The sequence below is a fragment of the Blennius ocellaris genome (genome assembly GCF_963422515.1).
Source record: "Blennius ocellaris genome assembly, chromosome: 9".
In the NCBI taxonomy this organism is placed as follows: domain Eukaryota; kingdom Metazoa; phylum Chordata; class Actinopteri; order Blenniiformes; family Blenniidae; genus Blennius; species Blennius ocellaris.
The window spans coordinates 11,889,762-11,950,709 of NC_137658.1; the positions used below are offsets into that span (position 1 = coordinate 11,889,762).

General features: G+C 41.7%; 3 protein-coding genes across 4 annotated transcripts; all 3 read right to left on the reverse strand.

Annotated features, from left to right (window-relative positions):
• Window positions 1-37,289: 37,289 nt before the first annotated feature.
• On the reverse strand, window positions 37,290-42,321 carry dok3 (docking protein 3; the record flags this gene model as incomplete). Its single annotated transcript, XM_080501748.1, has 5 exons — window positions 42,207-42,321; window positions 40,300-40,596; window positions 39,803-39,890; window positions 38,503-38,690; window positions 37,290-38,093 (listed from the first exon to the last, which is right to left on the reverse strand). The coding sequence occupies exons 1-5, from the start codon at window positions 42,261-42,263 to the stop codon at window positions 37,290-37,292; spliced, it is 1,434 nt and encodes a 477-aa protein (XP_080357874.1). The 5' UTR covers window positions 42,264-42,321.
• A 283-nt stretch (window positions 42,322-42,604) lies between these two features.
• ddx41 (DEAD (Asp-Glu-Ala-Asp) box polypeptide 41) lies at window positions 42,605-50,282 on the reverse strand. Its single transcript, XM_080501904.1, has 17 exons — window positions 50,146-50,282; window positions 49,134-49,229; window positions 47,861-48,011; window positions 47,693-47,767; window positions 47,492-47,552; window positions 47,276-47,412; window positions 47,104-47,176; window positions 46,868-47,021; window positions 46,392-46,528; window positions 45,988-46,150; window positions 45,148-45,279; window positions 44,966-45,037; window positions 44,784-44,880; window positions 44,412-44,561; window positions 44,231-44,302; window positions 43,090-43,200; window positions 42,605-42,950 (listed from the first exon to the last, which is right to left on the reverse strand). The coding sequence occupies exons 1-17, from the start codon at window positions 50,170-50,172 to the stop codon at window positions 42,814-42,816; spliced, it is 1,845 nt and encodes a 614-aa protein (XP_080358030.1). The 5' UTR covers window positions 50,173-50,282; the 3' UTR covers window positions 42,605-42,813.
• A 943-nt stretch (window positions 50,283-51,225) lies between these two features.
• On the reverse strand, window positions 51,226-60,598 carry fam193b (family with sequence similarity 193 member B). 2 transcript variants are annotated; one of them, XM_080502046.1, is made up of 10 exons: window positions 60,408-60,598; window positions 58,344-58,622; window positions 57,757-57,781; window positions 55,440-55,658; window positions 54,798-55,209; window positions 54,291-54,474; window positions 53,927-54,160; window positions 52,271-53,336; window positions 52,091-52,166; window positions 51,226-51,983 (listed from the first exon to the last, which is right to left on the reverse strand). In XM_080502046.1, exons 1-10 carry the CDS (start codon window positions 60,564-60,566, stop codon window positions 51,887-51,889), a joined length of 2,751 nt encoding a protein of 916 aa, XP_080358172.1. In that variant the 5' UTR covers window positions 60,567-60,598; the 3' UTR covers window positions 51,226-51,886. The 2 variants fall into 2 exon arrangements, with proteins under 2 accessions (XP_080358172.1, XP_080358171.1); XM_080502045.1 differs by having other exon boundaries at window positions 57,595-57,781.
• Window positions 60,599-60,948: the final 350 nt, after the last annotated feature.

Below are 60,948 nucleotides of genomic sequence, written 5' to 3' on the forward strand. Positions count from 1 at the left end.
TAATAGGCATGAGAAAAAAGGATGACTGTATTGAAACAGGTTGCAGGACACTGTAAGTGTCTATCTCCAGGCTCTCGCTACATTAATAGATAGTAAATTCCGCATTCAACATAGGCTGTGTGATCCATACCTATATTTAGGTTGCATCAATAGGTAAACATGTCCTGTACCTCAACCTTGTTTACTTTTACGATGACTTTGCCCCAGCGAAACTTGCATGTTAACACTTTATACCTTAACCGTACCACCAACAGGATAGTAACACGTTACTGGGCGGAGAAAACTAGGACGATGGATAGCTCCTTTCACAGTCTGTCTATTAGTTTTCATTAGGCGGCCCAGGGAAACCTGGAGATTTATAGGGCACATTTGCTTTAAATTCAGCCCTGCAGGGTTTCACCTGATTGCTGCACGGGACAGACAATGATCAGCTACCATCCGTCTCAACACTCTGCTTCCATTTTCATAAATTCTCCCTGTCTGTGCGAGAACAGGAGCCTGTCATAGTCGACAATGTCACAGCGAAGACATCCACCCCAGCTGGACTTCTAGTTGCTCCAATCCCCAGCTTATTCTATCGGGGCTTAGTGTGGATCACGGCTGACAGATCCACACCTCGAGCTGTTCACGACTGAAGACATGTCAATCACCACTGTTCAGGGACACTTCCTTATGAAACAAAAGTCGGGGTTTTTTTCCCCCTTCTCTTTCTGGTGACAATATTCTGCAGATTTTCTAGCATCAATGCTGCAAGTTATTCGTTTGCAAGATGACACAGCAAAGCTGGCAGGTCAATGAAAGATGTATGTCGCAAGGAAAAAGAGATATTTCTCAGAATGACAATAATCAAATAACTCGATACATTCACTGGAACATATCACACATTATTCCAGCTGGCTTTGACAAGGAATGTCCATTATTCTCTATTCAAATAGTGACATGAAAAAGAAGCAAGAAACTTTTGAAAATATTTCGAACAGACTTCCACTCTTTCAAGTGACCATTTAACTCGTTTTCATTAAAAATTGTTTCTGTTGTTGTCTGACTTTGAGTAATCATTCACCGATTGCTATTCCAGACTCCTCTTGCAGAGGGTGTGATCGTTGCTGTTATGCAAAGCAAAGTCATACAGCGCGTGCAGTGATTAATCTGAACTGGCACGTTAATATAAGATTTCCTCCCAACAGCAGGATCAATACCTTTTTCTTCAGCTGGGTAAAGTCTAAGGTTTCATTAACCCATTTAGAAAGACTTGGCCATCCTTTTGTGAGTTATGAAAGGGGAAGAAGGCCAAACACATTCTTTAGCCAGGATGACATCCTCTCAGTTTGGTAGTTTTTCTTCTTTCTGTGAGCCTACAGAATAGAAATGATGATGATGATTTATATGCATTTCAGTCAATGGCAGATAAATCCCTGTGTTTAACTAATCAATAGCGCTGTGATCCATCAATTGTATTTCACTATTCCTGTCAGACCAGCTCTTCTCCTTTAAACAATATTTTGTATTCACTGCGCTGGTCATGAATAAATGTTTTGCTTAGAAATTCTAAACCTCCCATTTGGTTGGCAGCCATGTTGCTTCAGACCTCCCCCATGTTTTATTCATCATCCTTCCGACCAGGCAGCCAAACTTAAAAGCAGCGGACTTGATGTACTATTTGATCCCTCTGATGTTTTGATGAGATCACTCACACTCCGAAGCATGTTTTCCACCTCTTTGTCTATTGTGTCATTCAAGCCTGATGACTGAGCTCCATCTGTTTCCACAACATTAGGCTACTGCACATTAGTAGTGGGTGATGGGTTGGTGGGTGGGTGGGAGTAAAGGGGTTTTCGTGTTTGAGCCCAGCAGCCTGGTGCGGTTGTGAAAGAGGCAGGTTGCAGCCATCATCATGCCTCTGAATGGCCGTGTCTGTGAGTCATTCCGCTCAGTGAGCCGCTTTCTTTCTGCCTGTTCTCGGCGTGAGCAGCTCTCCTTCTCTGTCTGATTGTTGTTCCTGTGGAGCTGAACCGCCTGCTGTTACCAGGCCTGAGGGACAGCCTGCCTCGTTCAAAAAAAAGAAAAAAAAAAAAGAAAAAGAGGAGGAGTGAAAATCAATTCCTCATTAAACTAATTTGTAAAGGCTGCATCAAAAGGTGTTCAACATTTGCTTTGGCACAGCTGTCAGTTTGATGCGACCTTGAGAATGCGATGCGTTGCCTGACAAATAGCGTGTGCGCCCGGTGCCGAACAAGGTGTTGCCTTTGTCTTAGTCTTGATTGATAGTTGGGTCATTGCTCCTTTCACTTTCTAACTTGGTGAAACAACAGCTCGCCGTAACACAAATCAGAAGACAAATCAATATGGCGGCGCATGTCAATTTGAGTGCAACCATAGGCATGTTTGAAACCAGGTATAGGAGTGAATGAAATACCAAAGAGCAAAGAGCAAAGTTGGGGGGGGGGAGTCAGCAGAAGAGTAGAAAGTCTGAAGCCCCGTCACAGGCCAAAGGAGGGAATGTCATCTTCTCCATGTCCTCTCTTGGCAGAGGAGTAGAATTACCCATCCTTATATGCTCATACATCCTTTCTTTTACAGATGACCAGCTCTCCCCCTTGGAATTGACACCCACAATTTATACTCATTTCACTTCTCTCCACAGGCCACACAAGGGCTCCTTGCTGAGGTGTACCTGCCACTGCTATCAATAGAGTGAGTCGTCATGGGCGAGCTAATGCAGCCCACTCCCACTGAGGTAATCCTTCAGTGGCGTCCCGCGGCCTGAGAGAAATGTCAAAGCTCTGCTGTGAGGATCAGTCTATCCTTGCATACAGAGATGGAGATATATCTTATTTAAGCCTGATTTAATTTAGGCTGCCTGGCACTGGTGGGGCGAGGTGTGTGCAGAACTGAGGGTGGGAACTGGGGATGCAAAAAGTCTGTCTTTATTTAGAGGAACTGGCATTGGTACAACAGCGGCCAGATGCACCGCAAACTGAACTGACAGATGTAGTGGTCACAGATATTTCCCTGCTCGGATTACCGCCTGTACGACCATATGAATATTTAGTGGATGCTGAAGTGTCTACTTCCACAACTATATTGCGCCATGTTTGTCTATAGAAAGGCTGGAGGTGCAACATTGATAATTCATTACATCTTGCAGGGAATGGGATCAAAACTTATGAATAAAACTTTGCAAAATAAATATGTAGTTTCTCCAGACTTTCACCAAGATTTTTCAGTTTCTTGCAGTGCAGAGATTTTACTCTAATTTAAAGCAGGTTCACTCAATTGTTGTTTCCTGTTTAAAGGTCATCAATGTTTTTACCTGATCAGCTATAAAATAAAAACCGTATTGATGCAAGGTTGGTTTTCCATTTATCATTGCTTACTTTGGAAATTAACCTGCAGATAGCTGAAACCCGCTTCTGTTTTCTTCAAGCGTTGCGGCAGTTGGGAGCTGGCACCGCTGTTGAATGCTTTCAACAGCGAGGCGTTCCAGGTGCCAGAACAAATCAATGATCACCTGCCAAAAACTACAGAGCTGACAAGCTACTGTATATTTTCCGTAAATCAAATCCATACAACCCAGCATGTAAACATTAGACATTGTAAATAGGAACCCAGAAAAGAGGCTGGAGCTCAGCCGATGGTTCACTAATGCAGTCCTACACTGTGAAACAAGTGAAGTCTATGATCATGATCATATAACACTGAGCAAAAGACAACTTAAAGCACAGAGAACACAACTGTTTTGAAGTTCACAGCCACATTACTAAATGCTTTAAGTTTAAGTGCAAAGAAGTCGCTTGGCTTTTTTTTTTACCATTTCATTCACATTTTACTGCTCTTATTGTCTTATAGCCGGATTCTGCATTTGCACTTGTACATTTCTGGATGCTAAGCATTGTGAATTGGATTTTTTTTTTTTTTTTTTGCTGAAATGTGCTGTGAAAAAGATTTGAGTGCCTTTTGTTGGAAATAAAACCATTATGTACTTTCAGTTGCAACTAATGTTCAACAATGTTCAGCTTGTGGACTAACACACAAGCTCTAAACAAACAATTGCTAACACACTCACACCTACAGCAAGTTGAAGTCAGCAATAACAATAACAAGGAAAGATTGCAATGGTCACCATAATCATCAGTTTCCTTCACACACATCATCGAAAAAATAAGTGTCGTTTATATCACAAACAGGGCCATGTCTTGATATTTTTTTTATTTATATCCTTGTTTAATTGATCCTCCGCATTCAACCATAATTAGCCGATATGAACTCCAGCGCCACATGATGTGGGATGGATGAAGTAGTGTGGAAGATAGATAGATGGTATGTGTTTACCCTCTTCTTTGTTGCAAAGGCCAAAACAGATTACCCACCAGGACCACTATCTCTATGTACCCAACAACAATCTGAAATCTTATATTTTCCCCCAAATAATCCAACACAGAGTATTTCAGTACATCATTGCACACTGTTTTAGTTTAATGGAGACCCTTGAGCACCATGTGCATCTGAATTCACATATTAATGCACACCTTGGCTGTCGTTAAATATTTATAACTAATATCGGAAATAACCCTCTATGTGTTGTATGTGAGGCTGCAGAGTTTGGGGCAGCATTGGGAGGTGTTGTTCTGTTTCTGAAGTTTTCCAGCTCACTACTCTAATCCACACTGACAGAGGAGGCTCTACAGGAAGCCAGAACAACCGGGTCTCAGCTTCCACTCGCCAGTATTCTGCTGGGAAAGCAAGGTTTTCCCTTCATACGTGGGACGTGTTTTAGTATGCTGAAGTGAAGTGAAGTTATTTATTGCTGAATGAATAACTCAATGAAATTAGCTCTGCTGATGATGGAAACTCTTCTCTCTGTGATGAAGGTCTTCCCCCTCTGGTTTGACTCATCGCATTCATTTTTCTTTTTTGGTTGTATATTTCTTTTTCAAATTGTAATAAATTCAGCTTTGATGCTGAATTTATGACACAGAGAGCTTGAATCATATCCCTGTCCTCTCAATAAGCGTGTAAAGGAACTCTGCAACATTATTGATGCCCCTATACTGCCAGATGGCTTGATAGTCTCACTCTCAACTCTTCTCAGATCCAAGATGATGCTTCGATGCAAACAATGTTCACAATCCTCCCTTCAATTGCTTTTTCCCCCCCTGCCGAGTAAGCAATCATAAGAATCCTTTTTAATTACGACTGATACAGCAGAATACGCAGGAGGAGACAAAGCATATTTCTTTCCAACAGAGTGACCCTGTCGGCTGTTTCAGTCATCTAGGGGAATAAGGATGGGTCAATAACAGATGGAAAGATGCATTGTTGGACCTTTGATGAGGATGAACATATTCCAGTGCATATCTAGCAAAAATACAATTTGTTTCACACGGAGAGTATTGTTTTGGCAATGAAAGGGATCCAGCTGGCATTCTTTGACCATGTTTCCCATTCCTGGAAAGGATCGCAGTTAACAGTTTAGTGAGTGAGCACAGCCTTGACTAAACAGATAATCCTGTCATTCCATTGCTGCAAACTGTGAGCATGTGAAAAATATGTCACAAATAGATCAATCTATTATTACATGCAGTGGTTATGCAAAAGTATGCCGGAAAACCACCCCCCCCCCAAAAAAAACAAGACGTACAAAGCACAATCCCTGCATTTTTTTTTCCCACCTCATCGCTCACACTCACACACGCAGTGAGATATTTGCAGTACTTTTCAGACCTGTTGTCTGGGAGACCATTCCTTGTTTAGATGTGTTGTCAAGGAAACAAAGATGGGAAAAAAATCTGTTCAGTGAAATTTTTAGAAAGTCCATCTGCTTGCTTGGAACCAGGAAAAAGTAAGGCAGAGCCTAGTTGGACGAATGCTTCCAAAGAAATATACGCTCCAGGCTGAAAAAGGGGTTTCTATTGAATTTTTCTGCTGCGTTTTTTAATACAAAAATGGAGCTCGGTTGTTGTAAATAATCCCAGTGATTTCCTTTTATTGCAGTCCAGCTGCACCTTTTACTGGCTGTGCTTGAAATTGTGTGGGACAAAAACCTACTATATAAGTCAGGTAACCCTCTACAGTATAATTACAGCCGAGCTGGCCACCTATCTCTATAACTCTGAAATAACAGGATGTCCAAATGCGTATAATCACCTATAATTACTGGTGAAAGGTTAAGCTGATTCAATCCCTCATCCCAGTTCACCACAAAATCCCGGAGAATACTACAAAGACCGTGGGATTTGTAAACGAGCTGGTGAGAGGATGTTGATGATCATGTTTTGCATTAGGAGACGCAGCATAATTCCCCTTCAGTTGTGTCACCCACAACAACAGCAACAGCTGGACATTTGTGGTAACAGAAACAATACATATTGTGCCGAGCAACCAATTAAAAAAAGAAAAGAAAAAAAAAAAAAAAACTCCCGACAACGAGGTTATGTGACTTTTCATACATCTCCTAATTCTGTCACTTCTTCACCGTTCTACTCCACTGCCTTTCCTCCCGTTGCTCCATATCTCCCGTTTTCACATTGTATGTTCAGAAATGTATGATGCAGTCATTCAATAATCATATCCCCTGTAACCCATGTGCTGATAGGACCACACAAACACAGTTTTTTTTTTTTTTTATCCTCTGCTGACAATCGCTGGTTTCCAGAGAATGAATCATTCATATTCATTCTACATGAGCATAGCTGTTGAGCTACCCTGGCTGCAGGGTTCATGCAGTCACACGTTTTGGGATTCAGGCTGTGTCATGTCCCCTGATGTCACCTGGAGCTGATCAGCGGCAATCGAGACTGACAACAGCAATCACAAATAGGACGGCCTACACACCGGGGACCTTAAGACTTAACCCCAGCGCTGTGGCACAAACACATCACAACTCATCAACACTGTGACAATGCACCGCTGTGGAGGGCTTTGAGGAGCTTCTTTGCTTTTCTTAATTTTCGTTCCACTTCGAGCACCCTGGTGATTTCCGCTAAAAGCAGAGGCTGAGGCGCCATCACATGCCGTGATGCCTCGGCGCAACCTGGGACACATCGTCTTCCCTGCGGTTGCATCGGAGTGAAAAAGCCCTGTCAACACGCCCAACTCGAGGGACTCGTCTTAAAGAGAGGAGAGAGACAGAGGAGCGAGGAGGAGGATGACAGAGGCAGGGAGGCGGGTAAGGATAGGGGAGGCAGGAAGCAGGAGAAGTCCAGGTCATTGTGGGATCTGACAGCGGAGGGCAATGCCAGGCTTCATTTAGAATTCACTCCCTGAGAAGCAGCTGTTGCATCTTTTATTGGAGGAACAAAAGAAGTGGCGTGCTATTTTCATATGAGAGCAATTTTCTTAAGAGTAGCATCGAAAGAGACAAGAGGGAAGCAGGAGTGTCTGAGTGTATGTGCGATAAAAACACACCAAAAAAACAACAACTCTTCTTTCAGGAACAAAAGACAGCCAACATGCAGCTCATTACTTGCTGCTCAGCGTTTGTTGTCAGCAGTGTGGGTTCACACCCTGTCATTGCTCGGGTCAAAAGTCACTTCAGATGGATCGCCAGGTGGAGCTCCCAACACACCCAGACAGATCAATAACCCGGATCCTATTTTATTTCTGCGGTAGCCCCCTTCCCTTGGAAATAGGCTTTTGGCACATCGGTTTAGTTTGAGTTTCATTTAATTAAAACAGAGAATCGTTCAAGCATAAAGTCTAATTACTGTAAAACAATATCTGAGATGCACGCGCGCGCGCGCGCGCGCACACACACACACACACACACACACACACACACACACACACACACACACACACACACACACACACACACACACACACACACACACACACACACACACACACACACACACACACACACACACACACACACACACACACACACACACACACACACACACACACACACACACACACACACACACACACACACACACACACACTACATTAGTGTATAGCACTGAGTCTCTAGAAATGAAAATGGAAATTGCAGTTGCAGCCTCCCACTTTTGGTCAGTTACTGTGATTCAAAAACTCATTATGATATCCTTGCTTGGCATTTTAATACACTGTGGGGGTAAATAACAAGATGGTCCACAACCGTTTGGGAGGCTTGTGGGCAAATTTGTGTTGTTAAAAGTTCTACTGACGTACAGCGAAGGAAGTTTTCAAATAAGGCGTGACAAAAAGCTAATGAAAGGACTGTCTGTTTCCCTGTCAAGCAACAAGCTTTAACAAAATACTGTCTGGATATCTGAAATAATGCTACTCTATTTTGAAGTCCCTACATTTGGTTAAATTAGTCAAAAACTAGCCAGGTTTTGTGGCCTAGTTCTTCTGCTGGATGGAGGCCAGCAGCTCAAACGTGCTAGATGGACGTTGTGTGAATGAGCCATTTAATGAAAGCTTTTTTAATCTTGTTGCTGTGTATTGGCAAAATAACTGTTCTTGGCTCATTTTTTCTGGTTAATGGTGAATGTTTCATCCCTTCAACAAAGAGCACTTGTCACATAGGCTTTTACCATACTAAAAAAACTGAACTCTACACCTGTCTCCATTATGTCTATAGAAACAGATTTAGAAAAAAGAATATACTCATATGGGACTTGGGGGGGGGGGGGGGGGTAAAAAATGTTTTTATTCCATGTATTTTTCCACCTTGTCAAAACTGGAATCGTCCTCAATGCAAGTCGGTGACAGCTTATTCAGACAGATGAAGTATGTGCTATATTTATTCCCATGTGCTGTAGCCAACTAGCAACTTTCATGTGAAAAATGTCTTCAAGTCCCTTCGTAGGTGAAGTTATTCTTGGACAGATGAAAATATGCCCTATTTTTATTATTTGGTGGGAAAAGTATTAATAAAAAGTGTTGGATGTTCCTTTGAGGGACCGTTCATATAATTTTAACTCACAGGGACTTAAGTTTTTACTTTAAACTAAATGCTAACTGTGCTTGACAAGATTTTTTTTTCTTCTCATGATTGGTTAGTGTTTATTCGTCCCATAGTTATCACGGAGCGATCACAGAGCGTCACTGTGCTTAATTGAAGTACATGATTTATGGCGACATCTAGTGGCTGTTTTAGTTCTGGCAGGCGCAATGAAACCAATGCAAAAGACAATGAAGAGGAGCTGGACAATCAGAAAGTGGTGAAAGCTGGTGATTCAGCTTGGCCTTTGCTCATTAACATTTTTAAAGCAACATCAAGTAGGTTGCTTACACGGGATAACATAAGAAATTATTGTCATTGCAAATATGTGTTTGAAGTTATTGTAAATACAAACATTATTTTGGAAAATAACTCCATTGCACACTTGGAAAGTCACAAATGAGTACTTCAGAGGTACAAAATGTAAAAATGTAAGTAACGCCACCCTTGTGCACAGGAGCAGCCTCTCATTGTATTCAGTTCAATCCAGTCTTGATAAAATCCTCTCAGAACTTTGGCAGTTGTTTTAGTTTTTAGCAAGAGCCTCAACATTGGATTGAGATACACTAAATACTGGACATAAAACACTCGCCAAAACACTGGCTGAGCTGGTTAGACTGCTGTCACACTACAAACAGTATGCAGTATGAGTGGAGAAGGGCGAAATCACCAAATCCTAGATTCGGAAATCTTTATTTTGCTCAACAGAAGCACTTGTTACAAATTGACAACTGGCATCTTCTCACAGCCTCTACAAAGACAGGTTGTCATTTTCATTTCATCCCCCGTGCTCCTGATTGGCCGGCCAACCAGTCATTTCTCAATCTCTCTTCCAAAATAAACCTGATTGCATTTTATCTACATGGAAGACGAAAAAATTATATATATACACACACACACAATGCGACTTGCAAACCCCTCTATAGATACATTTTAAAATAGCAACACTGATATGATTTTGAGAGAAATAGGCTCCTTCCTTTCACCTAAACATCAACACCAATGCAAACTAAAACTCCCGTGTGCCAAACTTTCCTTTAATTAGCTTGTAAAATACTGGAAATTCAAGTTCAGCGAATACACAGTAAAACTCTGATAAAGGTCTACTGAGGGGTATATATGTATAGATTTAGATTGGAAATAGACAGCTTTGTAACTTTTAGTGTTTTAAGAATGAATCAGTCGCATATGAAAAAAAAAAAATACCCCCAGGGATTCGTTTGCACAGCTCGACTGTGGTTGCATCAGAAAACGAACAAATCACAAGGAGATAGATTTCCACAAGATTTAATTAGAGGCAGTGTTCCTGGACCACATACATGCATCCCTGCGAATCCCATAAGAGAAAGTCGATATTTTGAATCCCACCTGGGATGGACAGTCATGCTATAAGATATGATGAAGACTATAAAGAGATGATTACAGAATGGAAGCACATTAAAAGGTTATGTTAAGTCAGGATTTCGTTGGCTTTTGCCGCGCCGACACTCCCCCAAGTTCCCCGGTTTTATTGTAGTGCAATATTAAATCACTAGAGAGCCGCTACATTGCCAGTTTTGTGAGGGTAGAAAAATACTGCACTCTGGGGAGCAATAGATTAAATCAAAACAACCATTAAATATTTCTTATTTGTTTGTTTGCTTTATGACAGTAACAAGCCTAACAGTACCTAAGCTTGGCATGCTATCCAGAAAAACCCACACATTTAATGAGATGGTTTGTTGTCGTCCCTGAATGGCAAACCCTGTGGTCCGCAGGTTCAAAGTCAAAGCTAGTTAGCCTTTCTCATCTGCCGCTCTCAGTAGGATGAGCAAGATCAATCTGAAGTAATTTCAGAAATGTCACCCTTTCATTTTGCTTTACCCCAACAAAGGCCAAGCGGAGGAGAGAGGAATCATCGCTGTTAATTATGAAGCCCATTAAGTTTTGATCTGTGTGAAAGCCCTGTCAATAGGAAGGTGCTGTTATCACCCACCCATAGCCGGTTTCCTGGAATTAATTTCTTGGAATCTGTTGTCAAATATCATAATACACTGTGAATAACAATGAAGATGATTTTCACATCACATGGCTGTCACAGCGGATATGGCGGAGAAATAAATATTAAATTACATTCAGCAGACACTTTGGACTGATAATAGTTTAGAAATAGCTGCTTGTCACGGCGAGATTACAGTGGACTGTTGTTAAGAACATTTTCCGGAGGGCATATTTCAATCATGTTTCTCTCAGTGAATCATCATTTTACAGGTAAGCAGCATCACTGGTAATATATAGTTATCGCCATTGTAGCTGAAAGATGAAATGCGATCCCAAAAAATGGAACAGAAAAGAAATTATTCATGAAAAAATGAAAATCAAGTGTTAATGCGATAACATTTCTCCACCTATCAAAACTAAAAGACACGGTGATGCATCATTCTCACCTGCGTGGCACTTTGAGTCTTCTGCTGGGTCGGGGGAAAATAAAAGACAGACCCCAGTGATGTTTTTCTTTGTTTGTGAGGCACATTAGGAGGATTTACATTTGTCATCTACGAGGATAACGAGATTATGTTTTATGATTAGATTTTTCTCAAGCGGTGTCAACTGCCTCAGCAAGCGTGATGAGAAATAAATGGATTAGTGTATGTGGACTCAGGAGAGGTGGCGAGTTGGCCGAGAGGTAAAAAGGCCACCCAATTACCAGTGTTGTCACTTTGATCCTCGCCACTTGCAGCTGGGTGAGCTCAAGCTGTCTGCTAGTCACTGGAGGTGAGCCGCAGTCGCAGATGCGACAATCGATCATAATGGCCGGAAGGTCTTTGAGCAAGGCACCTTGACCAAAGAGCCTATAGTCAGTGACCTTTGAAGCAGCTTAAATCTTGCCTGGTAACCCCAAAGGAAAAAAAAAAAATGTTTTGTGAGAAAAACGTACCACTGCAACTAAAAAAAAACTTCTGGAAAACTACGCCAAGGCTATATATCTAAGTTGTAATGTGGTTACCAAGATAAGTACAATGACATTGGGCCTGATAAACTAAGATCATATATAAAGCAGGCTGGATCGCAAGCTCACCCAAAGACATTGTGCTTTCCGTTTGCATGAATTTTGTTTCCTCTACCGACTGCACTGAATCACATTTTATTTTGTGCTTGTGGGGTTTGTGGGCTGCATGGCGAACTTAAGCAAATGAACACAAACAATACTGTCTTCAGCAGATAGCTCTTGTGTAAACAGCCCCTGATGCACGCAAACCCCCGTTTAAATACTCCCGTCTGCGTGTGATGTCACTCATAGCATTCACCTGCAAAACGTATGCAAAGTGCAACATTATCCTGCAATTTAGCTCACTTTGATGCACAAGCTTTTTAAATGAGTTAAAAACAGACCAAAAAAAAACAACACAAACGTTTACAACTGTTGTAAATCACATTGTACATGAATCTTATAGAATATACAGTACTCCTCCTGCAATCTGGTGCCTGCACAAGGTCTTCCATATTCATGAAGGCAAACACATTAAATGGATAATGTGTGATATTTGGCATGACTGTCAAACGCAATACTCAATGTGTGCTGTTTTTTAATACATGCTGCACTTTAGTAGATACAATAATTTGTGTGACTGATATGTTTCCTCTCAAAACACTTGAAAAAGCTATCATTTACTGAAAGAAACACACTTGAGAAGCCTATAGATACAATAAAGAAGTAAAAACTGTATTATGAGATTATGTTTCCGATTGTTGATCCATTACCGACAGCTTAAATCATTTAAAGTGTGAGATAAATTATCTGCAGAACACATGCCAAGCTGAACTACCGTTTACGTCAGTGCTGCACAAAAAAGGTTACGATGAAGGTAAAGATTAGCTCTCATTAAACTCAAATAATTTCATGTTCCATACTTTCATGTTCCTATGCTATGAAATAATGCTAATGCAATGTTCCCTATGCTTTAGATTTAAAAGCTATGCATGACTACATGTTGCTTGATTCAAATGAGTCTTGCTTCATCTGTTAATGGAGTCAAATGTATGGTATATTTTCAGCATAGCATCGTATCAACACAGACTATCACCTCTCTTTACCTTTAGCCATTACGTATACCTGCACTCTAACACATTGGTATTGTGGGTATGAATGGCCCTAAAGCAGTTAAAAAAAGAAAAAGGTCATTTTACAGAATAAGCTGACTGACTTTGCACCCACACCAGTGACCAGGTGTGGGTGCAAATTGGAATTAAATTAATGTTAACTTTAGTAACAAAAATGTATTAATACATTATTTTTATTTCTTTTTTGGGGATTGTGTTTTTTTTGTTTCCCCCCCCCCACACACACACACCTTCTTTTTGTTTTCAACTAAATTTGAAATGTTGTAGCCTTGCAAAAAACAAGAGACCATCTGTAAATGTTGAACACGGTCCCACAATAGTCTTACATCATGTTAATCTTGAACTTGATCACTGTTTTCACATTTTATGAAATGTGTGCTCAGATGAGCATGTTTTTGTTATAAATACATTGAAATATCAGGCAGGTTCCTATTGATGCATTCAAATTTGACAAGCATGTTACACAGGATATACTTTATTTTGTTGTATTTCGAGTTTCTATACGAGACTATTTCTATCATTGTTTCATTCCAATGATTTAAACATTATTTAGATAGCATTGCTTATGGAAGAAATATTTATTAATGCATATAAAAGCATGTTTTGTAACCTCTGAGATACCTTTCTAAATTTCTAAATGTCTTTTCATGTAGCGATAAACTGGATATTCCATCCATAAAATGAGGCATACGTTGTTTGACTCAAAAACAGAGATGTGGCATCTTTGAGTGTCTCTGATTGGGATTTGCTTTATATAGCACTTTTCCACTACTTTTTTCACCCAAAGCACTTTACACTGTTAATCCCATTTTCACATTCATACCCACTGTCACCCAATTTTGGCGACAGCTGCCATGTAAAACATCTAATCCTAACAGAGTTAACATTCTGGGGTTGTTGGTTTTTTTTTTTTTTTTTCAGAATTGTACTATTATATTGAAACTACTCTCGCAAGTTTACTTTATCAAAAAAGTTAATAAAGTAAACATAACGCAGTGAATGGAACTCATTACCACACTATCCTGATTATGACTGCGTGAAAGGCCACTGTCCTGATGGCCATAAAGTGCACAACCACAACAGTTGGGATAATTTATAAATGAATACACTGCTGCTATTTTAACAAGTGCATGAAAAGGCTTACTGAGTTGAACTTTGGAAACACACAACCTACTGCTGCCTGATTCTGATCTGTGGTTTACCACCTGGTGGTGGAGAGAGAGGTTGTCACTGCAGTGAGGGCAATCTGATTTAAAACAGCCAAATATCTGTGGTAAATGTACTACTTTTTCTCAATTTTTTTCTCATTTTGTCCAAAGTATGTCTTTCTCGTGTCTTCTGGTAACATGTATTGACGTGACTACAAGCTTAAATGAACACCGCAAAAGGAGCAGTTAATTGAATGTACAACTTTGAAGCCACAACTTTACTGATAAGTGTTGTTTTGTCCTTTAAATAGCTGTGAACACCTGAGCCTACTGCAACACATGGCAAAGCTTTATTTTTTTCCTCAAATGCCGCTGTTGAGGATCTGGCTCACACCTGACTGATTTGTCTCGTCCCAGATGAGCAAACGACAACATCTGGAACCTCTTGGAAAGGAAAAGCTCTGAAGAAAGGTGAGAAATGTAGAAAAAAATGAAACTATCTTTCACTCTCACTCACACACACACACACACACACACACACACACACACACACACACACACACACACACACACACACACACACACACACACACACACACACACACACACACACACACACACACACACGCACACGCACACGCACACACGCACACGCACACACGCACACACACACACACCTTTCTATAGTTCATTTCTTCCACGACACATACTTTGTTTGTCATCAAGTATCTGGCTGATCAAACATTTCAAAGGGGGTACGTTCACGTTAGTGAAAAAAGCTGGCAGACTGCTTTATTAGGACTCGAAAAGGGCGCATCACTGTCTACACACTTTGAAAATGAACTGATCATACTGAATTGCAATTGTCACTTGAATTAAAGCGTTCGGCAGTTAAGCGTCCCACTGATGAATGAGCTCAACGCTGCAAGCTTAGCTGTGATTCACAGCATGGGAAAAGATCAGAAAAGTCAACGGAACAATCGCATCCCGATAATAGTGTCCCGAATAACAGGCTGTGTGCTATTAATGTGATGGGTATTACTTCTTTAGGTTTGCTTTAGCACTGAGGCGAGAAGGCTGATCTGAGTCAGCATCGCTTCTGTACGCAGAGCGATGTGAAAGGTGAGGCGTTCACTGACTGATGTAGTGGAGTGAATTTAAATGGTGCATAAATGACACCAGGAAAGTGATTTATGGTTTTCCACCAGTCCAGACAGATAACATATTCTGCATTGTGTCTTTGTATACAGCACAATGAACAGCTAACATTTTAAAGACCCTTTCATTTGGACAGTTCTGAATTCCATTTGTAGTTCACTTAAATGACAAAGTGCTCCGCCACTCTATTTGCCTGTGCTTTGAACCATAAACAACATTTGTGTTCCTCAACAGTTTGCTCAGAATGAAAGGAGTGTCAGCCCGACCCTCTGCCGCCTTTGCATAATGTTTCCTGAGTAGTCATGCAGTATAATATCTTGTCTGTCAGAAAGTGACTCCTTTTAAAAGGAACTCACTTTTGTTCCGAGGGCCGATCATCTTAGTTTAATAAGAGAGGATCACACTCTTTCCCACTTAACAGTCACAATGATGTTTAGTCATGTATGCATAACTTCACAAGGAGGGCTTTACCTTTTAATGACCTCAAGCATGCTTCATTGTGTGTGTGTGTGTGTGTGTGTGTGTGTGTGTGTGTGTGTGTGTGTGTGTGTGTGTGTGTGTGTGTGTGTGTGTGTGTGTGTGTGTGTGTGTGTGTGTGTGTGTGTGTGTGTGTGTGTGTGTCACTTTCCAGCTGAGCAGACCCCCACTTATACATACTTATTGTCCCATTAAGAAATAACACAGTAGCAGCAGAATCTCTCGTATCTAAGTCAATTACAAAGCAGTTGACAAATAATTGACGAATAAAATGCACTCTTTGAATTTCTTTTTTCCTGCCATTCTGGATATTCAATTACCTATTTCCTATCCTAATGTCTTGCAGAAGAGCCACAGAATGGCGTAGAGGTCAGTCTGAGTGTGCGCCTGTGTCTATGTTTGTTCTGTGATGGACTAGTTACCAGCGCTGCTTGTCCCCTCCAGTCTTCTATAGTCAGATGTGCTTCTTTGATTCCAGCAACCTGTAAAGTTAAAGTTAGAGAGATCGATGGACAGATGTCTTTGATAACACTTCCACTGGGAAAAGTGACTAAATGTTATCAATGTGTGTTGTTCATCTTTAATTAGTAGTTGTGAAATACCATTACTTTTTTAGTTAATGTTATAGTCTCAATGTAAATGCATAAGTCATTTTTAAATGCTCTCCTGGGCAAGGTCTTAAATGGCGGAGAAAGCTATTTAAGCTGATAAATAACGATCAATATACTAAATCGATGGAAGAAATATGTTAAATACATGACATTTTCATCACCGTTGGTGATTGATTTGTTATTGATGGAAATCAACGTCGATACACAGATGTGCCCAGGCACTTTTGTTCTAAATAACAGTACACGTAGGTGCTGGAAGGACAATTATCTTGAATTATTGAGAATTTTTAAGTCATGACGAAAGAGGATTGTTACTTATACAAGATGGCTTGTGAAAACTTGACCTGCCCATTTCAATAAATGAACCATAGAGGATGTTTTTGGAAGTTCCCATGATTGGATGTACATAATACTAATATATTTTTAAAAGATTGCTAGCAAAGAGTCTTAAAAGCGATGCATTTAAATCAAGTCCAGTGCTGACACTAAAATAAAAAGGTAACATACACACTGTGTTTGATTAAGCTCCTGACGTAATGGTGCAACTGCTGGAAGAATAATGAAACAATAGGTTTAAATACAGTCTCTGTTGGGTGGTAGAAAACCTGCATATCTACAACTGATGAAACATAGTAAAATCTATCTGAATCACTGCAAATCCAGAAACCCAAAAAATAACACAAAAATGTTTTGTTTTTTTACATGAAATATGATACTAAACTATGGATCTAAAAGTCTTTACAACATATCCTGAAAGTTAAAAGTTAAAAGTGTCAGTCCAGTGCTTGCCTTCTTCTAACACTTGCTAATTTCACACTTTCAATCAGAAATTAATAAAGAATAAAAATAAATCATCGAATGTGAGCTACAAAGACCGAAGAACAACAGAAAGTTATATGCAATGACACCAACTGTCATTTACACGTTTCTGTTGTTGTATGAATGAAACAAACAAAACAAAAGTGCTAATTGGCAACTGTTGGAAGCTGTGATTTTGAACTTTGGAGACAGCCATGATAATTGTTTGCTCCTGCTTCCGTACTTCATGCTAAGCTAGGCTAATCACCTCCCATCTCCGGCTCATTACTTCATGCACAGACACGAGAGTCGTTCTGATTTTCTCATCAAACTCTCCGAGAGTGAAGTCTCTGCAAAATAGCAAATACTCGTTTTTAGCTCCTGCCTGGTGATCGTGTGTTTGTTCATGCAAAAAGGTCTGTATTTTAGTTTGGAGCCCCAAAGTAAGGGCCTGTCACTAAATGTTGCACAAAGTGTTTATGGTTTCCTGTCACTTAAATGTCATGTTGACACCGTTTATTTATATCTTGATCATTTCCATGCATGAGTGTGTGTGTGTGTGGGTGTGTGTGTGTGTGAGAGAGAGAGAGAGAAAGAGAGTGAACGCTACCATGATGACAGCCAATTAATTCAGCTCTTGGGGACTCAGTGAGGAGAAACAGTGACTCGCGGGCTGCATTAGTCATGCAGTATGGCAGCACTGGCACCAGGGAGCTCTCATACTCTTTAAAGGTGACTCCGTAGGTGTGTGTGTGGGTGTGTGGGTGTGCGTGTGTGTGTGTGTACCCACATTTGTTGTTTGCCTCTTCTGCTATCCTGTCATCCCTCCCTCACCCATGGGGGCCCAGCATGAAACAGTCTCATGACTTAAGGATACCGTCGGCAGCGTTGAGTGCAAGCGTGAGAAGCTGAGTGTCAAACTTCCAACAAAGCATTTAACAAGCACAACAGTGCGCAGTGCTAACAGCTCGTTCAAAGACTACGGCAGAGTTTACCCCCTTCAAGCACACAAACAAACATCTTTATTATCGTTGGTGTAATCCTGAGTCCAAAGGGATCTTTGTGGGGGGGGGGGGGGGGTTTGTTGAAATGAGGTGCGCTGCACACAGCAACAGTGCGATGATGTCATGATCAACGGGAAGTGGGTCACAGCTGCACGAGTAATTAAGGACTCAACTGAGCAAACTCCTTTATTCATACAGTTGGACTTCAACAAACAGAAAGGACGATTGTGTAGAACTTAACACCAGGACAACAAACTCATAGGTGTATGTGAAGGACACACCACACAGACACACACACTGAGTACATTTTGTACTCATGATCCATCAGCGATGACCATGAACAGCCTGAATAGCAGCTTGAAATGTGCCATTTTATAACATAACAGATTATATATTATCCATTCAGTGCATTCTGCGGGCCACGATGTGAACTCATCAACAAACTGGGCCGTGTCAGAGCGCCTGCTTTGTTCTTGTACAAGTTAAAGAGGGCAGGGAAGTATTTCAACTTACTCTATGGGGCTTATCTTTTTTATAGTTGGACTACCTTTGTTGCCCCATAATGACATAACATAATGGTTTGTGGGTCCGAACATGTCCAAAAATTCAACTCTTCTTGTCAGTGTCAGTATTAAAGTTGTCTGAGGAGGGAACACTGAACTGGTGAGTCGAGGGTCGAAGTTCAAGGCTCATTGATGCATGTAGGGAGACTGGTCTGTGGGGTCCGGTCAAACCGATGATTATCTGGAGCTCAAACTGCTGCGGAAGTTAAAGCTCTTATCCACCTTATTCCGCCCCGCCCACTTTTACTTCTGTCCCTCACTTCCTGTTTGAAACGCACTTCCGGTTACAGCGAAATCGCATTCATTTCTACGGAGAATTACTGTGAAGACTTGCGTCTAAAATATCACACAAGGTAGGTTATTTTGCTTCAAATGTGCTATGATCATGTACACCAACGAGTAAACGATGCATTGCTTGTGTTGATAGTTTGAAAACGACTTTGAGGTGTTTATATAGCCCGTTTGCCGGTCAGATCGCATCCCTTCTGTGTGCTCAGTACGGAGCGACCTCTTCACTGAGGAGAGCAAAGAACAACAATCTGGAGGATTCTTAAGTGTGGAAACACAATATTCCATATAGAGGTGACTTTATTACAGACTACACTGTCTAAATCAGAGTGTGTCCAGTGCTACATGCTGTCATTATAGTGCCGCAGCGCGGAGTTGGTAGTGTTTACAAGACGACAGGCTAACGCAGCCGGTCTAGCGATTATTAAGCCGCGTCTTGCTTAGGATATTAAGGCATCTATTAAACAAACCCAGCGACTAAAAACTACCCACAACATGCTTTGTAAAGATAGTGGTGGTGTAATGTTTCAAACGTAGTAGTGTTTGTACGTAATATTCACACTCATCTAGTAGCCACTAGAAAGACACAGACAGCTGTTAAATCATTTGATAGTTGTGTTGTTTTAAAAGATTTTAATTAATGCTCACTACCATCACCTTAGGCCCAGACATTTGATGATGATAATGTAGTCTAGTCTATTCTAAAACTGAGAACAGTAAAGCATGAATGTAAAAACTAAAGTACAGCTACTTTATCTTATTATACTTTCTGTTGCACCAATAGTCTGTTATATTTTATTTCCATTTGTAAAACTTTGTTTTTCTGACTCTGCTAATTCCTTGTCTTTCACTGTCTGTCACAGAAACATGGAGAGAACGACATGGGAAGAGACCACACATGCACTGAGGAGCTCAGGAGGAATATCTTTGGCTCACCCTAGAGATATTTCAGAGCGGGTGGATGACATGAGAAGATGACCGGAAATAGTATATGCCGACATTTTTAATTATTTTGTTTTGTTATTTTCATTTAAACGACAAGCAAAATAATTCACACTTTATATGAGAGGTTAATTCTTTTAATGTACAAATAAACAAAGCCTACATTGGCAACACCACTTGGAAATAGGTTTGTTTTTTTAATAATCTGTTCATGTACATTATGACCTGCTGGAATTGTCTCCCTGGGCAGCCAAGGGATGGAACTCCTCAGCTTCTCCTCCATGATGTCGAACCACAGCGATGTAATCTTGCTGACTTGTGACTGTGACACATGAAATCTTTCAGCAAGGTCATCCTGCAGCAAATTTAGGCGGAGCTTCATCAGTGACATAAAGATCTGATCACGAGCGTCCATCTGAAAGGAATTTTTGTAATCTTTTGTCAGCTGATCAGCCAAAAAACCAAAACCTTCCAAGGGCAAACCAGTGTACAGCAGGCTTAAGTGATCAGAGCGTAGGAGTTGTCTGTACAGTTCGGGGGGACCTGAACACTGTGTTGCCTGATCACATTTAAGTGGCTGGTCTAATATTGGCCCAGTATCTGTATAGTGGTGGTCAGGAGGAAGTGAAGGTGTTTCTTCTTCATGGGTATCGTCTTCCACAGCACAGGTGGCAGATGCAGTTGAAGACACAGACAAATTCAATTAGTTTTTAAGAAATTATACAACATTTTTTTATTGATTTTTTTACCAGAGGTGGATAGGGTAGAGTATAAAAATGTATACTTAAGAGTAACGTTATTACAAAACAATAGTCGGGATTACTCACTGTGATACCACCACCAAAGCAAGAAAAACAATCATTTTGGAAGCAGTGCAAGACACAGAAGTGGTTTTATATTGTGAAAATAAAGCTTATTAACAAAAAGTATTCAAATGCATTACAGGTGTATTACTTTAGGGTGTCAGAAAATGACTCATAAACGTACAAGTTTATGAAAATGTTGCTCAAGTTAACTGCAGCGAGCTAGTGTGAATGTAGCTAGCTAACAGTGTACTGCCCACCTCTGGTTTTCATAGTTTAACAAAATGTTACATAAAACACATCACATAGTAACTTAACATAATTTTAACAAATCAAAGAATGACGTTATTGTTTTTGATTCGAGATCAGGCCTCGTCAAACGGCTTGTTTAAAGTCGATATCAACTTACTTGATGGTCTCACAAAGCACCCGACGAGGTTTCTTCAGAGGAGCGACGTAGCCCAACCATTTCTCTGGGTAAGGATGTTCAGGTGGAGGTTTACCATCCACAAAGTGAAAAGAGCAGACGAAAGGTAACTTCGGCGGATTCTTTAAATTCAGCGCCTTCAGCCAAGCTCGCCGATCCTCGTCCTTGGTAGGGGGGCAGTGCAAGGTAAACACAGGACCACAACACTCAGACCTCTTCTTCTGATGCTCAAAACAAAGCTGCGACAGAGTTAGCTTCCTTTTTATCCAGCTATTGTGACAACCACGCACTGTGCAATTAACCCCGGCCATCTCTGATAGCTTTAAACTAGCTTAAAAGTACCTTAAAATTGGAAACAATTCAAGAGACTGGTATCGCAAATCAAGTAGCGCGGGGCTAAACCGGAAGTGTGATTACGCGCATGGCGGCGCCCACGCAAACTTCCGGAATAAGGTCAATAGAAACAAGGCAGAGTTCACACACAGAGAAAAAAAGGGGGGAAAAACAGGTAGGTGGTATTAATATAATGGTCGATCAGACAAAATATTAAAGGGTTTGAATAAAAGAGACCTTCTTTCAAATTCCAGGACTTAAAATGATGTACTGCATTACGAGGCGCTGTTCAAAAGTGTTATGGCCAACTAGTTTCAGTGTTGACTTTTGTGTGGCCACGGGGGAATAGAAGTTGGGTGCTGACAGAAGTTATGTAAACTATAGTACCCCTTCAATTCAAACTGTGTTCTTTTCTTCTTGTTGCTATGAAGTAACAAGGGCGTCCAACATGCACATTTTACTCCAAGCCCCTGCACTCATGACCTTTTTTCATGTAAATAGCAGTTTATAGTTCAATGTTTAACTTACTGTTTTTCACATTATTGTTTATTTTTCTATCCTGATGATACTGAGATTTAATTGACAACTACACTGTACTAATGGATCACTTTTGCTGTTGATGCCGGTCACTTCATATTTCTTGTCTACAGCAATATCACCCAAGACAGTCGTGGTTTTACAGTATAGTCACTGCAACAACTTTTCATTTTAAATTCAATTACACATGTATTTCATCCAAGATGTTCACCTCAAAAACAGCTAAAGAAATAGTTCTATCACAATACCATCTTCTTTTTGGATAACCTCTCTTCCTGTGGTGATTCATACACAACCCTTATACTGATTAAATCATTGGTTGATTTTTTTATTTTTTTATTTGCCAAGAAGCATTTCTCCTGAATGATTAAAAAAATATATTCTTCACCCACTTCATTTGAATCTCAATGGTACTAAATATATAACGGCCGGTGCGCGGGAGGGTGTGTGTTAATATACATGAACGAGACGTGCAGAATTTATAAGTAGAAGACCGTTTTCATGTTCTTCTGCCATCAGCTGCGGTAGTACGAGTGTGTGTGTGATCTGAAATGTTAGCACACTCAGGATTGACTTCACCGTCATATGACATTTCATGTCCAGCAGTAAGGCTTTAGAGATAAACTATATATGAAAACTGCATAATTATCGATTGAGGAATATGTAGTTAGCGAGAGGTAAATGTCATTTGAAGGATTCTCGTCCTTAGTATTGATTTAGAAAGCACACATACTCACAAGGGTGACTAAAGAACACGACTGATCAAGTATTCAGCAATACATAATTATGGTCACTTCATAAATGGTTTATAAGTTGTCACTAATGACTTTATCAATGTTTCATATGTGCAATAAAACCTGTATATGAACAAAGTTTATTTGGTAGGATACATAAAAAAAAAAAAAAACAACAAAAAACACATTTGCACCTCCTGCTTTGCCATTGTTGTTTCATTAAGTAGCCCAGTAATTCATCAGGAGGAAGCCCAGATTAGTTTAAGCCATCTTTATTACATACCCTCTCACACTGCAGCTGTAATCAGTTTGTTAACAACTTTTACAATATTTACAACAGTAGATTGATGGCATATTACTCCACAGGACTCACCAGATAAATCACTGACATGCATGTTATTCTTAATCAGACGGAGAGTCAATAATAACCACGACTATCCCTGACATTGAAAACATCAGATCTGCCTTGAAGTGTGTTTTTTTTTTTTCTCGCCATCAAATTTGAAGTCTAATTCTAACAAACTATTAAATATGGCTTCCTGCCTTTTCCTACCTTTGAATGGTAATTTGGTCCATTTTTTAGAAGGGCAGTCAGTAATAGACGCGTAGGTCAAGGTAAGTTATACAATCATAGCATTACACAACCTAGTAACACAAAGGTTGTCCTTAGCAATGTCTCATTACAAATCTAACTTGTATACTATTACATTGGATTGAAGTTTTTGTGAAGCAAACATTGAATTTTCTTTTTTTCTTTCCTTCTCACTATGAAATGGTGGGGCAGTGTGTGAGTGGGTGTAAAGTGAAGAAGTTGGCCTGGAGGACGGAGATTTAGTTGGTTTTTAAAGCTGTGCTCCTCGTGCCTGGCCCTCCATATTGCCGATAGGAAACTCGATGTTTCATTGAAAAACAAATGATGAGGAGAGCCAGTATGTGGCTGGTGTGCAGCCTCAGCCAGCGCTCCCGCTTACAAAGGGCCATTAGCCAAGGTCTGCAGCTGACAGATGATTGCCGCCCCCCCCTCACTCGACGGTCTATGATCATGCTGTGATTTACAATCTTTATATTTAACCAGAGAGAGATTAATTATCGCCGGCAAATTGACAAGTCCAGGGAGGTAAGGGAGGTCTCTGACTGACATTGCCATTCCTCACAGCTCTTCATGCCAGAGGGCATTGCTCCCGACCTTGAGATGCCAGGCATGTTGGGCACCCCGCCTCTCATCGGCAACACCCCCCTGAACTTTACTCTTTGATAACCATCCTTTATTCCTGGCAGGGATGCCGTTCACCCGGATGAGCTTATGGCCTCACGACGGTTGCCATAGTAAAATCAAAAATATACGGTAGAGCAGAGTGCTCTTATTTTTGATCCTGTGCGCTGGCGAACCTGTGTCCAAGCGCGAGCGTGAGACAAAGACTGAGTGAGCGAGTGTACAGGGGGAAACAGGCCTTGCCCAAAGCGAGAAAACAAAAGAGCCATGGCTCCATTCAGCCTTTTCACTCTCCAGGTTTACTGATGCCCTGCAGATGTCTGTGGCAACTTTTTATATTGTGTTGTAGCTTCTGTGAGGCATTTTGTTATATGGCTGTGTTGCTATCTCATATGCAATCCTTCATGTGAGTGACAGGCTTGACCCTGCCCTCTCTGTGTTGTGCATACTCAACAATAGGATGCTAAATCAATTTCACTCTCCAGGGACAATAAAAAGCCATAAAGCGTTGTATTGAGACTGTTAGATTTCAAGCTAAAGCTCAAACTGAAAATTGAGACCGTAAAAGCCTTTCGTTTTGTTTCACTTGTCTCAATTAATCTTTTCCTTCCCTATTTTATTCAATGACAGACTGATACATAATCTGTAAAAACTAAATTAAAAAAAAATCACATACTGTACATGAAAATAATCAAAATGATGAAAACGGGTTTACCTACAAGCCAAGAGTTACGTAATATTTCTTGCTCGATAATGTCTTTTGTGTCAAACAAACATCAGAATGAAGCAAAGGTGCATCGACATGAAGCGTAGAGCGAATAGCTATAGCTACAAAAACAAATCTGCCATTTTATGCGTTAATGTGTAAGAGCGATGTCTATCAATAGTATTGACTTTACAATCTCAATTTCATCCATGTGTTGGCTTAATTAGGTGATAAAAACACAGCTCCTCATTTATCTCCTAATTTTCATGGCACTGCCTAGATAGCCGTCTGTTTTTGTCCTGTGAACCCTCCCAGCTGGTAAATGGGGACTTTCCCCAACTGCTAACCTTTTGAGTTCCCAGATCCATCAAAACCGTACATGAGCTCAGACTTTGTGCCGAAGTCCGCTTTGGTGTGCTTCGCCTCGCACTGCAAGAAGGGAGACACAGTAAGTCTGTCTCTGTCCAAAGCAACAAACCCCACTGAAGCCTTTAAGGCTTCTTAATTAACTATATCGAATAGGTTCTCGAAAATGTCAAACCGTGGCTTTAAAATGCAAAGCAGAAAAAAAAAGAAAAGAAAGAAAGTTAACTGGAGACAATGTTATGCTTTTTTTTCCAAAAGTGTTTTAAAGGACGAGAAATGCGAGAGAAAAAGAAAGAAGTGTATTTCCACTGGTGCTGCTTTTGTTTCCCTACATTTCTTTTTTTTGACATCTGGTTTGTTTTCGGTCACAGTGGAAGATATAAAATCTGATCAAATCAGGTTTTACTCCTGTGTTTACTGTTGGTGAGTTCAATCCACAGAGGGACGTCGTCAGCATTGAACACTCAACTGTCAGCTTACCTGCCGTCGACAACTCAGCACGTCACACAATTAACATATGACCTATCGGCGTGAATGCAGCAAGATTATGACACACAAATAATAAGTCAAGAAAATAAAAACAAAAACTTTGTATTATCTCCGAACAGCGTATCACACTCGAAAATGGTCACATTCACAGCTGATATGAGGCGGCGATCATAACTGTGTGGGTTGTTCATACTTTACAAATGAGAGCCCGATCACGGTAATAACACGTCCATTACACCTCACATCCTCAACCACAGCTCTCACCTCCCCATCAGCCTCGCACTCCCACAAGTCTCCCCCCTATCTCTCCGTTACTCACCCCTCACCTCTACAAAGCCATTCCCGTCTGTCTCCGTTCACTGCATCCCATAGCCAAGCCACTCACCCCTGGCACGTTCCCCCTGTGCCTTCCCTTGCACTTTGCAGACTGATTCCCACAATGAAGGACAAGGCGCTAATGATTTCCATTCACTTTCGCCTCTGGGGCTTGGGAATATATGTCCTGGATAAACCCAAAGATTTATGACATCAACATTTTATCTCCTTTTAGGAGCGGCGCGGGTGAAATGGGGGCAGCGTGGACGGACAGCGCGCCGCCATGCTGGAGCCGTGACCACCTTCACTAATCCTTTGGCACCCCCGCCTGCTCACATTACAGATGGAAATCACTGAAGGATTATACCACCAAATCAGCTCTGCCCGGTTTAAGATGCCTTTCAACATCGACAGTCTCACCTCGGCTCTGCCGCCCCCCCCCACCTCACCCTTGAATCACACCCTCCTTATCGGAAGGTAGTACTCTAAAAGGAGAGATCACACCAATCCAGGCTGTCAGCATGGGAACAATTAGTAGGCAGGTGCAGAAAATTGCTCTTTTCAGGATGAAAGTTATTTATACATTCTCTCTCAAAAAGGTGGACATGCTGCCTTATTGTTACCTAAAGGCTCCTTTCTTTTCCATCTTTTACCTGCACATGAATGCGTGGAAAATCTGCTGAAGAAGAAAAAAAAAAAGAAAGAAAAAAAAATTGATAATTCAGATTCACTATTGCAATCGTAAAGGCTGCTGCTGCTGGATCTGACATCTCTGACACGTCAGCTCAGACTGAGACATCAGTGATTCTCAATCCAATTACATTAATCGACCATAGAAAATCCATACTGAAGCTTGATGAACAATCTTTACTGCTAAATTATAGGGATGCCATGATTATAATTGAAGATGGTTGTGGCTGTCACCATCCGTTTAATGAAATAATCTGGTTTGAACTAACCCCCTGACCGTGATCAGGAAAGACGTCATTATCATTTTTCCCCTCCTAAGTATTATGGCCTCACCTTGTCCCAGTCTCTTGACAGCGTGGACTTTGTTTGGCAAACGCCCAGAAACGGACTTTTTCTCGAAACATCGCTGCCTCTAATAGACAGGAAAGGGAGGGGGGGTCGGGGTGAGAGACGATGACAAGGAGGATGCGAGCGGTCCACCGTGATTTCCAAGGCACAGCACTGGAGACGCTGAAGGTCACGCACTTTTTAAGGAATCGCTTCTTGAAACCAGTCTGGCAGAATCCAGTGATGTCCAGATGACTCCATAACAGCTCTCACTTTGTGCAAGCAACTTTAATTCAGTCCACAAGGTCAAAGAGGTCAGTGGACAAAGTGTTGCTCATCTCAGCAGCCGCATGCTGCTGGGCTCAGAAAGCAGAGCGCTACTGCTCTCTACTGACAACTGCACGTCACTGACCGGCTGAAGCGGCGCCTCTTATCAACGTTTGGCTTCTCCCCTGATAATTATAATGACACAAAAAAAACCACGATGACACCGTGACTCCCGTTTCACGCTGGAGAAAGTTTTGGAGGGGAGATTTTTTTTTTATTCGAGGGAAGGTTTAGAGCAGCATCTGGTTTGCTGAGGATATGATCTTGTCAGAGGCCTTTATCGTGAGCAATGTAATCCCAGGTGAACAGAGCGTGGCCTTATTATTATACGATACACATCTTTATCCTCACAGTAAATAGCTTTTTGATTGCTGACCATCGCTGGGGCCCTCCGGAGATATCTCCTTCTCAGACAAGCGTCTATCTCCTGCAGGGTCTGTGTCTGGCAGGCAGTTGGCAAATAAGCCTCAGAGCATCAGTTAGCTCCTGGAGAGTTTTATGTTTTTATATAATCCTTGTGTTTGTTTCTCTAATTGAAGGATCAACAAACCAATATTTGGAAAAAGTCTTAAGTATTTGCGCGCTTGTATAATGTATACCGACCCGTCGCCATCTGGTGGCCACTTGTGTTAATAAATAACGTTATATCGAATCAGGCAGGTCAAGCTCACGTGATTACTGCTGAATTATTCAGAGGTAGTTTATATATATATTTTTTTTTATTTTTTTTTTTTATCACAAAGCCTTTGTGTTTGCAAACAGAAATCAGTGAAATACATATGGGGAGAGAAAAAAAAAACTCTGAAATCTCAGAAAATAAACAAGACGAGCGGAGGAGACATCTGCAAACACAACTGTGACTCTGAACAGCACCATTAAATTACACATAATTCAAATGCTCTAAGAACCCTGTGATGAAAATTTTAATTTTCTGTGAGCCCATGAAAATAGAAATATGTGAGTGATGTAATGTCAGGCAATGCAATACTAAAGTTCCTCAGTAAATAAACTAAAATCTGTACTTTCCACAGGAGGGAGAGGAAATATAAAATGTTCCTTGCCACCATCAGAGAGCCAAATTCTGAGAAAACCACAGTTTGATGTATCACACGAATATATGGAAGTCATAGCTACTACAGCTGAGGAAAAAGACAAAAGAAATATGTTTATGTCTACATTTTAGATGTATTCAATCAACATGTGGGCATTTGATTTTGTCAAGCTAAATGTAACTATGATTATCTATACATCTATTGACGCTGTATATTCTCTCCTGGTCATGGAAAAATGTTCTTTATGTATTGTGAATGCATTGCACATATTTAAAGAGGAAAAACATTACAAACACCTTCCAGCATTATCTATTCCAATACAGCATCGCCACAATCAGCTTCAGAATTACCAGATGGCATCATCACCTCTCTGGAAGAGTGTGAGTAAAAGATTGAAATGAGACTGACTAATGTTTAAAAAAAAAAAAAAGAAGAAATGTAATGAAAGCATTTCTATTTTCAGCTAGAGTGTATATGATCTCATCATAAATATGCTTTTCAATAGCATGAAACAAAATGAACACCTGACAATGACCTGTCGAGCATGCATTCTCTCCTCTTCGTGTGTTTGCTCATGCATTAAAACATCCTTTAATGGTCGTATTACAAGCACAACAGCATGAGCATCCAATACACACTGTAAGTATCTATCTGCTACTGAGAGCTCTCAGAGTCCCTGGTGCTCAAGTGTCTGGAAGCCTTTTCTTCTTGCTTTGATGGACTGGTTCTTTACTGCCTACTCCACGTTTGCCTATTTGCCATATGGTGTGCTGGTGCATGAATGGATCACCACTCAAAATAGCATTTTAGCGTGTCACAGACAAAGCAAAAACCTGTGCATGGCTCATTAAAGCAATCTACTGCTCTCTCATTATGTTTAATACTGATTAAGCACTCTGGAGGTTTAACAGCCAGCTACATTAGTGATGAAGTGGTGAGCTTTTTTTTTTTTTTTTTTTAATCACAAATTGTCAAAAATATACATTACTTTTCATCTCATAACAGCAGCCGGAAGAATTTAAGTGTCAACATTAGGCTGTAAGTATACCAACACAAGGTATGTTTTTCATAATACAATCTAGCGTATCACTAGGTTATCAGATTTCTGCTACAGATACATTTCACAAGCCGTTATATTTTGCAGAGGATGGGCGGCAAAAAGCTACCTTTGGAAATGCAGTCATTGATTTGGTGAAAATATAATGCAGTAAAAAAATTTATCAGTGGAAACGTTTTATGTACATTGTTACCATGCACTCACTCCTCTGGATCTTATTCATGTGCAGCTTTTCATTTTTGGTTCATATACTTCCCAGGAACAGAGCTGCCATGGTGACACAGGGAGAGCCCGCCTCCTCTATTATTCGATTGCCGACCCCATTGGCCCCTCAATTGTCATTGCTTTCAAGTGATGCCAGCAATTCTGAACATTTGACATTGATCATTGTATTACAAGAGGGAACTTGAATTCAAACCCCACTTTGAATGGCCACTCTAAAATGTGCAGTCTTACTGTATGGGGGCGGGGGGTGGGGGGGTCAGTGTGTGAAAAGTGGGTTCTGACAGTCTGTGCAGAAATTCAGGTTTTTAAACCGAATGTTGCAGCAGCTGTCTGGGTGGCTGCTCTCAGACGATCATGGAGGTGAAGATGCTGGGCTTATGAGGCTGGTTTTATGAACATGCAAGGTTATTTGAAACGCCTTTGGAGACGGCTTATGGTCGAGAAATTAACATTCAATTCATGGACAACAGCTCTGGTGGACATTCCTTGCAGTCAACCATGCCTATTGCATGGACCTTCAAAACATCTGAAACTGCACATTTTACAGTGTCTTTCACTTTATTGTGGCCAGCCTATAAAACGAACCTGTGCATTAAACCTGCTGTCTAATGAGAATCTTGATTTGCCACCCCTGTGAGGTGGATGGATTAAATCCACAAAGGAGAAGTGCTCATTAACACAAATGTAGACATTTTTATGACTTCAACTCGTGAAACATGGAAATGTTGAGTTTATATTATTTGTTGTTATGTATCTGTTCAGTGCATGTATATACCCAACTCAACAATGACTCTACTCTCATAAATTTTTGATTGTGACTGTTTCAAGCAAGCAAAATACGCACTATAATAATGCCAATAACGTCCAATAAAATCAGTCTAAGCTTTAAAATATAACCAAGTTACATATATATTTTTGTCAGTGTTGCAGCTATTTATACGTATTAGTTAGATTCACTGAAAGCCTGAAGCACACACACACACACACACACACACACACACACACACACACACACACACACACACACACACACACACACACACACACACACACACACACACACACACACACACACACACACACACACACACACACACACACACACACACACACACACACTAATACTGGAGTGGGTCATTCTCTGGATCCACCCCAGTGGAGTCCTGAGACTTTATATGCAAGAGTGTGAATGAATGAATGAATCAGCATTGTCCTTGTGCTTAACATGGCCCGGCGAGACACGTGTCGTACAAAAGGCAGGCTGTGTGGTTCCACCTGTGATCACTGGTGCAGGCCTCACCTCGCTTTGTTGGCCCCTTCATGGTCGCTGCTCCTGCGGGGTCCGTCTGTTTTGCCCCCGCTCCCTCACATTAAACTCTGCACCCTGTGGAGACTGTCCAGGCCGCACGCATGCATAGTCCCCTCCTCGTCTCGTGCAGACAGCAGACAGCAGACAGCAGAAGCAGAAGCAGAAGCAGAAGCTACTCTCGCGATAAATGGACTGGACACGTTTCCAGGTGCGCGCGCGCTCGCGCTCAGCAGAAATCACCCTGCTGTGCGACTATACGGGGGGGAAAAGCCATCTTCCTTCTATTATTGTCCTTCTCGGAGTTCATCAATTAGCCTTTTGCCAGAGATAACACTGACTTAATGAAGCGTTACATTAACTGGAATATTACTTCCCTTTGCCCAAATTAATGAGGCCGCTAATTGTCCTAATTTGCGTGTGAAACCCGGCATTCAGATTTCTCTCTTTGCGCACCAGAACCACCTCCGTAGCTCCGGGTGTGAGGGGATAATTACAGACCAGCTCCTCTCGACATCAAGAGGTGCACTGTTCCCGGTGCATGATAGTGTAAAAAATAATGGAAGCCCTCCATTGTGGGGAAATTAAGGAGTCTTTAATTAAAACACGGCTCCTGTGGGGCGCCGAGAAGGGAAGGGTTTATTCCTGTACCTGTTCGTGGGCACCTATTCATATGCTTCATGTAAGCAGACAGAAGCCTATTCAGTGTGGGATGAATGGGATTGTAGTGGCTGAGTATGTACAGTCCTTTTGAGGGCCATATCAAGTCTTATATAGTCTTGCATTAGTTTATTGAGACCCAAAGTTCTGTTCTAAAATAGGTATTATTTTCAAAAGATATGAAAGATGTGCTGCTGTGCATCTCTGGGACCTTATTATATGTATGATACATTTTATATAGCCCATGTTGTGTTTGGATTGATAGCTGTAAAAAAAAAAAGAGTATAGTTTAAAAAAAACAACTGTATATCTACTTTTTCCATTGCTTGAATGATATCCATGTAAGAAAGTAAGCAATTTAATCATATTGTACTTTTTAATCACAATTAAATGTAATTAATTTAGCTCTTTTGTGCAGATTTAGTGATATGATTGATAGTTTGGCACTGAAGCTGAAAATTATTATTATTATTCATTCACAGAAAAAGGTTGAGGTAAAACAGTTTTCACTTCTTCCCACATCATGATCTGCCATCCAGTCCTGCCTGTTCTGTACTGCTTTATCCAACTTAGGGTTTGTAGTTGACTCCATCCGACCTTGGCACTTTGCGTAAAAGTGTGGTTCAACATGGTCTGGTTAAAAGAGAGAATCACAGTCACATTTACAGCCTATTTTAAATCTGCACAGTGGTTATTGGTTAACACTCTTGCTTATGGTGAGAATATCTTGGGTTTGACTCCAGCTTGGGCCTTTCTGTGTGGAGTTACATGTTCTCAAGCATGACTTTTCTCCAGGTATGTTGCTTTCCTCTAAAACGGTTTGTCTCTGGTCTTTCTGTTTGCCCGGAATAGCTTGTTACCTGTCCGTGGTGTACGAAGAGAATAAATAAAATGCATTCATTTGAGAAGACCTGTAGGGTACCCAAATAAAATGAATGAATGCACAGGGAGAACATGCAAACTCCTCACAGAAAAGGCCACAAGTGTTGGTTCAAACTGGGTATACTTTTTACGACATGGTAAATCTATTAATTCATTGTGGTGCTCACAAACATTTTTCGGGATTGGACTTATTTTTTTGTTTTACTATTTCCATTTCATTTTATTTTTAAGTTAGAATTAATTTATATACTAACTGATGAGATATTAAAACAATATTTTGTGTTGTAATCACTTGAATGAATCTTAATTAACAGAAGAAAGTGGGATATATAGAGAGGTTAGCATGGTATTCCTTTCCAGTTGTTACTCATTCTCCTGAGTTGTGGTTGTCTGGTCTGGAGAATAGCTTTCCCCTGCATGATTGGGTCAGGAAAGACAACATTCACATTAAAACTATTAATTATTTTAATTTCAAGTAGAAATTTTAGAATGTCATTTAAAGAAAGTTCAACAGAGACATATTATTGGTAAAAGTTACACATCAGTATCCCGACTATTGGAAAGAATAGTTATACTTGGCTTGAGACAATGAGTTGTGAGTTGGGGGTCTGACACACAGTGAAAACTCCTGATCTACAGGCAGTTTAGTTTATTATTATTATTATTATTATTATTATTATTATTATTATTATTGTGTGGGTTGGATTTGGAGTTATGTTTGAGACCCCTGATCAAAGTGTTCTCTCTTTCAGTGAGGGTCAGTGGATGTTGACCTGAGAAATGTTCCTCACACCTCCTCCTCCTCCTCCTCTTCTTCTTCTTCTTCTTCTTCCTCCTCCTCTCCCTCACTCCACACCAGATGGGAAGTGTAGCCGCATTTTTTAAAGCCAGCTCTCAGGGTTACAGGCTGTTGCGCTGGCAGTGAGGCTGAAGGAATGAAATATTCATGCAACCCCCTCCCTTAAAAAAAAAAAAAAAAAAAGAATGGACACCCCGGGACAAGGAACGTGCCGATTTATTCAGCTAAGAAGGGCTCATTACACTGCTGGCGGCGAGGCAGGTCACGGTAATTTTCTTTACCAGTGCTCGACCCCGACTGTCACACTCTTACTGAGGGGCGGGCGGGGGCGGGGGGGTTCTGAATGCAAAATTTGTCCAAGTCACCCCCGACACCTCCCAGCGGACAGGTCCCGGTGCTGGAGCTGCTCTTCTGCGGTAATAGACGTTCTAATGAGTGATTAGCGGCTGCGTCACTGTGAACGCGCAGTTGTAGCTGCGCGCGGCATATGGGAGACGTGGGCCGGCGACTCGGAGGTGCGTAAAGCTCGTGCGAGGTGCCAGGGGACACCAGCTGAAAGGCACAGGGACGCAGCCTGCAACAGACATTTGCAGCCTAATTAATCTCCCTTCACTTGGCCTCACTTACAAAACTTCATCTCTGCAACAACAGTTTAAAAGTCAGGGAGGCACTGGCCTCTCTGCACGATTTGGTTCTTCTGTGTGACCAAAGCATTCATAAATCGTACACTTATCAGTTATCAGGACTCTGTAGTAGACAGGTGTGTCTGCAGCCTTGTCTCCCACCTGTTCCTTTTATTATTGTTCTGCAAATAATCCGCAAAGAAAAAAAAAAAGATCAGCAGCTTTTTATTGTTTGTTTGAGAACAAACGTGTGTGCATTTCGCTGCCAGGCTCAAGACCAATTAAGGAGTCGGTTAGTTGCTCATGAGAAAGATATCCTAATTCAATTTCCATGAGATGAAGAAGATGATAATGGTGATGAAGACTTAACGGTTTGTCCTTTTCCACAGCAACATGTCTTTCCTTGTAAAATGTCTTTCTTTTTAGTTTTTGAGAAAGAATATGATTGGATGTTACAACCAGAGCAGCGACTTATTTTCGGGACTGATTTCAGTCTTCAAGATAAATTCATTGTGTATAAAAAAAGAAAAAAATCTTTAGCCATTATTAATGTAACAGACTTTGCAGTTGTAGATGAGGTCTCATGACTTACTTCATAGTAATATTAAGAATATTGTGGGTTTTTTTATTGCCTATGAATTAAAATAATAATATATTTTAGTATAAAACCCATTAGGAAGTTTTACATTAACCAAAGTTACAGTATGAGGGGTGTGAGAGCTGGGTTTCTGTGTGTTGTGTGTGGGGGGTGCAATGTTGTTCAACACCCCAAACTTTGAAAGCTCCTGGTCTGCTTGATTGAAATGTCGAAATATATCATAATAGACATATATTGTTTCACATATTGTGAAACCTCTAATGGAATCGCCTCACACAAGTTGCAGAAGATGGGTATTTGATTTAATTGCGGGAAAGACCAGACATTTGTTGTTTATTCAGCTCACAGGATTATATTAAGTTAAAGTAAATTGACTGTTTAGAAATTGGCACTTGTTACTTAATGGGAAACAATGTAGCCCAGGGAAAAAAAAGGTCATTAGATCATTTACGCCTTCTTCCCACTCACCACTAAAGCTTCTCAAATCTACACTAGTATACAGCATCACGCTTCTAAATGATTAATGCTCTCGGTTCCCCTCTGTGAGGATGACAACAAGGTCGTGATTGAGTTACAATACACAATGGGAGGGAAAAAAGTGGAGCTTTGTGTAATTGTTCCTTGACAGGGTCAGAGGGGATTGTGCGATTGGCTGCTGCCTCCTGAGGCTGCGGGGCTGTCAGGGCTGTCAGAGGGCTGGGAGTGACAACAAGGTGACTTGGCGAAGCTGTATAAATTGTCAGCGCAGTGCAAACATCTCCAGAGGAGAGCGCATCAGCCAAAGTCTTTGGCGCGACCTTTCCCTTGCAGCGCATCACCCCGGGCCTCTTGCTTGCAGTGATGACCGCAAAAGCCGAGCTCTCAGACTGGCCAGACTACCCGGAGGATTTCACTTTGCTCCAGCAGCACAGCTTGTGTCACATCAACTCCAAAACCTGGATTTCCCCAAACGCGATCCGCGCGCTGTCGCGCAGGGATGCGCACGGATCAGCGGACGCGTGCGTCCCACTGGACAAACTTGTGCCAATGAGCAAACTCCGTGACTGCGTGTCTGAGACAAACCTGGCGGAGGCAGAGCCCGGGAGGGCGGCAGACCGGGGCAAGGCGGGTCACGTCGGCCCTCAGAGACACAGGCGCGTCGCGGCCAACGCCAGAGAGAGGAGGAGGATGCACGGCCTCAACAAAGCCTTCGACGAGCTGAGGAGCGTCATCCCCTCTCTGGAAAACGAGAAGAAGTTATCCAAATACGACACGCTGCAAATGGCGCAGATTTACATCACGGAGCTGTCCGAGCTGTTGACCGGCGTGGTTCACCCGGAGAGCAGGAGTCCTGCGGCGGACAAGAGCTCCGACAGGAGGAGTCTGATCCACTCGCTCCTACCTGCGTCCGGAGCGCAGCCTCAGAAGATGCTGCCCGGGGAGCAGCGGGACCCCTCCGCCTCCATCGGCCACCTCATTATACTCGGACCTACATCTGATCTGGAGTCTTCCTCCAACAGCAGTGATGGCGAGTCCTCTCACCTCAGTGACACGGAGGAGAGCCACAGTCACAGAGAGCACAGCCACAGACTTTAATCACTTTCCAAACAACAGCAGATCGCTTCATTATGTGAGACAGTCATCCTGCATACTCCTCTTATCAATAGTGGCTGCTGCTGCTGCAAATGAAAAAAAAATGTATATGTATCTCAAAACACATACTGAGATCTGGAATTGGTTTCTTCCTGAGGCCAGTATGAGCATCATTTAGCCTTTTTATGCACTTTATACATCCAGGGGCGGACCTACAAAGAGTTAATTGTGGCGCTGGGGCACCTAAATGTGATCAAAAATGTTTTATTTCGCTTATAATATTCAACCTCGAAACACTTTTGATTAATGTATTTATTTTCCTAATGTTGCTTTGTTTGGCGAAGATAATTCTTTCTCTTTGGAAAAAGGGGGCATATTATTTCCCAAGGTCACCATTAATACGAGCTTGGACACTTCTGCTTGGTTACACCCTTCTCTGAAACAGGTCACTGGAGTTATAAAGTCATTACAACTTGCACTGCAGTTTTTGCCATGCCAAAGTGAAACATGTCTCTGTCATTCATTATTATTCTATTTTTGCACTGTGAAAAGGCACAGACATATGATCAAATTGAAATCAATAAAGCAATAAGTATAATCTTACACTTCAAATTGTTTCTAGTTTTATTAATTTTGTTTATACAATATAACTCTACACAATGGAAGCTCCGCCCCTGTGTAAATCCTGAACCATTACTAGTGGCATTTCCAGTGTGATTAGAATTGATGTTGGATTGAACAATTATTTTTCTATTTATGTATAGCTCAGGGGTATTTTTATTCAGATTGTTTTTCTACAATAAAGAAATATTTTAAATACCAGTGTGCGTTTTAAATTGATTTTGTATTGGCGAATCGTCGAAACAATCCATGCAGTATTCACATCACAGTTCAGCTTCTGGGTCTTTACAGCTGTTCTTCTATAAACGACGAAGAAGGCAAACCCACATCATGCTGTGCAACTCTTTGAATTAATAGATGAATCAAACATATTGGAGCTCGTGCCTTGTGTAACAACACAGCAGTGAGAAGAGTCCACAGAAAATGTAACCAGATGCACTTTTCATACAACGAGCTGCAATATAACATTCAAACATCTGCATTGCCAAAAAGCCTCACCACATGTTCCCAGTGGGGATTTCACAGAAGCAAAGAGACTAATTACACTTTATGATATTTCATCATGGTTAAGATTGCGCCGACTCTGTCTGTTCACTAGTAGCCTACGGAGAAAATGTGGAGCTGCCCGTTCTGTAGGGAAGCGGTGGCTGGAACTTCGCCAGGTCCTTAGAAATGATTTCTGCCAGCCTGTGTTTAAAACTGCCGGGGGCCTCCGAGGGGGTGACACTGGCAGCCGAGCTGGTGGCCTCCTCTGTCTCCTTCATGTCATCTTCTGCCAGTGCCTGTGTATCGTAGACTGTCTGGACACTGTAATCCACTAGAGGCGAGTGGGAGGTTTGGAGTTTGGGTAGAAGATGGGGGGCAGCTCTATGCACGGGTGGAGTGAGGGGAGAGGGAAGAGGCTGATGCTGTTGAATCGAGGGAGAATTGCCTCTTTTCACATCTGCATAGATGCAATCGGAGAAGTCTGTCTCGGCTCGGGGCGAATCCTTTCCCACCGACGGAGGTGTGGATCTCCTCAAATTATAATAAATGCTGTCGTCCATGTTATCCTGGTTTAGAGACTCAAGGGAGTAACACAGTTCTTCCTCATCCTCATCCTCAATCTCTGCTCTTGCTGCCTCGTTGCTGCTTGAGAGATGCAGATTGACAAGCGACGGCTGCTTTACATTTTCTGAAGGGGCGTCATTAATAGTGGAGTAGTGGCAGTCAGGATCAGCGGAAAGGTCTGGGAGGTCAAGAGGAGACATGGTAGACGATGATCCCCTGTGGAGGCTCACGGGCTTCTCCTCCACCGTACAATGCTCGGATATAGCCTGGAAGATCTCTGCGCTATGCTGGGTGTGGAAGGAGAAGACTCCCTCTCCAGACTCACATCGACGGCCTGCTTCGATGCAGAATCCCCCCTGCAACAAAACACAGCGGCAGATTTACATTCGGAATATATTTGTTGCATGATAAACAAATGAGATGAATATGTGCTCTCATTCCACTTCAGGCTTTGGAGTATTGTTGTTTGCATGTTCTTCCTGTGGGCAAGGCCTTTCCTCTAGCTCCAGCCATTGTGCACCACTAGTCATGATGTTTACTAAAGAGATTTGAAGGCACTGGCGAGCATCTTTAAGCATCTGCTGGCTGTCGCTTCACATTCAATACCCAAACATAGTAGTATAATTCCTTTCTTTTATTTTTGAGCTTGGCCTTGAACTACTTTCCAGCCTGTCAAATAATTTCCTATTCAGCATTTGTGAATAAAAGTGACTATCGTGTTCAGTTTATCAAGACTGTGAGGATGCCGCTCATTCAGTAATTTACCTCAACTTGTCCAAATTTGCGCAGGAGCCTGTAGGGCCAGCGGTAGACCACGTCACTGGTGCTGATGGCGAGCAGCATCACCGCCTCCCTGTTCGGAAAGACCAGATAATCCCCGGACAATTTGCACCTCTTGGATGCCTCTGTGCTCAGAACGGTCACCTGGTAGTGGTTTGGAGGAAGAGTCAAATCTAAACATGAAAGAAACATCACAGCACTCTGAGGTCAGCGCCGCATTAAAGAAGCAGATTTTCCACAAGAGGCCTGAGGAGTAATGTGTTAGGAGAGGACATAAATATACACAAATACATTTTTAGGCTGGTAAAATAAAAAAAAAAAGGCTGATTTAAGGCTCGCCTTCTCCTAATCTCTCCGTGTGACTGGGCTGCCTGAATTGTTCAGAAGTGTAATCCATTAGGAAATAGAAAGAAATGCATTTGTATAAGCCGGGGCTTGCTGACGCTAATACATTCTGGCTTTCATGTGAGAATAAATTAGTAGCTGTAGCTTCCGCTCACATTTAGTGAAAGTTTCTGCAGGAATCCTGAATATATGATGCCGCAACATCTTTTCCTTTGACATAATCCCTTCACCCGCCGAGGTCGTGCACAAGCGGGCCTGAGAGCAATACTGACTCTAATTAATGGCTATTATTTCCTTGTATATAAGTCGTGCTCTCAAAGTTTCCTGCTGATATCTGTGAGCTCAGGGAAATGGTTGCAATGTAATTCGACGGCACGTATAATGTTATTGATCAGACAAGAACACAAATCGCGAGAAAGCCATCTGAACTGTGGACGCCTATTTAAACCCTAATATCTTATCTAAAACTGTGTGACAAATATGAGACTATTTCAATGACTGAAACATGCACCACATCCTGCCATGCTCGCTGCCCTAGTGTCTTTCACCGCGGGTGATTAAAGTTGTGATTGTTTTTATTGCCAGCATTGCCGGGTCATTCGTCTGTTTAATATGAGAGAAATCAGCAAAAACAAAGCCATTATTAAAATGTCATTACCGCTTAATTGCAGCTATTCAAATCATAGACCACACATTTGGAATAAAGAGCATAACAATAAACAAGTTTATCATATTTTATCTTTTTTTGAAGGTTACAAATTGTTCAAATTTAATTTGGTGTGAGGAGCGACAAATCCAAATTTTGTATGGTAAAGGTTGCCGACCTGATGGACCATTGGCAATGGCTCCTGCCTTTGCAGTGATAGTTGTATGCACATGACCAACAAAAGTCTTTAAATAACAGATAAATTGTCTTCCATTGATTTAAGTGCATTACCACCTTTCCATGACGAGTAAAGGTCATTGTCCTCCATGATCAAGCTCGTTCCTTCCTCAAAATTCCCTTTGTCTGATTCTCCAGGATCCTTCTGTAAACACAGTGGCAGAACAAACATTACATGGGGTCTACACCTCGCCCTTATCACTACTTTATGGCTTCAAAATGCTCAGACGGAAAGAAAGAACATATCTTGTGCAAGCACAAGGTTTGGAGAAGTGAAGTGAGAGAAGTTGCAGATACCTCGTTCACTTCCTCATTATGCTATCGGTCAGGTCAGGTTTATTTTCACCTTTCCACAGATTGAAAGAGCAGTGCGGATATATATATACATATACATATTACATATTACATATTACATAGACATAGACATAGACATAGACATAGACATAGACATAGACATAGACATATACATATACATATACATATACATATACATATACATATACGTATACACATAGGGGAAGGAGGGGAAGTTGCAAGACAAGGAGAGATGATACCTGGAAAGCGAGAATGCAGAGGGCGTTCAGCCAGTCCTGGCTCGTGGAAGAGGCTAAAGTGTAGGTGCACTGTGTGGTGATCAGGTAGAAGGCCGTGCACCCAGCAGGACAAGATGCTTTGGGAGCAAAGGTGACACTCAGGCAGTCACTGAGACGCACGACTTTTCTTTCGGACAACTTCTGCCGGCCGACTTTCTTCGATTCAGGATTGCGGTCGGCTGTAGAGCAGAACTCCAGCCGGCCGACTCCAGTGGAGCTGGCTTTAAAAAGAACCATCCATATTTTCCTCCATGTTCTCTGTTGAAGGAGGAGAGAGGGATCGCTAGCGGTTGTAGTAGGACCTAGAATTGTAAATTAAAGGCACCTCTTGACAGCGTCAACTTTAAATTGCACAGACTCAGTCTATTCGCAAATCTCAGTTTGGCTAATTCAGACAAAAGTTTGAAAGAGAAAAGTTTTGTCCAAGTCCAAGAAGATTCTCCTTGTGAGGCGAGAACACAAACCGCATAACCACAGTGCAGCACACACCTACACATCTCTGGCTAAAGGTTATTTTTGACATGACATCTAAACCCCTGATGTTTTAACAGCAGCTGTGGTCTAAATATATTCTTATTAAGACAAGGAGAAACCATTGTAACTAGATTTTAAATCTCTAAAAGTCCCACATCTTTGTTTGCTTTTTAAACAGTTAATTTCTACCTACTCAGTTGCACATTAAAACATTTTTTTTTTAACAAATAAAAAAATATATGACAATCTTTATCATATAATTCCAATATTTATTGCTTAACAGTTGCTCGGCTGTCTGACGACAAATATTAGAGAAACTTATGTTCAGTTTTGGTGTTCCAATAAATCTTCGTTCAAGGGCCAGATGCCGCTTGAAAACATTGTCCTTCATTAAATCATTACATTTACTGAACTGAGAGGAATTTCAATATCAACAAAACAATCACTAACAAGTCCATATTGCTAGATATAGTAGATCTATTCTGATTCTGTCTACTCAGTCATCACTATTTTGAACAAACTGTTAATATAGAACCATCACAAGGTCATGTTATACACCATATTTAGCACAATAAACTCATCTGCATGTCTATGTTCTTGTGACTTAAACTGCTAAAGAAAAAACAAAAACTGTATTGATATTGTTGGAAACAACCTACACGTCGGCAGGCCACATTACATTTAAGTACAAGAGTTAAACTGAAGCACAAACAGATAACCAGCAAAAAAAGTGTATTTTTTTTATTCCGGTCATTCAAGTCTCTAAGTTTTATTTATTACATGCTTGTATTTGTTCACCATAGAGAATGTTGGACCAAGAAAGATAGGAAATATTGTTCATTATAAATTACACTGTATTTGTAACAATCAATGCATGTAATTACATAAACTTGAAAAGTGCAATTTTTTTTTTTTTCACTGCAATTTATCTCTTTTCTATCTTAGACTTACAACACAAACGTTAGTATTTGACATATTTTTGGGTTTATATATAATTTTTTAGCTTATCCCATGAAAAAACTACATCTCCAAATATGTATTTATAAAACTATAGGATCAGAAATGTTGCATATTTTTTTAACTAAAGGTGATACTTATTCAGTCAAGATTTTAATTTGCATTTATTCTAACTTTTCAGTGTAAATGTGGGACTTTGAAAACAATCAACCCTTCAAAGACATTTTCTACATGTATACCAAGTCTCCTCAGTCATGAATCAAGTACAGAAAGAGAATTAGAAAACAAGCCTCCCTCTCTATAACACGAAACGTCGTTCCTTAAGCATCACAAGGAAAGAATGTAGACTTTCAACTTGACAGCAGTCAGAACTAAAATCAAACAGAAAAAAGCCTAAATTACAAGAATGTGCTCTCAATGTCCACATAAAAACTTACTTTTCCAAACTTGGCCCCCTGAAGATACAACATTCCCTCTTTGTAGACGACGTCCATAGTTACCAGCTTGGCGTGTAAGACGCTGCGTCAAACACCCAGTGTGTTTCACCTCGGACAACAACGGGCATTAAAGTGAGATTTCCTGTGAGGTTAGAATAGTAGTTTCGTTTACGTCACCAGCAGCTTTCATTTTATTTTGCAGTGTCCATCTAACCGGCGTAACAGTGAAGATCCATCTCTGATCTGAAACTTGAGAGTTGCAGAAATGAGAGGATGCACAAGTTCCCTTTGCATTATTCTGCTTGTTTTAGCAACTTCCTCACAAAACTGATACCACACCTTCTTTTTTTTTAACCAGAGAACAATGCAAAAGCTCAGTAACAAATATAATGGTTTTATTTACAATTACAGCTTCAGAAACAGCATGTACAAAAACATCATCTGTTAAATGTGAGAACAGTGGAGGGGCAAGGACAAGGTAACAACTAATTTCACCTGCCAGCAAGTTTAGGTGATTCTATTTAAAAAAAAAAAAAAAAGACTTCCGTAGTTCAGTGACATGAAAACCTTTCGTACAGTTTCATCATAACTGCTTCTCTGTTCCTCTTTAAAAGTCCATGGAGCTATGAGCCAGGTAGTCTTTCCGTCCGATGTTGGTGACTTGCTTGGTCTGCATGGCCTCCAACTTGGGGCAGTCGGTGATACGATGTCCCAGACCGCCGCAGAATGTGCAGCCCCTCTCTCCTGTGAACACACAAGGATCAGATAGGTCAGAAAAAGGGTTTTGCTCGGTGAGGGAGACGATCTGATCCGATGAATGTAGGCGGGGAACGATCAGTGGGGGGGGGGACGAGCGGGTGAGGTTGCGTTTGGAATGACTCGCCTCCGATATCCAGCATGGTCTCGTCTCCGGTCTGGAGCACCTGGAGGACGGGGGGAACCTTCTGCTTCGCTTCAACGAGCAGAGCTTTCAGATCCATCAATACGGACTCGTCTATTAGAGGGGAGGTGTGGGGGGGGAAGAAGCAGATAGTCTTTAGCCTGTTCTCATTCAACACAGAAGGAGTATCTTGTCTTCCAGAGCCGAACGGCTGTCTTTGCTGTTGTTGTTAGCCTCTGGTGCAGATAATCGGATATGGTCAGCTGGTTACGTCTGACTGAATATGACTCGTGTGATGTAGCAACGTCAAGCTCGTGTTCGACAAAACCAAGAAGTAGTTGGAGTGAACCTAATCTCTGCAGTCTGAAGGCCAAGTTACATGACTGGAATGTCAGAAATTGGCTGAAGGAGACTTGTACATTCTTGGTGACTGTCCTCATTTAAAATAGTTTACCGTCCTGTACTACTCTACACATTTCTGTCACATTTGAATTAAAAATAAAGCCAGTAATGACGACCAGTCTGAGATCTACTTTTGAAAGGATGTAAAAATAAAGTTACGATAAAAAAAAAAAAAAGTTTGGTACCAGTTCAACAGAAAATACTTTCCAATGAAGATTATTATTATTATTATTATTATTATTATTATAATAACAGAGAAATGAACTACCTCACACTTTGTGTGTACTTTATATGTCATATCTTTGTGAATAACTACATAACTGTAGTGGTTGTAAGACATTCTTCACAATTGTGGTGCTTCTTGTTTTGGATCAAAGTGTTAAGTTTTTTAAAGGTGCAGAGTGACACACTTTTTAAAATCAGACGAGATCCTTTTTGTGTGGCACCACAAGTGATAGTACTTCTACTTCTACAAAGTGGCTGTACTACTGGAACCACTGCACCAGTATCCATTTTAATTAGACTAAAGGTAACATTACTTAACACTTAAAACACATTAAAGAATGTTCAACTGAAACCTCTACAGAATGTATTTCACACCATCATTACAATGCAACTCTTGTGTCATCTTAGTTTACTTCTGTCGCATATTAAATCTGCAGTACAATGACAGTATTACAACTCCTACATATCATTCTCAAATTATTGAATCATTTTCCACTATTGATCGTGGTTTCCTTACCACAGCCTTTGTTGATGAACGTTGTGGCGATACCAGTCTTCCCCGATCTTCCAGTTCTTCCAATTCGATGGACTGAAACACAAACACACACACACACACACAACTGATGAGTTCACTGATTGACAATCTTAATAAAACTACACGCACACAGGTAGTACAGTTACATGACAGAATCTACTACCATAGTTTTCAATCTCTTCGGGCATGTCGTAGTTCACAACATGCTGAATCGCCGGGAAATCCAACCCCTTGGAGGCGACATCCGTGGCCACCAACACGTCTTTCTTCCCTTCTTTAAATGCTTCGATGGCTTTAGTTCGCTCCTCCTGATCTGAAAACAAACCAACAAACGTCCCTCAAACAGAAGTGAACTGTTTGTCTTTCACAATCTATGACATTGAAATTTAAAAGCAGGGTGACATCTAGTGGTAACAATGAGGAACTACAAGACCATTGAAGAGAAACGGAACTGAGGATGAAAGCTTGTCCGAACACACGACTCCCCTCTTCATGCACCGTGACTTTGGATTTGAACCATTATAGACGTGCATACCTTTCCCTCCATGTATGGCCACTGCCTCCACCCCTTTGAGCAGGAGATACTCATGGATGGCATCTACGTCAGCTTTTTTCTCCGCGAAGATCAGCACCTGTCAGAATGAGGAAGGACTTGACACATGTTCGATAAAATGCACTGCAGTTATTTTCAGTGTCATAACAAGTGGAGACACTGACCGGAGGGGGAGTTTTCTGGAGACACTCGAGCAGGTACACCATCTTTGCCTCCTCTTTGACGTACTCTACTTCCTGTACACAAAAATACGTGGCTTAAGAATTTAAGATACAAGTTTGTCTGTAAATCAATCAAAATCTCTATTCCTGAAAACAAAGGTCAACTGCAGGAATGATAAACATACCTGGATGACGTCCAAGCTGGCAGCTCCTGCCCTGCCCACGTTAATAGTGATTGGTTTGACCAGTGCACTCTTGGCAAAATTTTGAATCTTCTTGGGCATAGTGGCACTGAAGAGCAGCGTTTGCCTTTGACCCTGAATGGAAAAAAAATTAAGACGTGGGGATTTCTTTCTTTTTTTTTAAAGCAAAATGTAGATCTGACAACCAAATCCAATGTTTTGTGACTGCGTGTAGCACGTTCCTTTTACAGCAGGGATTAGAAAATCAAACACTGAACTACCTCTGAAAGCATTATGTTACCTCGTCAAACAGATTTCATGGACACACTCAGGAGAATATTTCCAGAAGTAGTAATGAGTACCTGGTGAGAATTAGCTCAACTCGATGGCTACAGGAGGCTTACGTTTTCATTGGGAGTGAGCAGGATGGACAGAAAAGCACAAAAAGACTGCAGAACAAGTGTGGATGTAGAGATGGAGGAGAATTGATGAAGGGAGCGAACACAGACAAAGGAGAGCAAGAGTAAGTACTGCAAGGAATGAATCAAGTCTTGAATAGAGGGCCTATATATATATATATATATATATATATATATGATATATATGAATTTCAGGAGAACTGTCTTCTATCCAAAGAGCAATCGCACTGTTTCATCTGATTGTAGAGAAATAATGCAAATATCGAGCCAATCTGAGTTGGACTTCTGTCTAAATTATTGATAAATCCTGTAGTGCAAAGAGGTGTAAACCATTTCCAGTGTTCTTTCCCAGTTATACAAAAAAAAAAAGAAGCAAAACTCACAGAAAAGTTTTCTTCTGTGTTCTCATGAACCAGCAGCTCACCTTAAAATACGAAAATATGGTTCTGATGTCTTCTTCGAAACCCATGTCAATCATCCGGTCGGCTTCGTCCAGAGTCAGGTAGCGGCATATGTCGAGGCTGACCATCTTCTTCTGCAGCAGGTCCATCAATCTTCCCGGTGTGGCAACCATCATGTGAACACCACTATAACCGCGAGCAGTCGGAGAGAAAACCAAGGCAAAACAAGAAATTACACTCCTCCTATTTCTAAAGATTACAACAAAAAAAAAAGATCTTCCCCACGCTGTCCAAAGGAAATAAACTTCCTTCTTTTGTTCCACTTTACATGATTTGATGTAGCTGTTGAAACTGAAGTTCTGGATGAGAGCCAAATGGGTTTTTTTTTCTTTTCTGTCTATCCACACTGAGTGTTAATCTTACTTACTGTTTTACTGCCTCCATCTGCTCCTTGACAGACATCCCTCCGATGCAGAGAGCGGAGCGCAGCTGAGGAGCGCCTTCCTCCTCCAGCAGCTTGCAGTAATACTCTATGATGCCGTGCGTCTGCCTCGCCAACTCTCTCTGGAGGGAAAAAGAAAAGAAAAGAAAGAGGAGGTAATAAAATCACATCGGCGGAGCATTACGAAGAAAGAAAGTTTCTCACAGCTAATGTCATCATAGCTGAAGGGCAAAATTCAAGAAACTGAACTTTATGCCTCTAATGATCCTCCCTCAGCTTTAAGACTGATTGGCTAAATTCTGCAGGGACTTCCATTAAATCAAATCCTAGAAGGTCAATTTGTCTCTCTTTTCAGAGGATTTAGGTCAGAATCACACACTTGGAAACTAATAAATTGAACTGTGTGATGAATTCCACCCTGTGTCATTATATGACTGCTTTTCTTATCTTGTGCGACATACTGAAGGACAGATGATGAGTCCATACGGTCCCTCTCTCTTGAAGAAAGGCAGCCTTTTCTCCTGCTCCAAGGAGAACATGATGATTGGCAGAGTGAAGACCAAAGTCTTTCCTGATCCAGTGAAGGCGATGCCAATCATGTCTCGACCTGAGAGACTACAGGAAGACAGTGTCAGCTCACGAACTGTTTGTGGTTCACAGTATTCAACAGTGTTTGGATTCTGCGTACTTTACTTACACTGTAGGGATTCCCTGAATCTGAATTGGTGTTGGGTGGACAATGCCCTTCTTCTTCAAACCTTTCAGAATCGCTGAAGACAAATGAAATATTTATTGTTGGTTGTTACTCATGTGGGATGACCAAAGGAAGATAAAATGTATTCTGTGTCTCACACAGACACCAGTGTTACCTGGAGGAAGCTTCATCTCTCTGAAGCTTTTGATTGGAGGAGGAGTGCCGTCCCCATCAACCAGGATGTGATATTTCTTCCTGACGCGCTCGTTCCTGGTGTCCGGCATATTCAGGATGTAACGCGGTGCCTTCCAGCTGAGCGAAAATAGCCAGGTTAAAATCCCCAAAATCTACTTAAAAATGACATTATGCAACTCAGTGAGGGGAAGCTCACCTTGTTTTGATGGGATCATCGTATATGATACCTTTGGCCATTTCCTTCACAGACATTAAAGCTGACAGAGCAGAGTAAAAACAGACAATTGTTTATCTCTGGGTTTTTTTTCTCCCCAAAAATGACATTTTATTTTGTTTGAGCTTAGAAATCTCATCATTCAAGTTGCCCCGACACAAAGTGACAGTGTTTTAAGTTTACCTCTGCCCTCGGCCACGCTCTCGAGAATCTTCTCTTCCTCTTTCAGCTGCTTCTCTTTGGCCGACTCCTTACGAGCTGCACGCACAAACACAAAAAACTGGATGGAACAGAGTAGAACACGGGGGGCGGGGGTGAGGGACTCGTGGAACAGAGAGCAGGACTGGATACCTTCTGCCTTCTCCTTGAGGTGCTGATGCTGATCAAGGAGACTGACGTTGGAACGTGGACCCAGACCCTCGTCCTCCTCTCTCTGCTCCTCCCCGCTGTCTTTCTGGTCGTCATCCACTGCCTTCCCTCTGAGACGCAGCATCTTCTGCAGCTGTGAGGAACATTTGTCGCAAAGTAATCAAGAGTTTCACATGAGACGCATCCGGTGCTGTACGATGGCGAAGTGATTAGTGCTTTAGCATGCAGTGAGAACGTCCCAGGATTGAGACAAGGTTTGACAGAGGGGGTCTGGGGAGTGAAGGCTAGTTCGTGTGATACAACAGAGAAGCTAAAGTTGCTGTGGTCAAATAGGCAGTGGAGTCCCTGCCCCAACATGTCTGTGCCATTTTGGCAGAACAATATCAGGTCATGATATTAACACTGTCCAGAGTGCGTGGCTGCTTTTTGTGGACCGTAGCTCTGTGTTCAACACCATCCTCCTGTACAAACTAGCCTGTGGATCAAGAGCTTCCTGTCTGGTCGCAGTCGGAGGGTGAGAGTGGGCCCACACATATCACCAGCCTTTAACCTCCGTACCGGTTAGTTCCCCCCACCGAGTTCCGCAGCTAAAAGCTACAGTGTGACACTTGAATATTCCAAGACATAGTCATTTCCGATATCATACAGAGAACAAGCAGTGATACAAGTACATTTGATACATCGCCCAGCTCTAACGAGCCTTTATCTTTGTATCAAAATGAGTTGTTATGCTGCTCCCTTGTTCAGTGTTGTATGTGCAGGTTTACATGATAAAGAAATGTTTCGTATCGTATCATATATTTTAAAAGGCTTTAACTTGTAAATCTCAGTGAATTTGATTTAGTTTCTGAGTACAAATCAAACCAACACTTGCATCAGTTGAAAGGAAAGTGTTAATATTTAAATGGGCCCCAGGCCACTTTGTAATGGGAAAATCGGTCCACTAGCTCAAGAAGGTTGAGAACACCTGGATTACAGTATGGGTGTCGGACATTTTTGTGCTTCTTGAAACATGCAGCATGTCAAGCTGCACAAAAGTGTTCTTCACCATAGTGACAAAATGTCGCCACGTGTCATTTCGCGTCACGTGAGTGGGCCTGATGAGTGTGCCAAGTGTCTGAAAAACACAATTTATTCTACTGAATAAAAATAAGTATGGGAATAATAATAAGAAGAAGAAGAACAAGAATAAAAAAGAAATTTCAATAGGGTCCTTGGGCACTTTCAGTGCTCGGACCAGAATAAATTAACTTACCATTTGTTGCTTTCTGATTTTGACGGGAACATATGGGACATAGTCGTCATCCTCCGATCCTTCTGAGCCAGACCTTTCATCGTCCCCGAGGGGTCGCTGTAAAAACACATCAGCGATCTTAATGTACTAAAACTCTCTCTGGAGAAGTCAACATGAAGCCATAATAGCCTGCAGATACAAGCACACTTTTTAAGGACACTAAAATGTATTGTACATGCAGCAAAAAAGGCAGATTGAGAGCTATAACGTGTGCAATGACATAGGAATATTAAAAACACTTTTGGTAGAACATTTTTCCCCCCAAATGTTAGATTTGTATATGCACTCATATTTCGTTTGACTTCTTTAAGATACATCATTGTACAACGCCTCACTATATCTCTTTACTTGCATACTGATTAGGTACTGGAGCGACACAAAAAAATTAAAATGAATGGCGCTGGAAAACGGATCAATCGGGATGCTTGTTAAAAATCCAGGAAACAAAAATCAAAACTACTTTTGTTGGACTACGTCTACTTGTGGAATGCAATTAAAGATTGATTTCAGTTCAATAATATTTGAATAGAAAAATTTTGCATAACCAGGTGAATCAAGGATGACTGGGACTTCTCACATGCATCGTCAATAACACATAGTTTATATTCGTGCAGTTTACATGAAACAAACATTTCACACAAAGTCCCGAGATGGATGCTGGATGAATTTCTTTCTTAACTGATCTTTATAGTTTGTCTGAGTAAAATTTCTCGTTTACAAACGTCACTATAACGCACTGGCTCCGGATGCGGCTTTATATTTAATGTGGCTTTACTTAAAACGAATCATTGCTATACATTAAAGGCACGTACACTAATATACAGATATGTAATTTGAGGTTTTGTAGTTGGTGATTTTTAATGACAAAACTGCGTACTTAAAGTTCATATAGCATGCTAATTTGCTAACTTTAGCTAGCAGGGGCTAGCTTAGCATTGCGAGCGATAGCAACGACAATAAGCAGTAAACCTACCTTTTTCGGCCGACTTTCTGTCTCCATTTTAATATTCGAGTGGTAGCCTTTTAAAATTGTTAGGTACCAGTGAAGTTCACGAGTGGCTAATGTCGACACGGATCATGGAGAGTTTAATGCACATGTTTACAAAGCAGTTAAAACACTGCTGAGCGACGGAACGCGGGAAGGGTCAAACCTGATCCAGGAGTACGTCCCGCAGAGTGCTGGACCAAAAAATGAACACCACACTTGAATTTTGTCCAAACTGTATTGTTTTTAATCTTTCTGAACGAAAGATTTTTCACAGTATCAAAAGTGAATTAAAAAAAAGAAACAAGCCAAACATACACTTGGCCAATATTGGTATAGTATAAATCTACATTCGCAACATTGAGATATCCTTCTCTAACTGAAAAATAACCTGGAAAGCATCAGATATGTTATATTAACATAAAATTCAGCACAGATTCAGGAGCAAAACAAAATCCATCTCATTAAAAGCCAGCTAAAACATTGAAAGTGGTGTAAAAACCCCACAGCCTCTGTATGTGTTATCAAAAGATATGCAGGTGTCAGGAGGGCTAACAGGTGGAGGGGTCACCTGTTCACTGTACAGGGGGGGGGGGGGGGGGGGGGGCAGTATGGTTGGAAAAAGAAGCATCACACACACACACACACACACACACGCACGCACACACACACACACACTAGAAAAGCATGACAGCACACTCAAAAGCGTATCCACTTGATATGTACAAGCATCTAAATTAACTGTCAAGGTGTTTGCATTAAAACCTTAAAGTGAACACTGGTGTAGCTGTCACTGCAGGGATGTAGGCCTGAAAAAGGTGAGAAAATTGCAATAAATGACATTCATTGGAGTGTATACTGTGTATTTCTAGAAGACACAATAGTCCAAGACTAACATCACAAGAGGACTGACACAGAAACAGCAGTCTGTTTTTTTCACTACAGGGCTGGTAGAGAGCGAGGTTTCTGTCCTACGTCATGCAGGAGGGAACATTTGAAGGATTTCAGTGCAGTTGTATATAGATATATCATCAAGATGCATCCTATGGGCCCAATACAAACTAAAAGTTGATTCAATAACAATCATGATGGCCCTGCTGCTTTTTTTTGTCAATAGTGAACAAACCAAATCATTCATTTCATTTCACTAAATTTTCCAGTCTTCAGTCAAACTACATCCCAACTGCATTTAAAGCAATGCGGCTTTTTCAGCATTGCTCCCTGCATTAGATGAGATGTTTCTCCTTCAAATTAGGTCCAAATGTAGTATTGTGCTCCTGTTTCCAAGTGTATCTGTAGCCTCCACTGAGACCACCATAGTGGAGTTGACAAACTAGCAATGCAGAATGCAAACGTTAAAATGTCTCAGATTTGTGATAAAAACATTTATTTTATTCAAGGTAATCGTTTACATACTACATACGTAAGCACATGGATGCAGTTGATTCAAGAGACTTTTCCCATTTTTTTTTTTTTTTTGCATCTCTCATTCAGTGAAGATTTGCGATAAGAGCAGAGTTTCGAGTTGGCCTTCACAATGATCCCTGGCTAGTTCGCCACGAGTTGTGTTTCAGTCGTCTGAATGGAGAGGATGAATTTGAACCAGGGTCCCTTGGCATCAGGAGGAAGAAAATAAAAACGGGGAATGAGAGAGGCCGTGGTGCCAAACTGGGCTCTACTGAAAGAGTTTGTGGTGTGGAGTTAGATTTTTTTCCGGCACTCATCCAAGTTATTGAGCTACATTGGAAGGAACCTTTTTGAGGCTGAAGTTGGACCAATTCACTGCTACCTTCTGGCGGGTTTGCTTTGCAGAATCCAGGCAAAACCTACAGATGACAAAGCCAAACAAAAGGAAGAGACGAGTTTTAATAAAACTTTTGAATAAACCAATTAAGTTCAGAGTATTTCAAATCAAGTGCAGCGTTGAGCTTACCTTTTGAAGTATTCTACTTCACGATCAATCTCATCCATCTCTGTTGGGTCCACGTCTTTAGGGAGGAATACGTCATCTATGGGGTGGAAATACAGATTAAAAATTTGAGGGACCTGGACAATGCAGCAGCGAGTTTCAGTTTTGTTCAGAGTGAAGTGAAAAATGAATATACACTCGTACCAATCGCAGTGCTGGATTTTTCACCCTTGTTCTTGTTCTTCTTGTTCTTTCCCTTGGATTGCTGCTGCTGTCCATTTGCTGGAGCTGCAGCATGCGCTTTGCACTCAGAATCCTGCTCCATTCGCCCTCCTCGTGTCTCCGAATCACCTTTCAGCCTTTGTGCGCTCAGAGGGCCGCTACTCGCTCCATTCGTGGCGTGTTTGCATGATTTAGCCTCCTCCACTTTCTTGGGTCCGTTTTTCTGGTGGTCTGCAGACTGCTGAGGCGCTTTGTTCCCAGACTTGGAGCCGTTCGACGCCACTTCTTTAGGCTCATTGTTTTTATGTGCTTCATTCCCCAAGGCAGCTTTGGTCGGTTTGTTGGTGGTTTGCTCCAACGCAGATGGCTCCTGCCTTTGCTGCTGCTGCTGCTGCTTTTTAGTCTTCTTGGACTTTGCACCGCCGTTTCCAGCTGCCGTGTTTTTGGGATCAGGCAGGTCCTCCTTCGATTTAGCCGTGGCTTGAGCTGGTACCTGTGGCAAAGTGTCAGATCCAGCAGAAGTGCATTTTTCAGGGGAGCGAACTCTTATGAGCTTTGAGAGACTGGGCGTGGTGTGCAACCGTTGGATGTCCTTCGAAGCAGCACTGACCCCGGCTGCAGTGGTGGCAGCATTCGGGGATGAGGCCACGGTCGTGTCCTCCCACCCGTTTACCAGGTCCAGGTGGCTCTTAAAGGTTCCCAGTGAAAGAGGGGAGAGGTCCAAATCTATCTGCTGCAAGTCAGAAGAACCGTTGAGATGGGAAAGTAAATGGTTTCCCTCCAATGTGGCCGCCTTCTTTGGGAAGTCATTGACATCCAGATTGAGGTCGTACATGCTAAACGAGGCCCGGATAGAGTCTTTGATGGTGTTCTTAATCTCTTCGAGTCGACTCGTGAGGAAACTGTTAACGCGTTCGAGTTCCAACTGAGGCCAGTCCAGCAACCGACTGGCTTCTGACCCATCGGGGAGGGGCTCGTCCACCGGATCAGACGGATTGCAGTGGGGGTCACTGCCGCCAGCACCCATGTTGCCCTGCTGAGCTTTTTCCTACAAAGGATTGGCATGGAAGTGAAGAAAGGTACAAACACAGAATAGATTAATCAAGGACTTTCAAAGAGAACCAGCAGTCAGTATCGATGTCTATCAGCCAAGTTATTTTCTGTTGGCTAATTATTTCATCAGTGGTGAGAAAAAACAAACACGCACAAAAAAAAACAAAACCCGATTTGTATTTTTTTTTTTTTAAACACTGAATGGATTTGCATGTTTTAGGTTCCACTTTACTGGATAGTTCAGTTTTTATTCGGGGCAGAGTCCATGATGCCTCCCACACAGAATTTTAAATGCCTCACTGCCCACGAGGGATTCACAGGAATCGATAACATGCATCTAAGTTAGTGCTACTCTGTGATTTCCTCCAGCTGCCAACCCTGAAATTAGATATCAATTTTACTTGTTGCAGTTTCTTTTTTTTCCCATGATCTCTGGCTGAGCTGCTTGTTTTTACGCAATTGCTGCGATCAAAAAATAATAAAGAACACAAAAATCCTCATTAATGCATTATGATTCACAGTCGCGCTGGAAAGTAAAAAGGCGCAGAAACACATTCAATCACACGGTTTCCAATGATACCGCACCTTCTTCTTCTGTTTGTGCCGGGCCCTTTTGGCTGCCTTGGCACTGTTGGCGGGTTTGGGCTCGGAACTGTTTATGAAGTCTAGCAGCTCGTCCACATCCCGGTTGTCGATAGCACCCGCCACGGTCAGCTCCGAATCTTGTCGCTGAGGAAGCTCCTCTTTACGCCGCGTGAGACGCGAGCGAAGCTTCTCCCGGATCTCAGCGTAGTTTCGGCTCGTCGGTGCAGCTGGAGGCTGCGATCAAAAAAAATTATATATAAAAAAAAATAATCTTAAATTAGACTGTCCGAAGTAATAAATGTTTAAAAACTACATTGAAACAAAGGGATTTTTAACTAAGAGGCGGCAAAGAGTTTTGAAGTACCGCATTGTGTCCGAAGAACTCGCAGTAGCAGCAGTCGCAGTACTTCCCGTCTTTCTGGTTGGTGGATGAGGAGGCGCAGGAGCTCCTTTCAGAACTGCTGTCTTCGTCCTCCCCCTCCTCCAGCTCAGATGATGGGTGGCACAGCGTCCCGTTTGTCACTTTGTGCCCTTTACACGCTTGATCTCTGTGAAACAGAAAAGAGTGGTGTTGCCATAAACCTCATTACACCTCCAATCGGCAGGAGTTTCACATTTGTTGCTAAGCTGCTGCTAGGCACCACTTTCCTTATGAGCTTTTATATTGTATTTACACTACGGCCATGTTTGCACATCGGTCGATTTTAGGATTTTATCTTATCTATATATTCACTTCAGTAAAAGATGACTGAAATGGCATTTAAATGTTCTTTTTTTTTTAACCTTGTACAATCTGTTATACATGAATGAACAGAACGATTTCTCAGTTTCAGACGTGTGCGCAAAGCAATGTCGAGACAGTGACACTGACCTGCAGGCCCCAGCTGTTAGATGGCCGACATTAGGGGTGGCCACTGTTCCCGGATTGTGTCCATTGCAGGCGTGGTTACAGCCGATGACAGATGTGCCTAGTTTGCTGTGTTGCGTGTTCACGGCAGGAATGTGGGAGTTTTTGCACGGGCTGGGCTTGTGGACCGACGTCGGGCTGTCCGGACTCGGGGAGTTGAGTTTGGTTGTGGGACCGTGGAGGCTTGGTACCAAAGGGGAGAAGGGAGCGTGGGCTGCCACGCCGCTGCCACAAGACGACGTTACGTGGCCGTGTTGCCCAGAGTTCGGCTTAGAGGGAAGGAGGGAGGAATGCTGGGAGGACAGTCCGGTGGGACTGTTGGGGGGTACCGACAAGTCTGTTTGAGGATGGTGGTCGGTGGGGTGGAAGGCTTCACCTGCACAAAGGAAAGTGGCATCGGCTTTTCAGAGCATGTTCAGCACTGCAGTTTAAAGACTAAAATGTCCATCAACTTTATGATACTTTCCGCAAATGTATTGCATTGTATTTTTTTTTTCTCAAAACAGTTTTTTCAGTAAAAAGACAAAATTATTAAACCCCACCCCCCATCACAGATGGAACATTCAATTTTACACACGCATCATTGACTGACTTTAATAAATATACCTGGTGGCGTTGGTCGACGGCACATGGTTTTGAAGTGCTTGGGAGTGGTCTTACAAAGGTCTGCTGAGGTAGACAGGGGGCTCCCAGCAGAAGATCCACTGGAATTCTGGGTAGACGGGTGGCTGTAGGGACACACTTTAGTCCCCGATGATTTCATGGATTTCCCCGGCGTTTCATGAAGACCTCTTTTCTCATGACAGGTTGAGCCTGCCGTTAGACCTGCACATGGTGACAAGAAGAAGAAAAAAAAAATGTTTGAACTGCTGCCTTATTGTTGGATCAACCGCTAATTTCTGGATGTATTTCGTACAAGTTCCACAATAGTTTATGATACAAGATCAAAAACCTCTTCCAAGATCCAGGTAACAAAATTGACACGACCACAAAGCCAGTCTGTGAGAGTTAATCATTAGACTCCATTTCAATGTGTTGGGACTTCAACGCTCACTTTTTTGGTGCTCAATGGTCTATAAAGTACTTCACTTCCCGTTGCAGTCATGCGATCATGTCATTTTTCACTGCTTTCAAAAGGAAACCAGCTTTGAAAGGTCCTTTGTGCCCTGAATTTAAAACTTAGTTTATTTTGCCCTGAAGTGTACTTCTTATACTGTTGCCAATGTTGGATACAACAGTGTAATAAACTTTCTTGGTAAAATTCACAGCTTTTTTTTTGGTTCTTGTTAATAAATAACTACATTAACATAACACAGCTGTCTATAACCACCTCACTCACATTTAACACATTCCTGATGAGCGATCTTTTCACAGTTATGTCAATAAGGTTGTGCAGGACTCCTTTGTATAAACAACCTAATAAACCACAAAATACTCTGTTTATCCATCTTTTCTCGTAATCACACGTAGCACTCTTGCATATACTTTATTGTAACTATTTTAAAATGTAATTTCAAAGGTTTTTCCACCAATGAAAGGCAGTTCAGCAAGATAACACTGACTCACACCTATAATGGTCGAAAAGACACGACGACGAGCAGCCTTGACTTCACTTCATTCAACTTGAAAAGTTCAAGGTAGTCCATCAAGGCTTTGCTCTGCTGTGTTTTAGAAAGATGAACTGAGCCGCTTGATGGATGTCCCAACAGTCAATTTCGCTTCAGGTAGACAATTGCTTCTCCTGATATGTCGCCTCTGGTGACATTGATGTACAGAAATGTACAAAGGGACTGCAGCGAAACGAAAGCACAATACTATGGGTGCATCTGATCCAAGTAGCGCGAGTTGAGTTTCCTTATATCACTCTATAAATATTATGTTTCAAAGTATAAATTTCAAAATACTACTAATGTTTTATCGGTTATTTTTAAGCTAAAATGTTATACTTTAAATGTGACAATCGTGGTCTCTGGTTTGAATAAAATGGGGGTGTAACATCTGATTTCAGGAAATATTCTGAGACTGTATTTTAGTATTCTGGTCATTTTAGTTTAGTCTTAACCTGAGTGTGGGGAACCAAGTTGCAATCCGGTATTAAAACTAATGTATGGTACACTTATGTGCTGTGAGGACGTTTGTGAAGATGGAGCAGACAAAAAAAAAAGATCTGCGACTGCATGAAGCCACAATAATGAATGAAAGAAAAAAGAAAGAAAAAAGAGGCTAAAAATATATAATTTTACATTTAATACAGTCTCACATGAATATTTCTTTAGAGGTTTTTCTGTTTAAGTGAAACTATTGGAAAGGAGAACCTTTGACAGTGATAGTCTTGAGATACCTGTACTTTGAGGTGTACGCTGACATAATTTACATTGTTCATTTTCATTGCAATTCACATTGGGAATGTGTCTCCTTTAACTAGTTCAATAATAATATTTAAAAAAACAATTTAATCTTTGAAAAAAAGAAAATGATTATGGTGACTTGTAAGGACTTCAAGCGAGAAGCAAACCTAGAAACTTTAATATGACGGTTATTTTTTTCTTTTGATATGCAGCTGACTAAAGTTTGCAAAAAAAAAGAAAAGGAAAAAGAAAAAAAAGACCTAAAATCAGATATGAGATGAGTAAATGAGCTAAAATATAAATTAACCGATTCAAACTAAATCCAGACCTCCTGGAGTTTAGTTCTATGACGTTTAAAACGAGTACTGTCACTGTTAATGTGCTTTTTTTTCTTTTGCCCTGTGATGACAGACCTTGTTGTGAGTGTGAAGAAGTGTTGTGGTTGCAGTGCTCCCCTCCGTTAGTGTGGGCAGAATTCCAGAGACCTGACAGTTTGTGGGCTGACAGGAAGGAACTCGGGTCCCAATCGACAGTACTTTGCTCGGGGAAACCATTCCCACAGCTTTGGGACTTACAAGAGGAAGAGTGTGACAATGGTACCTGAATAAAGAAAAAAGAACAAAACCATAATTAGTTACTTCATCAACTGAGGATTATCAGAGCACAGTAAAAACATCTCAGAAAAGCACAAATCTAATTTTCAAAGGGTGTCAAAATAAGTGCAGGAGAGTATGTTGACCTCTGTTTTGTTTTTGTAACACAATCGCAGCACCTTGTTCACCTGCAGTTCAGGTCAAGTACAATAAATGCAAAACCTGCCTTGATGTAAGGTATTAGATAGATAGATAGATAATAATATTGGACTAAAAACTAAGAAAGGCAAGAATTTAACTGCTTCTGTGATACATGTGCAGCACAGACATACTCCAAATAGGATCATTTAGCGTAGATGTGGGTGTCTCATCCAAACTATACATATAACCAAAGTGACAGATTTATTCACAAGGTAAGTACATGCAAATGGAAGGCTCAGGCTGGCTGATGACTGAAGATGGGAGAACTCTGAGCAGCAGGGGCGAACACATTTAAACCAAAAAAGCAGCAAACACAAGTTGTGAAAAGACGGCAGACATCTGACCCAAATCAGTCCCTTTTTATTTACCGGCGTCGGCTGCTCCTGTGTGCTCCGCCTCTCCTCCTCTTCCACACTCTTGCAGCAGCTCTGACAGATCCACAGCGGCACCTCTCCGAGCAGGGACTGGGACAGCGAGGGCACCGCATCGGCAAGCTTGCGGCCCGGCGCCTCCCGCAATAAGGCCTGGGAGAGCGCGGGCACAGCGTCGGCCAGCTTCGTTCCATGACCCCCAGGAAGTCCGTTCACAGAGCCTGCCCCCCAGTCCTTGAACTCACGGTGGCACAAGAGGCAGCAAGTGTGCATCGGCTGGGTAGATGGACAGAGAGCATCAAGAGCTTCAGTATCAAGGCTGGGATGTGTGGCACAAGTTTGTTTATCAATATGTAAGGACATATTTATTTATCAAATTAGTTCATCATTTGTGACAAAGACAATCGGATAGCTAAAGCAATTAAATAACGACCAATACTGACCAGGAAGTTTTCCGAATATGTCTGGAGAAACTTTACATTTGGTCATATGACAGTGAATCGAGTTTAACCTCTGAATTTGCCCTTTGACATTTTTTTTTTTTTATTTACAAACGGCAAGTAAAACAAAAAAAGAATCTTCTGCATATCCCCTTCTCAGGACTGACAGAACTGTAATACACGTGTTATAATGTATCTGTAGACAAGAAAAAGGTCACAATAGAAAGACTTGTGATGACAATAACATAAAAACATAATCATTTTTGCTAGATGACCTTACATTCATCAAATGCATCACTAATAAACTTTTTTTTTTTTTTATTTCATCAACTGTATTAATTCTCTTGGGGCAATTTATGATCAAATGACCCATCAGTAGCACCCACACAGAGCAGAAGTCAGGGGATGAGCTGGTGGGGGCCGAGGATCTTGCTCAGGGACCCCCAGTGCATGTTTTTGGGACTCTGGGAGGACATGGGAGAACCCATGGGAAACCCAGGCACACAAGGGAAAAACATGCAAACTCCACACTGAAAAGACCCAGCTGGATTTGAACTGGGGCCTTCTCGCTGCTTCACATAAATGTCTCCACAATGGAGATGATGATCTATAACCAATGCAATCTCATACAAAAATGTCAGACAATGGTTTCAAAACTGGCGTAAAAAATAATAACGTCCCAGTGAAAACTTTGAACGAAACTCAGAGAACGATTACCTAAAAATCCCCTTTTGTAGACCCACGAATATAATAGGTAATGCATGGCTAATAAACTAGATATAGAACGATGGATAGATGGATCTGTGTGTGGTATGAGGAAGCCAATACCAGTAATCCAGGCTGCACGTTGAAACGATTGCTCAGCAAAACATCTGTCAAACCGTGCAGAGTCGTCTCTAAATCGTAAAAAACTTCGTGGATACCCTGAACTTAAAAGGCTTGTCTTGGCTCGCATTCACCCAGACACCACGAGCTGACATGTAAACCAATGGCACTGAAACTTTTTGACACTCGCTCGTGGAGCGGACGTGCAGCGTGGGAGATTAATAAAACCAAACTGGCGGGTCGTACAGGGAATGCTAAATTTGTTCGTATTATTCCATTTTGCCAAGTGATTAGCTGTGAGCCGCGGTTAGTCGCTGCAGGCGGAGTGGGGAGGATCAAGTGGAGGCAGCAAGCACGTTTGCAGCACGCTAGCCGAGGATGGTAGCCCGACTAGCCTCCTGGCTAATGCTACTAGCTGGGCGGATGAAGAGTTGTGAGCATTGGAAACGGGACGACCTGTCCGGGGCACAATGTCACCTGTCCCGGTACGAGAGATGAGCTGCACGGCTAGCCACGGCGCCCCAAAGCCGCCCGATGGGCACCAGTCTACTCGCCAAGTTGAGCCTATTAATTAATTAATTTCACACCAAACGACGTAAAGCTCCACATCTACAACTGATACGTTAAGACTAAAATAGGTCCCCACCAGCCAGCGGATGCATATAACTTCACAGCTCCAGGATGAAGAGACATAGAAACGGAAACACAATGGAGGATGCTTGGATTAGCAGAGCGGCGCTAGCACGGAGGCTAGCCCGTCCAGTTTGAAGGCAGCGATCGGCTCGGTGTTAGCTACCTGGTTTGCCCTGGTAGTAGCCAGCCTATCGAGCCCAGCATCCCCGCCGCCACCGCCAGCTGCATCGCCGGGAGAGACAGGGCTCTTCGGTACGGTCTGCTGTCCAGGCACAATCTCTTTCTGGGCGACCCCCTGCTGCTTGCTTTTCTTCCTTGCCATTGCAGTGGTGTTTATAAAACGCTTTGGCCAAGTTTGCACCAGTTTCGAGGATTTTAAGAGCACACTTTCGTTTCTTCTCAGACCTCAAAATGTTCTCTACCTCCTCCAGTCAAGACAACAGTCAATATGGCGGAGGACTGGCACACTCGGGAGTTCAAAGGTTAAAGATACTGCTGGCAAAGAGGCTTCACGCGAGGCGCGGAATACGGCTCCAGTTGTATTCAAGCGGTGAAGCCAGACGACGCCATCATTAGTGAGGGCAACCGTCCCCTCCCACCTTCCCAGAAACATACAGTACCGTAGTTTGTTCAATTCTGTTCAAGGCAAACTGGTTCTTATGGTTACAAAAAATACATAAACATTTGCTGCACTGTATACATTC

Bases quoted from the DNA above. Each gene is read 5' to 3' on its own strand.
- ddx41 (XM_080501904.1), bottom strand. From the start codon at position 50,172: ATGGAGACAGAAAGTCGGCCGAAAAAG. The intron at 49,230-50,145 runs GTAGGTTTACTG...GTGTTTTTACAG, and splicing joins CAGAAAGTCGGCCGAAAAAG to CGACCCCTCGGGGACGATGA. The intron at 44,881-44,965 runs GTCAGTGTCTCC...TCATTCTGACAG, and splicing joins TCCAGAAAACTCCCCCTCCG to GTGCTGATCTTCGCGGAGAA.
- fam193b (XM_080502045.1), bottom strand. From the start codon at position 60,566: ATGGCAAGGAAGAAAAGCAAGCAGCAGGGGGTCGCCCAGAAAGAGATT. The intron at 58,623-60,407 runs GTAGCTAACACC...CCATCTACCCAG, and splicing joins CTACTACCAGGGCAAACCAG to CCGATGCACACTTGCTGCCT. The intron at 55,659-57,594 runs GTCTGTCATCAC...CACCATGTGCAG, and splicing joins TTCTTCACACTCACAACAAG to GTCTAACGGCAGGCTCAACC.